At 42.6% G+C, this 71,938-nt stretch overlaps 2 protein-coding genes across 2 annotated transcripts; both read left to right on the top strand.

The window, feature by feature from the left end:
- Positions 1-3,109: 3,109 nt before the first annotated feature.
- On the top strand, positions 3,110-21,463 carry TMEM106B (transmembrane protein 106B). Its single transcript, XM_033165265.1, has 8 exons — positions 3,110-3,256; positions 10,517-10,729; positions 14,655-14,718; positions 15,959-16,118; positions 16,245-16,385; positions 16,491-16,540; positions 18,417-18,470; positions 20,952-21,463. The coding sequence occupies exons 2-8, from the start codon at positions 10,522-10,524 to the stop codon at positions 21,088-21,090; spliced, it is 816 nt and encodes a 271-aa protein (XP_033021156.1). The 5' UTR covers positions 3,110-3,256; positions 10,517-10,521; the 3' UTR covers positions 21,091-21,463.
- Positions 21,464-43,518: 22,055 nt separating this feature from the next.
- On the top strand, positions 43,519-63,492 carry LOC117055973 (von Willebrand factor D and EGF domain-containing protein-like). Its single transcript, XM_033165944.1, has 5 exons — positions 43,519-43,780; positions 50,269-50,364; positions 50,795-50,899; positions 58,124-58,219; positions 63,244-63,492. The coding sequence occupies exons 1-5, from the start codon at positions 43,519-43,521 to the stop codon at positions 63,351-63,353; spliced, it is 669 nt and encodes a 222-aa protein (XP_033021835.1). The 3' UTR covers positions 63,354-63,492.
- The last annotated feature ends 8,446 nt before the right edge of the window (positions 63,493-71,938 follow it).

Below are 71,938 nucleotides of genomic sequence, written 5' to 3'. Positions count from 1 at the left end.
AACCAGTAAGTTCCATTATGCGTAGTGAGCTGGTGACACGAAACCGCAAAGTGATTGGTAGCAAGGCTTTTTGCAATTAGACGCTGCTTAAATTTGGTGCCAAACGCAAGCCCCTATTTCCTCAGAAGCGTCTGAATGAATCCGATCCCTTCCTAAAGTAGTACGGCTTGCATTTGGCACTGAATTTAAACAACACCAAATGCAAACCCTGGTGCCATGGAACCACTGGGAGCACATGGCTTAAGGGTGCATTCCCAATTGCTCATTTGCAACTGGGCTTGCATTGGAAGGTGCTTAAATTCAACACCACATTAAAGCCCTGCTGCCTTCCAGGGGGGGATCAGATCCACTTGGGGGGTCATAATGACATCAGATGATAGACAGGTAGGCAGACTTGTCCACCTGTCGAAAGTGGTCTATGGAGAGGTGTCCACTTTTTGATCTGACCCACCAGGTAACTGTGGTTCACCACCACTGTTCCAAAGTTAGGTTGGTGTGAGCAACTTCAGAGAAGACCTTTTCGAATGGGGTAACCCAACTGTGGAATGTTCTCTCCAGGGATGACTGTTGGGCACCTACTCTTCTGTGTTTGGGGTACCAGAGTTTTGTTTTCTGTTACACTTAGGCCTTTTAAAACATCAACTGAGCGGTTTCCAGAGTTATTTTAAACTGCTCTTCTGATACTATTGTTTTCACCCGCAGGCTGTTTTCATTGTTGAGCTCCTTTTTATTGGATTGCTTTATTTTATTGTCGAATTCTTTATAATATGCATGTAAGTGCTGCCCTGGGAACACTTTCAAGCTGGAGGTGCAAGATATAAATAAAATAAAATAAAAAGTGGGTTTGCGTACGAGAAATGGAAGAAGGGTAGGATGGAGAAAAATCAAGTGTTCTTTTTGTGATAATTTATAATGTTGGATGAAAGCCACAGTTCAGATGTAATACTAGCAGGAGTGCATAGCAACTGGGATAAATTATACCTTTTATCCTTTTCTTTCCTTCTCATGTTAATCATCTCACTCATTTGTCAGCCAGCCCACAGCTCCTATCATTTCAGACCACAGATAGCATCAAGAATGACAGTTGTTGATGGCAGCACAATATATCAAATGCATACATCGGATATGCTTATGCTTTATTTATACAGAATAGTGTAAGGCAAAGATATCATCATCGCAGTGTACACAGGGTTGAGATGATCCACCAAGAAATCTATCTGTGAATTATAGATCGGTGCATTCATCAAGGACTTATTCTTAAGGGGACCATCGGGAAAACTCTTTATACACCCTAGCTGACAATGTAAGCTTCACTTAGCAACTGAGGTCAGGTGCACACTCGTGTTGACTCTGCATCCAGTGTGCTCCCACTGCTGGTTTGGGAAGCAATATTCACACAACGTTAGGCACAATTCATACCTATCAATTCGTTGTTTATGAAATACTGCACTTTTCTCCAAACCAGCTTTGATCCATAGCAGTTGAAACCTAACCATGTTTAGGCTCCAAGTATTTCAGGAACTCTACTGGCCAAATGAAAATGTTACAATATATTTCAGGAGTCGTGTATGTGTGTGTGATAATGTATGTGTATTCCAGAAATATCTTAGTAATGCATTTTTTGTGATGGCGGAAGAGTTGGTGTGACTTGCTCAGTTCATCTCTCTCTTGTCTAGGAGGAAGCGTAAGGCTCAGATGATCCACTTCCCAATTCTATTTGGAACCAAGCTTGAAGTATATTTTGTAAGCCAAGCTCCTGATTTCTGACACATTCAGAATGGCAGATCAGATGTCTGGAAATGGCAAAGAAAACCCTTAGAAGCCATCAAAACAGTCCAAGTGGGATTTCTCCATCTCCCTCTGCAGCACTCATCATCCTTCCCTTGAGCCTGGTGTGCATCAGAGTGTGGCCACCTCAGCCTCTGGGGGAGAGATACCCAAGGAAGACTGTGGCATTGGCCCAGCATCTTTCGTATATTCTCTGACAGCCCTTACTTGTTTCCTTACTGAAACCAGTCTGTCAATGAGATGCCTTTGTTTGTCAGCTTGCTCTTCCTCTTTAGCCTTGGTGCTGCCCTTGCAGAAACCCAGCAGGGAGGAGGATGGGGACAAAACTAGGATTGGTTGGGGTCTGCCTCCACCTACTGTCAGTCTCTCTGCCTTCTGCCCAAGCAGTCCTAGTTGTCACCAGCCAGCACCAGAAATACCCCAAACACACACACACCCCTCTCTGTGCATACAAATTCTGCTCAATGCAAATCTGAGGCAGATCCCCAAATTTGGACACTGCTCTATCCTCCAGAACAGCTGGGTCTTCTTGCTGAACCCCACACCCAAACACAAAAGCAAACTTCATTACTCTTTTTTTGCCCTGGGTGTTTTTTTTTTAAAATCCTTCTTGGTAAAATATCCTACGTTGTGGTACATCTGAAAAGAGGACTTTTCAGAAATTAGCTACCTGTAGACACAGCTGCTTTTCTAAGCCAAAGACAGGAAATTTGGACAAAGGGTCTCTCTCTCTCCCCACCCCACCCATTCCAATTGATTCCGGGTGCCTAGGATGCCACCCCCCCTCCTATAGGCCACAGTGGTTAGCAAGCAGTCAGGTTGCTACACCCAGCTCAGAAAGCAAGGCAGACACATGCATAAAAGAATTGTGATCTCAAAGGTGATGACTGAAATCCAGTTTATTCACCCTTCTTCTATGCTGCCATGTCATTGCAAGCACCTGCACACCCCCTTCCTGTGATGACCAAACCCCTCCCTCCCTGTATATTTTTTGCAGCCAGTTCTCCTTAATGACAGTCAAATAGGACGATGACTGAAAAGGGAGGGAGCATGCTCTGTACAGCATCCTGCCCCCCCCCCCATTATGATTATTATTTTGCTCACGCAAATACCGCTGTTTTTTCCCTTCCGCGTGCATCTCTCCCCGCCCCCCCCCCCCTTGTTTCCAAGATCAGGCGTTGCACGCACAGCCCTGAGCCACTCCGCCTTTCCGTATCTAGATTTGGGCGTACGTCTCTCAGCTCGGCGGACGGAGCTGCGATACCAAGGATGGGCAAAAAGGAAGGGCAGATGGCTTCAGCGTCTGCTACGGAGCATGCTCAGTCGCCTTTCGCCGTAGAACTCGACGGGCAGCTGCTTAGGTTGCTACACCGGGAGAGCAGGGAGGCGCTGAGCCGAAGGGAAAAAGGAAGCCCCACAAAAACAAGCCGCGCTCCTTTCGCTTGGAGAAAAGGCTCGGGGGCGTGCGGTGAGTTTCGGGGGGGGGGAGCTGGGGGGGAGGAGGGAGGGCTGGGCAAGCGGGTGTTGCTATCCTGGTGCTCGGAGGGGGAGGTCGGGGCACCTTTGGGTGCGTGAGCGCGCGCGCGCACAGATGTTTTTGTTTTTCTGCTTATGGCATCAGCTGCGCGTTCCGACGAGCAACTCTGGCCCACAGTGATGGGAGGGAGGGATCGCGGCCTGCACGCATCCTGGGCTAGTGTGTGTGTGTGTGTGTGTGTTCGCGCGCGCGCAGGAGCGTTGCCAGACGAAAGGAATAAATAAATGCAGTGGGGGCGATGGGGTAATCCATTGGGAATTTGGGCCGCCATCCTAATACATATACAGTACAGCCTTTTCCCAGGTATCAGTTCCCTGCTTTGAGCGCAGATTTTGGGGGTTGGGGGCGGGCGAAAGAGAGGAAGGAGTTGTTGTGCTGCTGCCCTGTCATTTCTGTCGGGGCCTCTGAGAGGGTTAGGTTTGGGGAGGCCTTTGAACCGGCGGCCCCTTCCTGGTGGCATTGCTGCTACGTCTTGCGACATACATGTACAACGCATTTTAAAAAATCCTGGGAAGTGTAGTGCTGGCAATCGTAGCTCTGCGAGGGGAAACTACAGTTCCCAGGATTCGAGGTGTGCATGTGCCATTTATTCCTTTCCCCGCCTCCCGACTTTCTTGCGTCTTTCTGGAGTTAAGCCTCAGCATTTCGGTGCCAAATTACGTTTAATTCCCATCGTCTGTTTGCCCTGGACGAGCAAGTGTGGGGTCCCAGCTTTTCTCTTGGGTCATGGGTTTGTTGTTTTTTTATTTTGATTATGTACTTCGTGGTTTTATATTCTGATTTTATCCTGTGAATCGCCCTGAGACCTGCGGCTATATGGCAGTATATAAATTCTATTAATAATAATAATAATAATAATAATATAATATATTGAGACAGGGTTTGTATATAGGGGGGTGTCTGAAATCTAATGCCAACTAAAGCGCTTCTTGAGACAAGCATTTATATTGTAGGTAGATGTTAAGGGATTCTGCCAGTGGTTTAGTAGATAAAGAAATCATTACTTCCTCTCTACTTCCTCTGTATTGAGGAAGAGTCTGCATTGCAGTTTCTCATTGCACAATAATTAAAATCTTTATTTTTCTGAATCAGGAACAAGCAACTAATAATTACTCACTCCCTACTAGAGTTGCAGAGAAGTGCATCAGTACAGGTGTGTTCGTAATTTATTGGGTGTGATGTGATACACCACAGCGGAAAAACCCACACGTGATTACAGTATTTTGTTGCTTCCCATGAATTCAGATATGGTTCTGAAACCTGAGAATTGGAAATGGCTCTTCCTCTCCATAATACAATTGAGGCACTGTTGCTTTTTACTGTTCCTGCTTTGAATTGTATCCCTTTTTAACTTTCTTTTGTCTTTATACATCAGTGACCTCTGAAAGTTTTTTTTAAAAAATAAAATAAAAGGGGTTAAGTGTGTTTCATGAATTAATTAAATATTTTTTCCTGCTAAAATAATGATTAAGTGCTAAGTTGCTGCACAGTTTCAGTTTCATTGTATGGCAATTTGGATTGCTTCTGTGACCCAAACCAAACTCTGTTACAGGCTTCTTTTAAGTACTGTAATGAGAAGTTGGTAGCCATTGAGGAATATGGGAGAGGAGAATGATTGGAAAGTCACCTTCCCTTCATAGCTCCACAACAGGAGACAGGTGAGCTCCACGTCTAAATGAGTCGCTTCTTGCTCAACTTATCCTGTACCTCAGCAGCCTGGACATACTAAATTACCCTATTAAATTCAGGACAAATCTGTTCATCTAAGGTCTGAACTGGAATGATACAGTGTTAGGGGAGAAGGCTTATTTTTGCTTCCCCTCATGGGGTTGAGGGATGCATGCCTCAGTGAGGTGCATCCCTGTTCTCTATTTTCACACCACTATTTCAATTCCAAGATACTGTTTAAAGATCTACCCCTCCGACAGCAGAAACAGTCCTCCTGTGAGTATCTTATTTACAGTGGACGCTCGGGTTGCGAACGCGATCTGTGCGGGAGGCACGTCCGCAACCCACAGCACCGAGACTGCGCACGCACGGGTCGCAATCTGACGCTTCTGTGCATGCGCAAAGCGCAATTTAGCACATGTGTGAGCGCCAAAACCCAGAAGTAACCTGTTCCAGTACTTCTGGGTTCGGTGTGGAGTGCAACCGGAAAATGTTTAACCCGCAGCGTTTACAACCTGAGGTATGACGGTATTTGGATTTGAGAAAGTGATTTTCCTAAAATAATAATAATCCTAAGGAAGCTGCCTTATACTGAATCAGACCATTGATTGATCTAGCTCAGTATTTTCTTCACCGATTAGCACTCAGAGTTTCAGGCAAGACTTTCTTCTTATACCAAACCCATTGTTCCATTTAACCCAGTATTGTCCCAAGATTTCAGGCAGGTATCTTTCCCAGCCCCATGTGGAATTGAGCCTGGAAATTTTGAATGCAAAGTGCGTGCTTTACAACTGAACTATGGTCCTTCCCCAAGTTTGGGAGCAAGAGCTGTTTTGAAGAAAGTTTAAGCTCCAGCACCGCATAATATGTTTTACTTACTTATTTATTTAAATTATTTTATTTATTAAATTTCTATACCGCCCTTCATCTGAGGAAAAACAGGGTGGTTTACAATATAAAATTATTTATAACCTACTCTTAATTGTTCACACAATTCCAGACTGAGGGATGTTATAATGCAACAAAACAATCTTCATTTAAATACAACTTAATGTAAAATTTGATGCCTGTGGCGCTGTGGTCTAAACCACTGAGCCTAGGGCTTGCCAATCGGAAGGTCGGCGGTTCGAATCCCCGCGACATGGTGAACTCCCATTGTTCGGTCCCAGCTCCTGCCAACCTAGAAGCACGTCAACGTGCAAGTAAATAGGTACCGCTCCAGTAGGAAGGTAAACAGCGTTTCCGTGCGCTGCTCTGGTTTTGCCAGAAGCGGCTTAGTCATGCTGGCCACAAGACCCGGAAAAACTGTCTGTGGACAAATGTCGGCTCCCTCGGCCAGTAAAGCGAGATGAGCGCCGCAACCCCAGTCATTCACGACTGGACTTAAATGTCAGGTCTTTTACCTTTTTAGACAATATTTGTTGTTGTTGTTGTTCAGTCGTTCAGTCGTGTCCAACTCTATCAACATATTACTACAACTGCCAAACAAAGGGTACCACTTTAGCCAAATGCTGTGTGTTTACTTGGTGTGTGTGTGTGTGTGGAATTTGTTTAGGTATTGAGTGAGTGCACGTGTACTGAGCAAACTATTTTTTAATGGATTTTTATATTTTATCTGCTTTATACTCTATTATTTTTTATACAATATATTAGGTATTTTTAATTTCCTCTTTAAAACACATTGCTATGAAAACAGCAATAATTCCAGAGTTGGGATTTTTGCGAATAAATTGCTCATTATATGCATTGCTCTCTTCTCACTGCTTATTCTTACACAACACACACACATGCACATAGCTCCCTGCTCTTTTCTGCCCTGTAGTTGCAGGATGTTGCAAATCTTACAATTTTTTAGACTCACCCATACAAACTCAAGCGACTGTTTTCTTTCTTGGGGATGGGCGTGAGGGGCAGAAAAGAAACAGGACCCCTCTTTAATTCCTCTGTACAGTATGTGAAAAGCTGAGGGGGGGGAGGGGAAAGAGAAACGGAGAGCATGCTGGGAGCTGTAGTCCAGGATACTCACTCTCCTGCTCAGCATCCTACTACATCTCCCATAAATCCAGCTATTTTGCAAACAACCCCCTCCTCCGCCCCTCTTAGGAAACTCGTCTCCTGGGTCCTGAGGAGGGAGGGAGAAGCAACCTACCAGAGCCACTTTAATGTTTTTTTTAAAAAAAAATTTTTTAATGGCGTGCGCCTTCCCTGATGTTGCAGCTTGCAAGCCGCGCAGCTAGGCTGGGCACCAGAGCCGTGTGTGTGTTCGTGTGACAAAAGAAATCTCTGCAGAAACGGGGAGAGCAGGGTCTCCCCTCTGGAGCTTTTTTTTCTGCTGGGCTACGTCACAGGGAGGGAGAAAATACCCCACGCCCGCGTAGCACGCCGAAGGCATCGCGGTGAGTGGTGTGTTTGCGCGGCGACTGACCTGCAAATTGATTGCTTCACTGCTTGCTTTTATCACTGAATTTCCCATAACTTAATACCGGCTGCTTCTGGAGGGTCTTCCATGTCTTGTTTTTGTCCCTTCAGGTGAAGCGCCCATACCTGCAGGAGGAGGAGAAAGGCACACACGATGATACCTGAGGGATGGGAAGCAGAGGGGAGGTGGGGTTTGGCTGAGGAGCAGGAGGCGATTGTGCTCGTTTGCAGGGGTCGTGACGAGAGGGGTTTAATTTGCTTGAAATTTCCACTTGTTGACTACATCTTTTATTAAAAGTTAGGGTGCTTTTTAAAGACATGCTATGCACATTTACTATGGCATGTGTTTTTTTTGTAGACTAAATGCCCTCCCCTGCTTTTTAGTATGGTGCAGGTCCAAAGCTTGCATGCTACTCTGCAACATTCCAGTTGGCCCTCCCAATCAAAGGTTTGCCCATTTGTGGATTTGGAAGGATTGTTTTTATGTGCCGACATGGCTACCTTTGCTTTTCATATTTCTTTACATCTTTAAGGTGCCACGGTTTTGTTTTTGCTGCAGCAGGCTTAACATTGCAGTCCTATTCAGGTCTACGCAGAAGTAACTGCTGATGAGTTTAGTAAGGCTTATTCCTCTTAGTTGCAGCCTAAAAGGGATACACGGTTAGAAGTTGTTGCACATTGTCTATCCTTGCTATATCTGATTTCCTTCCTTCCCTCCATAATTGTTTCTCGAGTTAGATCTTGGAGACATTTGGTGTCTACTGTTTACAAGGCCTTTGTCATCTTATGTATGCTTTGGCTCTGGGAAGTTTTGAAATCTAAGATTCATCATAGAGCTTCTTGCGTTTATATTACAGAGTATTAAATATTCCCCCCTCTAATCAGAGGATTGATGAATGCTAAATAATGATTAGTAATATGCAAATTGTGGTTTGGATCAGCAGTCATTATATATTACATATGCACTGAGTTTATGACTTCCGTTTGTATAAAAGTCATGTTCAGAGTAGACCTATTAAAATTAATGGATTTAAGTAGGTCATGACTGACCTACATTTTAAATAGGTTTCCTCTGAAAATGGCTTACATATTACTCTTGATCTCTCTTTTCTAGTGAGAAAGATGCTGTAGCCCTAGTCATTCATTGTTATTAATATAGAAAGGTGCAACAGAACTGCTGTTTTAATTTGGGTCTTGTGGAAATTATACTCATTTTCTCAGGTAGTTTTAATGCATAATTTTGTTTCTTGGGAAAATGCAGAAAGGGTTAAAATGCTGGTGACTATGACCTTTTGTGAGTTCCATTTGTTGATGGGAAGCCTCCCAGTAAGGAATTATTTACATATGTATAGCTGGGGAAAATCCCAGGCACCCCAAAATAAACTTTCTGTCACTGATTAGGACTCTGAGCAGTACCTGAATTGATGTTTATTTTTCATTTTAAGTAGTTGTCTTATCACAGCTAGCACACTGTCCAAATGTCCAGTGTGCTAACTGCCTGTTTTATCTTTAACTCAGCTGACTTTAAACCCTGACCCAGCAAGCCTTCCCATAGTCCAGGAAATCTTAGGCTGCAATCTATACCCCAGCCGCTGGCCGGCAGAGCTGTATGAAGCGGCAAGGCCTCCACTGTACCTACAGGCCTGCCATGCACAGAGGAAGATATATGGGTGCATGTAGCTGCACCATCCTGGATCTGGCCCATGCTATCACATAGCAGTGTAACTGATTGGGATCCAAGGCATCCTGGGCCAGCTCAGCCCCACCTGCTCTCTGCCTCCAAAATGTCCTTGCTTAGAAGGTTTCTGCTGGCCGACACCCCACAGATAACACTCGTAGTCAGTAGGAGGCCAGCTTAGCTAGGGGAGCTGGGTAGAGGGACTTCATTACTCATTTCAAACTGCCCCCAGCCCCGTTCTGGGCTCCGTTAGTCAAAGTTCTGCAAGTATAGCAGGGAAATGGAACAGACATTTTTGGACTGCAGTTTCCATCAGCTCTAGCCAGCATGGCCAGCGGTCAGGTTTGATGGGCCGCAGGTTCCCCATCCCTGAAGTGGAGTAAAGGCAAAGCAGGGGTGGCCCATTTAGCCAAGAACACACATAACATTGCTGTGGATTTCAATTCACCGTGCTGTTAAAACAGGAGCTCTATCTTAAAAAGCTGGCAACCCTACATGTTTAGTGTACTTACAGATGGCTCTCTCGGAGACAGCTGATTCCAGGATTTCAGATCAATATTTACATGTTCTGGTTTCTGGCTGTCAGGATGATTTGTGAGGAACAAGTGTAGGATTAGTGTACATGAGTAGCTTTGCAACAACATACATAGTACTGAAAGAAAACCCAAGAGGTAGGTATTATGAAGTATGTATTCTCCATAACTAAAGATTCTGCACACAACCAGAAACTTTTGACATAATTCCCATAAAATGAATGTATGGGTAGTGATAATTCTTATAACTTTTTTCCCCAATCAGAAAAAGCAGATGGTGATGATGATGATGATGATGATGATATTACTTATATCCTGCTTATCTGATTGGGTTGCCCAAGCCACTCTTGAGTGGCTTCCAACAGAATATAAAATAACACAACAAAACAGTGCTAAACACCTCCTCAGCCTTTCACAGACATAATGCTGAACAACTGTTTGTTTTCCTTAACTGGGATTATGTGTTGCAACTGAATACTTCAACTGTGATTAAGAATTGGCTTGCAACCAAACCAGGATGGGAGACCACAGGGTCTGAAGTTTGCACATTATGGCTTGCATCAGTCATGGTTAAATATTTCATCTGAACTGAGCCAGTCACGATTATGGCAATTTGCCTCCTTTTCTAGGTTCCCTGCTAACAAGTTACAAGCAAATCTCCCTGAATGTTTTCCTGGTGGGCAGTGGTTTATCTCAGCAAGCTGAACCATAGTTTTAGTGTTTTTATTTATTCAATTCAACAATATGTATAGCAATCCCAGTTGTCTCTAAGCAGTGAACAGGAAACCCAATACAATGAGACTACAAATGAGTTCATAGCTCTCCAAATGAAGCCTCCTATATATAACAAATGCCTCCAGGGTCTAAAGTCTGCCTCTTAACTTTTCCTACCAGCAAACATGGGGAAGTCTCTTTCAATGCCTTTACATGGATCTAAAGAAGATGGGGTTTCATCAACGGACAACTTGAGGAAGGGATTAGTTCACTCGGAATCTCACAGTGAAGATGGACGAAATGGAGACGTGTCACAGTTCCCATATGTTGAATTCACGGGAAGAGATAGCGTCACATGTCCCACGTGCCAGGGGACAGGGAGAATTCCACGCGGTATGTCTAAAATGCATGAAACAGTCTAAATGATAAAAGTGCTAAATATGTTTTTGTCTTCCTTCTCTTCAAGTCCCCATTAGTCCTTAAGCTTATCAGTTGTAGAAAGTGTATGATGACTGAGTACTGATATGTTTTGCAGGCCTTTTTTTTTCACCTGAGAATATTATTGAAAGACTTAGGGTGGGATAACTTTGGATTTGGGTCCTTCGATTTTCTCTCTCGGCTTTATTCACCAAATTCATAGAAAACCACATTGAACTTTTTAAACAATCCTAATGTGATACCTTGCCAGTTTTCAGTTGCAAATATGGCAGCTGGGCATTCACAATGCAAGAAGGCAACCATCAGTCAACACCAGGCAAAACAAGCCATGGTTTATTTTACTATCTGTTAGCAGGATTATGGTTTCTTCAACACACCATTGTTAAAGCAAACTACGGCTTAGTTTTTCATCCAGTCATGGTCTATAATATCCTTTTACCATTTTAAAGCTATTTTTTCCTAATTTTTAAATTTGGAAAGTTAGAACTTTTATCTGATGGCCTCTGTAGAGTTGGGCTTACTTGTTAAAGTTACGCTAATGTACAACTGGGAATCCCTTAAGATGGTGCTAGTATATTGTATAATGTAACTGGTAGCTGAAGCGAATGTTACTCAGTATACCAGTACATTTACATAAATATAAATTGCTTATATGTTACTAGGGGTAAGTTCTAAACAATGGATCCTATTGATACAGAAGGCTAAACTTAAAGCCTGCAGCAAAATATGTTTTGAATGAAATTTGAGAAAAAACTACAGTCATACCTCATGTTGTGTATGCTCCGTGTTGCGTACGTTCGAGTTACGGACCTCCGTGACCCGGAAGTGCTCCATGGAGCGGGTGCGCAGAAGCACAAAAACATGCGAACTTCCGGGTTTTTTCTTTTTGTTCATTCGCGTTACGTACGCCTGGGTTACAGGGCGTGACCCGGAATGGATCGCGTACGTAACATGGGGTACCACTGTACAGTCGTACCCCGTGTTACGAATGCTGCATGTTGCGTTCATCACGGGGTACGAACCCACCAAACTCGGAAGTACCGGAATGGGTTACTTCTGGGTTCAGCGGTTTGCGCATGCGCAGATGCGTCAAATGACGTCATGCGCAGAAGCGCTGAATCGCGCGGCGAGCATGTGCAGACGCTATGCTCGGGATGCGGACTGCTCATTATGCGAACGGGGCTCTGGAACGGATCCCACTCGCATCCAGAGGTACTACTGTATATGAAATAGCCTTTTTCTATTTTGGTGTGACCTTATTCTTAGCAATTCTATACCCTTGGCCATACAGTGTGATTTTATTATTATTATTTTTACAGAAAGTAGCTTTAATGGTTTATACACTTAAGGCCTATACAATTATGTGTAACAGCATGTGAGCTGGCCTTGATTTAAACGTTTCTATATTATTTAGTGCCAGTAACTGGTTTTTATATCATTTTCAATGAATTAAAACGAATATTCTCCTATTTTAAATGAAAATTCTCTAATATTCTCATTAATTGAGAATATTCTTGAGATTATTCTCTAGAATTTAACAGCACTAGCCGTGCAAGTGTTTGTCACGCAACTACAGTCATAGAAAGTGGCACCAGTTGAATTTCTCATCATAACGTAGCAGTTCAAAGCACAAGAGCAAATAATTTTCTGACCTAATTGAGACAACGGGGTGCTTAGGTGATGGGAGCAGCTATGGTCTGCGATCTGCCATGCATGCCTTGTACTGGTGCAGTTTCAGGCACAGTGTAGCCCTTGCCATTTTTCAGCCTTACTTGCCATTTTATCTTTATTTATTTTAACATATTTATTAGCAGCCCTTCCGCCCAAACTCTCATAGCAGTCCTCAAACTAAAACCACAATCTAGTACAGAATAAAAAGCAAGGCAGAGCTAAATAAAATGGCAGCATAAAATGCATATAGTCTAAAGCAATGCAAACCTCTGAAAGCCATGGGCAAATAAAAAGGTTTTCACCTGGCACCAAAAAGGAAACAGATGCAGACAGGACTCCTGTTGGGGGAGGTCTTCAGAGGCACGATCCCACAGATGAAAAGGCAGCACAGAGAGAAGTGGCAGGTCAAAAAACCCCAAACCAGTTTTCTTCTGAAACAAATTTCCTTCAAAGAAATTGCCTCTCTCCGGTGTGAGCACCATTGCCAGCGGCTGGGAGCTGTCTCGGCTCCGAGACAGCTCCAGTTTCCCCGGGGGTAGGAGGCCCGCAACCGCGCTGCGGGCTCCGGTAAACCACGGGAGGAGCGTCCCATGGTCAGGGGTTTCCAGCGGGCTCCGCGGTGCCATCCCGTTCTCAGGCTTCCCTTGTAAAAGGGAGGCTTGAGTGAACGGGCTCCGGCACAGAGCTGTGGAAGCCGTCCCCAACCGGGGAAACGCAGCGGCAGCTGGCCGCTGGAAAATGAGCGCCACATTTTTCCTCTATTCGGACTTTAAAAGAAGAAATCTGTAAGTACGGATTTTATTTGGACTGTTGGGTAAAAGACTGCAATCAGGCTTTCAGAGAGAGATGTAAAATGAGGAAGTCCGTCTCTCCCTGTTGTGGCAAGATTAAAGTAATACCGGATTAGGCTGTTGCTATTTAAGACTGATTTTACGCTTTATGTGGATTCTGATTCTGGATATCTAAGAAACCCCAGTTTGGGGGGAGACTGAGAATTCTGATTTATTCCATCCGTTGGACAGTAAATATATAGAGAGAAGATTAACCCTCTGATTAAGGGGGAAATGGCGGCTGGGACCTGGGAAGTGAAGTTGGAAAAGTACTGAACTTTGTTATTTCCTGCCTACTCCTGGCGGTTTGGCTCACACCGTCCTTCCAGACCCAACAATGACCTCAGCGCAGAGAAAAGTACTGTTGGAATTACAATTTTTGCAGTTCCCTGAATGTGAGAGGTCGGAAACTGGTTACCGAGACATTATAACAAGTTTCTGGGGTGGCAGCTCAGAAACTTTGCAACAAAAATCCTGGGAAATACAACTTGAACTGGAGAATGATGAAAAGATGCTTTGTGACATTGTTTCGGTTTGCATGTATCAAGGAAAATGTGACATTTTGGAAGAAGAAGAAATTGGCAACATTTGGAAACAGGAAGAATTTGGGCTGGGGAAAAGTTGGGGGGAAGGCGGGGGTGAGGCTAAAAGGGAAGGAGGGAAGATGGCAAGGAGGGGGTGGGGTAAAGTGATTTAAGAGTATATTAGGTATGCTGATCATGGTACTCCAACATCAGAGGGGGAAAAGGACTTTGAGAATGGATGAAATGATTAAGATTTGGTTAAAATGGCTTGATTTAAATATTTTTTAAGATGGAATTAGAAGTAACATGAGCAACAGCTCTACTGAGTTAAGAGAAGAAAGGATATAAGAAGCTAAGATTTGAAATATGATGTTGTATTTGATAAGAATAAGTTTTATGATATAAGATAAGTTGATTATAATTATAAGATTAAGATTATTTGTAAGGAACTAGACTTAACAATGTTACAAAGTTACTGAAGAAGAATAGAAATGAACGCATAAGAGAGGGCGTGAGGAAGTCCTAAGTTTATGATTTAAAGATGTAAAGGATTATAAGTAATTTGTGTGTTTTGGGTGTGTTGTGTTGTTTTGTGTGGGGTGTGGGTATTTGTAATTGGTTTAATTTGGAAAACCCAATAAATTCTTATTTAAAAAAGAAATTGCCTCTCGATAGTTTTATTGCACATTTTTCTTAAATTTAGTAGACTGCGAAAGAATTCAGTGCAGAGCTGTAGTACTGCAGACAAGTCATTTTTATCATCCTAGGATGCTACATGTTTTATTGATTCTTTTTAGCTGCATCGAACATGGGTTGGAAACTCAAGATACTGAACAGCTATGTTCTTATTTGTAGGGCAGGAAAATCAGCTTGTTGCCCTGATTCCATACAGTGATCAGAGACTGAGGCCAAGAAGAACGTAAGTTTTACAGAAGCAATATAAACGTGTTGTCCATGAATTATTGAAGCTGGGTTTGGTCTATCCAAATCTAGAATAAAAACATATGTAATTCTGATGCTGTTCACTATGTGGCTTTTGGGTGCTCGGGAACAACTTCCATTAACCTCATAACCCATTTTGTGTGTGTGTGTGACAATAGGTGGCTGCTTTGCTAGAAGTGTTCTTGTGTACTGTTGTCACAAAGTTCTATCAACACTGAAGCATTGTCATGTTCCTTTGAGTGGGTATGAGGGGAGGTGCTTACTGTACTATGGTTCAGGTCATTGTAGTGTTCTCAGGGGCTTCAGTGAAGAAAGCTGGCATCCAAGGTGTGCTCCTCATAGAATCATAGAGTTGGAAGAGACCACAAGGGCCATCCATTTCAACCCCCTGCCAAGCAGGAAACACCATCAAAGCATTCCTGACAGATGGCTGTCAAGCCTCCGCTTAAAGACCTCCAAAGAAGGAGACTCCACCACACTCCTTGGCAGCAAATTCCACTGTCGAACAGCTCTTACTGTTAGGAAGTTCTTCCTAATGTTTAGGTGGAATCTTCTTTCTTGTAGTTTGAATCCATTGCCCCGTGTCCACTTTTCTGGAGCAGCAGAAAACAACCTTTCTTCCTCCTCTATATGACATCCTTTGATATATTTGAACATGGCTATCATATCACCCCTTAACCTTCTCTTCTCCAGGCTAAACATACCCAGCTCCCTAAGCCGTTCTTCATAAGACATCATTTCCAGGCCCTTTCGCTCATACCATTGGGTTTTCCCTGCCATTATATATACATATATATATATATATATATATATGATGCTTTGTCCAACTGTTGGAAATCATAGGATGGCTCAGATAAACCTAGCTCTGCCTTGACTGGGAAAGTGCAGAACCATGTTGCAGTGGCTGTGCGTAATGTCTTAATGCGCTGTGCATAATGATCTTGTGGGGAGGGCGACCTGGCCCTCAGAAGGCTTTGTTGTTATGCTGGTTCTCTTTGCTCCCATAATTGCAGGATTTAGATAGAATGGAGCCAAGCATTTGCGAAAAAGCATATGCACACTACATGCTCCGTTCAAAAGGGCAACTTACTTTAGAATGGGTGAATGGTGAAGGGCAAAGCAAGTTGGACGCAGCTTCTCCAAGAAGGTATTATATATGTAGTGTGTGTAATCTATGTATCTACAGTGGTAACCTGTCTCTTCTCTCTTTCTTGCAGAAAACTTTATGTTACTGCTTCTGTAATTGTATGCTTACTACTTTCTGGGCTGGCAGTATTTTTCTTATTTCCTCGATCAATTGATGTTGAATACATTGGAGTCAAGTCAGTATATGTCAGTTACGACGCACAGAAGCGCATAATATACTTAAATATTACGGTATGTTCATTGTTAAGTTCTCTTTCGCTTCTTTCTGTGGTTGGCATTTTACTGTATATAGATCGTTGAGATGCAGATGACTTCTCTTTAATCTAGATTTTTTTACAAAAAAAATCTCTTCTTTAGAACACATTGAACATCACAAACAACAATTATTATTCGGTGGAAGTTGAAAACATAACGGCGCAGGTGCAGTTTTCAAAGACTGTTATTGGGAAAGCACGGCTGAGCAATAACACTCACATTGGCCCACTGGACATGAAACAAGTAAGTGTAGTTGACTTAATTCCATACAATATGGCTGAATGTGCAGCAGTCACCTCTTGTTTCACATTCTTTATCCTGATCTTTCTTTTTCTTTTCTTTTTCCAGATCGATTATATGGTGCCCACAGTTATACAAGATGAAATGAGCTACATGTTGTAAGTGGTTGGCTCTCTAGAGTACACTGACACACAAGAAGGGGACCCACAATGAAATATTGCAGGGTATCCTCAGCCCCCAGCTAGCAATTACAGTTGTACTTTGGTTGTCGAATGCCTTGGTACTCGGACGTTTTGCTTCCTGAACGCTGCAAACCCAGAAGTGAGTGTTCCGGTTTGCGAACGTTCTTTGGAACCCGAACGTCCAACAGGGCTTCCGATTGGCTGAAGGAGCTTCCTGCAGCCAATCTGAAGCTGTACTTTGGTTTCCGGAACAGATTCCGTTCCACTTCCGAGGTACATTTGTATGTCTATACTTGAAGGAAATTTGTCGAAGAAATACAGTAAAGTGTTCGGGTTCAGGTGGCATCGTTCTGACTTTATTCCTCTTTAGCCGGGGAGTGGGTGGGGAGAGCATAGGAAAGAGAGCTTAACCTCTTGGTGTGCATCTGTCCAGGGATTACTGCTGGACAGTCCAGCAGAAATCAGGGGAAGCACCTTCCAGTTCCAAAGTGGCCTCTACATCTGACCATTAGGCTCATTTCCAGCCCCCCCTTCCTCCCCCCTTTTCATCCTCCATTTTTTCATTTTAACTGTTGATCATTCCTTGGGCAAAACTCCTTCAAGTATAGGCATAATTGCTAGATTCAGGTGGTCCTCATTCTCACATGAAGCTAAACTATGGTTTAGTATTATATAATTGAACCTGGTTGATAGAAAAGACTACAACTTGAATACAGAGACAACACACACGCTTTTGTAATTCAAGAAAATACTTATTATTTTTTAACAAACCTGGTTGAGCCTTGGGCTTGTGCTCTCTGCCCCCCCCCCCCCCCAGGTAATGGTCACAAGGAGGAAGTCGGAAGCTTTCATTTTTAACTAATTGGAGTATAGCATCCTGCCCCAAAACAGTTAAGTCTTAAGTATGGGTTACTGAAATAAGCCAATGCATTGCCTTATTTCAATAAGCTGTTATTAAGACTAATCAGCAGCTGTCTTGGTTTAGACATGCTAAGCTGAAGTTACTTAAATATCAAAACGAAAGCTTTCTGTCTTGTTGCAGCTGCGTGCCAGAAGAGGAGTGCTCAACCCCAAACCTTGCCATGGCTTGTTCATGTTGGTGTTATGTGCAAACCAGCCACACAGTCTGCCCAATCTCTGGTTCCTTGGGACCACCCTTTTTATAATAATAATAATAATAATAATAATAATAATAATAATAATAATTTATTTATTTATTTATTTATTTATTTATTTATTTATTTATTTATTTATACATGCCCCAGCGGCTTCCAACAGAATGTTAAAATACAATAATCTATCAAACATTAAAAGCTTCCCTAAACAGGGCTGCTTTCAGGTGTCTCCTAAAAGTCTGGTAGTTGGTTTTCTCTTTGACATATGGTGGGACGGTGTTCCACAGGGTGGGTGCCACTACCGAGAAGGCCCTCTGCCTGGTTCCCTGTAAGTTGGCTTCTCACAGCGAGGGGACCGCCAGAAGGCCCTTGGCACTGGACCTCAGTGTCCGGGCAGAATGAAGGGGGTGGAGACGCTCCTTTTTCTTCCCTCCCCTGGTGTGGGAGTGTTCATAGGAAAGCAAACTGAATTTCTCCCATTTTCTTCTATCACTCTGACTTCAAAATACTTCTTTTTCTTTTTTAGTTTGTGGAACGGCAGAAAAGTTTGGGGGGTACATTTGTGTTCAGTTCAAGCCCCATTCCTGCCATCAACCAATTTTTGTTAGGTACCTTGTTTTAGCCAAGTCCATTCCCAGTTGAGCTAAGGGGAATCACTAGTTAGAATTAAGAACTTGGCGTGTTTGTTTTAGCTTGCTAGCTTTTAATTATGCTTACATTTTTTTTCTTTCTTACAGTGATTTTTGCACCCTACTCTCTATCAAAGTGCACAACATAGTAGTCATGATGCAGTAAGTATATTTTGCATTTTCATTAACACAGAGCCCTAACTTTCTAAACTATCAGTTGTATCCAACATTTGTAATACTCGAGAGCACTTTCTATTTGCCATTAATGGGCACGACCGACTTAGGTCCATTAACTTCAGTGTGTCAACTCTGATTATAATTTTAGTTCCGGAGTGGGGAACCTCTGCTCTGTGGGCAAATTTTGACCCTCTGGCGGTTCCAGTTTGGACAGTGAGGCCATTTTTTCTAAAACCGTATCTGCCTGTCAATCATATGGTATCACTGATGGGTGGGTGGCATCACTTCATTGGATGGTGTTAAATCATGCTCAGTTTGGCTGTGCATGCCAGTTTCCTACAGTCAAGGTAGTAGGGTTTAACGCTTTGCTTATCAGCAAATGATTGGGGGGTGGTGTGATATTCCATTAAGGGCAATGGTATGGGAGTGACCTCAGATAAGAGAACATATTTTTTCTTCATCTCCCATTGAATATCATGAAAAGTGACAGCAGCTAGGGTTTTCTTCTCCTTTGTTCCTTTTCTTTACACTTTGTAAAAAACAATTTAGTTTAGTTGCAGGGTGGATAAAAATCAATGATTAAAAAAAATAAAAAAATAAAATTTTAAAATAAAATGCTTTTGGAGGAAAAATCTTTCTAAAGATAGTTTTCTGTTTAAGTTACATTATAGTCCCAAGGCTATTCATCAGAAAATAAGGATTTGTTTTAAGTTTTTCATGTGTGCTAAATCTCAAGTTTTTTTAAAGGAAAAAAATTGTTTAATCACATCAGTTAACAAGAATGGATACATATGCTATAATGTTCTTGTTATAGTTAAATAAATTGTTATTTTATTTTTCTCCTTCCAATAAAGTACAGCAGAAAAGTTGTCCAAATATAAACAGTTAACTTATTAAACCTCACAATAATTTCATCATTATCGGTCTATGTATTTCCAATAGTATAACCAAATCAGTAATTTTTGGTATAACTGTTAAAAACTACTCTGAAAATTTATTACTCCCAAAATGAAACCTTCCTCTGGTTGTAAATATTAAGATGATACCAGCAAGAATGAATCTGTAAAAAAATGATTTAAATCAAGTCTTACTGACAAGTGATTTAAATCGATTTGATTTAAATCAAATCCACCCTGGTTTGTTGGAAGAGAAGATTGTCAGTAAATAAAGAAAGTCAGCCTACTGAGAGCCGTAATTTCTGTTAAGAAAGCCTTGGCTGTTGCAATCCTGGGGCTTAAATCCTGCTCCGTTCAGCAGGATTTAACCTAAACCCCTGATCAGGAAGGTGTTTGCATTGAAGCCCTTGCTACTAAAGAAAAGGAATTTTCCTCCATTTTAGCTGCACCTTGCTGTCTGTGAGGTGCCTTGAGCTACAGCACTTGAGCCCACCGGTCAAATCTGGTCCACCAGGCCAATCCTGATAGGTATCGAGCTCACAGAGCCAAAATGGTTCCCTACCGCTCAATTAGTTGGTTGCAACTCAGTTGCTGTGTGACAACTGTTTCTTTATAAAACCAGAGTGTAGCACTTTATCAATCTCTTATCCTATCCTTCCCTGCCCTGTCTACATATGTTTTATTGATGTTGATTTACTGGGTGCAGGACTGGAGTTTGGGGAACGAAACTAAACGACCTGCATATTAAGTAACTGTCTGCATAGTGTGTGTTGGTTGCACTAATAGGAAAAGCCCTGTCAAACAACCGTAAGCTCGGAAAACCCTGTAATTGCGGAAGAACAATATTTCTATACTATTAGGTAAAGGTAAAGGTGCCCCTGACCGTTAGGTTCAGTCGCGGACGACTCTGGGGTTGCGCGCTCATCTCGCTCTATAGGCCGAGGGAGCTGGCGTTTGTCTGCAGACAGCTTCCGGGTCATGTGGCCAGCGTGACTAAGCCGCTTCTGGCGAACCAGAGCAGTGCACGGAAACGCCATTTACCTTCCCGCTGGAGCGGTACATTTATCTACTTGCACTTTGACGTGCTTTCGAACTGCTAGGTTGGCAGGAGCAGGGACTGAGCAATGGGAGCTCACCCCATTGTGTCCCCACAATGCTGACCTTCCGATTGGGAAGCCCTAGGCCCTGTGGTTTAGACCACAGTGCCACCCGCGTCCCACTCTAATCTGTTAGGTGGTACCAAAAATGGGTTGAATATGCTAGATGGCATGGAGGAGCTAGCCGAATACATCAGTCTGGAGCTGTGAAAGATGTTTATCTTTCTTCCCTCACTAAACCAAGGGTGTGCAGGCCCGATGTGGCCCAACAAACCTTCCCCAGAGGCCCCACAATCCCCAAACCCAACTTGGTGCCACCACCAGTGGATTTCTCATCTCAATATGGGTGCCCCACCAGCACGGTCATGATTGCGATTGCCCCCTCTCTCCACTCACCTCCAAAAGCTGAGGTAGTATATAATGTATAAACTCTATTCGTTCTCTCTTCCCTGTCCCTCCCCCCCACCTTTAAGAGTGACCGTGACCACCTCTTACTTTGGTCACTCTGAACAAATATCTCAGGAGCGGTACCAGTATGTTGACTGCGGTGGAAACACAACTTACCAGCTGGGACAGTCAGAATACCTAAATGTACTTCAGCCGCCTCAGTAGAAGAAGCAGAGTTTCTGGCTGCAGGAGGAAAGAAGATTAACTCTTGGTTCTTTTACTACTCATTGAAGTTGAACTTTCATATCTAGTACTGCTTAAAGAGGTGGATGTATATAATTTAGCAGCCCTGAAGGCTTCTGTACTTTGGAGGTGTGAGCAGCAAAAGGTCAAACTGTATATATTCACGTTTGATAACTTTCCCCTTTCCACTCTAAATGTGTAAGTATTCTGTCAAACTGTTACTACGGGGAAGCAGGGAGGGGTGGCTGTTAAACCAGCAAATCTGTATTTTCCCTAAATGGAAACATGGGTACATGATTATAAAAGTCGGAGTGAAACTATATAATTGTATAAATTAGGCTGTGCTGCTAACAAGTACCGTATGTATTAGAAAGTAAACTAAAAACGCACCAATAGTATGAGTAAGGTGATTTTTTTTTAATGAAGGAAGTTTGGTTGTATTGCAGCATTATAGAGGGTTACACATCTGCATTAATAACAGTATGACAGATTTCACTGTGTTGGAATTTTGATCTTAGAAATTTTGATTATAGGCGAAGTGCTTATTACTGCTGTTTTTTCCACAAAAAAAACATAATTTGCTTTAAATCTTTGGGTATATTGAATATATGAATACCACTAGATTGCTGCATATTTGCAGAGCGATAGGTACAAAAGACTAAAATGTATTAAAACGTGGTTTTGTGTTTTCCATATTAATCAATATAAAGAGGTCAACATGCTTATCGCAGAATGTGTTGTGCATTTTAAGCTTAAGTTAACTTCATTGCCATTTGAGTAATACCATAACTAGACCTCTGACAGCTTGAAGCGAATGTAAAATATACCAATCAAAACTGATAATGTCTTGTAAAAATCAACCATGTTTTGACTTAAATCAAATTTGAGAATTGCCATAGGTCAAAGCAATTGCATTGCCTTAAAGGGCTCATGTTTGATTATCTTCTTACTGAACTGAATAGAGCAGTCACTGAATGAATGGTGTAGTCCTAGTATGGTTTGACTTGCTAACACAGCGTTTCTCAAACTTGGTTCCCCAGCTGTTGTTGGACTACAACTCCCATCGTCCCTAGCTTGTAGTGGTCAGGGATGATGGGAATTGTAGTCTAACAAACAGCTGTTGGCATACTCCCGTGTTCTTGTAATTTTGGAATGGAAGCAATTGCTATAGGAGAGAATTGTTACAGTGGTAGGTCATCGGTCACCTTTCAGGGATTACCTCCATTCTAATAATAACATGAGATGCAACTGTTTTACAGTAGCTCCCTTGTCATTCTGCTTATGTGTGGATAGGGCTTGTTGCATCCAACTTGGACAACTGGTGAAAGGCGCTTCATTTTGTCATTGCTTTGTTGAGATAGATACATTTTAAACTTGCTGTATTTTCAGTTGTATAAGCTCTGTTTTTGTTGGTTAAGGAATACTAAAACTCAGCTGTAATAATAGGCCCTGCTCATAAAATATAAGCTAATTACTAACAATTTGAAAACATTGGACTTGATCTAACCCAAGTAAAGCAAAGAACCATTGGTTTATGTGCCCATTTTTTTGCTTACATATATGTTTTCCATTTACAGATGTATATATAGACTTGATATGACAGGATTTGGACAGCCACACTTGTAAATTCTTATAGATTTATTTTTAATGTTAATGGGGATAATGCACTTTGCTTGGGAACAATAACTGGTATGAGTTTTGAAAGAAAGAGTTTTGAAGGAAAGAAAACCTACATGGGATTCTGAATCCTAGAATTTCTCTGGTATAGAGGAGTAAGTACATTGTCACAAATTGGCATACTGCCTTTGTATAGATATGTTAGAATTTTGCTGTGTAACATTTTTGGAATCAACTTAGTTAACATAACTGGGAAAATTGTCTCATAGCAGGGTTGTTGTTTTTTTAAACATGCTTTCTGCTGTCAGTGGAGCCTCTATGAATAGCCTTATTAAAATCATGAGACAACTCCAGGATGAAAATAAATAAATACTGGGCTATATTTGGCATCCTGAGTGAGGCCTTAAAAACCACATTTTACTTAATATACAAACACAGAAGTAGTATATTACAATTCTGAAGATGAATCTTTTCTTAATACAAAATGTCTTAAGCTTTTTGATCTAAATACAAAAACAAACAAACCAATGCAACAAATATAAGCAAAGGATAGGGAATAAAGGTAAAGGGACCCCTGACCATTAGGTCCAGTCGTGTCCAACTCTGGGGTTGCGGCACTCATCTCGTCTTACTGGCCAAGGGAGCCAGCGTACAGCTTCCAGGTCATGTGGCCAGCATGACTAAGCCGCTTCTGATGAACCAGAACGCCGTTTACCTTCCCGCCGGAGCAGTACCTATTTATCTACTTGCACTTTGATGTGCTTTCGAACTGCTAGGTGGGCAGGAGCTGGGACCGAGCAACGGGAGCTCACTCCGTCATGGGGATTCAAACCACCGACCAAAGAAGCTCAACAACTTTGGCTCCCCTAAAAAAAAACTCAACATTTTTGCCTTCCACCCCAAAAAAGCGGGGCTTTCCTCCTCCGTCAAACAAGCTCAACATCTTTGACCTGAACCCCTAAAAATGGGCCTTCCTCCTTCCTAAAAGAAGCTCAACAACTTTGACCTGAACCCCCCAAAAGGGGGTAGATCACTGCCAGTTTTTAACTCTGTGAGAAGATCGCAGTCTCTTGGGAGTTGGCTACCCCTGCTCTATAGTAACAACAAAGCAGTGATTGTTTTACACCCCTTAAATGTTTTACATCCAGCAACTTACGGTTTGGTGAAATGTAATTTTCGGCACTGCTCTTGCATTCCACCTCACTTGTTATATAACAAAACATAATTTTGAGAGCGTTAATGTTTGGGTTGGTTTTTTTTTGGTAGGCAGTATACACACTTGTGACTTTATCCAGTCACTCATGCTTTGATGAAATTCGTACGTCACCAATGTAATTAAACTTTTGGCATAGTTTATAAAGCGTAGGCCTCTCACAGTGGATCTAGTCCAAACATGATTTAGAGGTATATGAGGGGGCTGCTGTGAGATCCTGGGTTTTGTTGTTGTTTGTTTGTTTTAACCTTATCACAGAATAAACCACGTTTCTATGTTTGGATAAAACAGAAAACTCTGGTTTATTCAAAACCCGAAACTGGATGCTTTCAATCTTCTCTCCTTGCATGTTGGGGGAGCAGGGAGCCAGAGATTCATCACAGCACTCCCTTATAATGCTAAACTGTGGTTTGCTCTCCTTTGGGCTAGCATTGTACTTTTCTGCCATGGAGCTTTGGGGAGAAGGGGGAGTTGACACTTATCTGAAGCAGTTTTTTTAAAAAAATAAATAAATAAAACGGCAACGGGGTTTATGAAAATGGGTTTAAAACTAATTCTTTTGTGCAAACAGAATCAAAATGGCATTATTCATTGCTCTTTCACATGTCTTTGAATGCCTTGTTTCTGGAAATCGTGATCGCTATGTAGATATAAAAAACGGCTGCTTCAAATTGGGGGGGGGGGAATCCCTTTTATTTTTATTGAGTATGGAGTGCAGTCATATTTACAGAACGCCAGTGCCACATTTAGACTACCAGCTATAATTAGAGATTAAATGTGCTGTGACCAAGGCCTGAATACTAGCTACATGTCAATATTCTTGAATTTGTGCTTGTCATTTTAGCCCAACGTAAGGTAAATTGTGGCACATCTGACCATTGTGCTGTCATGTTTTCAGCTGGTAAAGGTAGGGCAGGCCCTACAATTTTTCTGTCCCTAACAATTTCTACATAAAACGGTGAAGTAGTAACCTGACAACCTACATACTACTCATTAATTAACCACTACTAGTGCTCATTATATAAAAAGGCAGATAGTTTGTGTATAGAAATTCTAAAAGGTTATAACTATTTTTGTAATTTCAGAATTGTAATTGTTCCTGTAATTCTGCGTGGCAAACTTACCTGTATGCAGTGTTTTGAAGCATGATAAATAAAACTTCTCTATGCGGTTCTCTTACTTAGACATCCCTTTGGGGATCCTCTGATGTAATAATTCGTATCTTCTTGCAATTTTTTATTGGAAGGGAATGACATTGTATCACGAATTAATTTGCATTCTTGCCAAGGGAATTGTTGAATTTTATGGGAAGAATGTCACAATGTAATCCTATAATGTCCACTAAGAAGAATTCCCATTAGGACTTCATCCCAGGTAAGTGTGTACAGGATTACAACTTAAGTTATCTAGGAGTCCTACTGGTGGTGTCAAGTAGAGGCTCATTGGATTAGGCCACTGGTTGTCAACCAGTGCATTGTGGCACCCTAGGGAGACTTGAATGTTAAAATAAGCCCAGGGGGCCATCCTTTCATTAACTTTTGTAGCCCAGATGTTCCTGCAGTCCCTCTCTTCCACACCCCGCCCCCCACGGCCAGACTTCTTTGAGTCCTCATCTTTGCTGCCTCCAAGTCACGTCCCAGATTCCTAGTCTTACCCACTTACGGATGTTCTGTAATGGAATCCTAGTGGAGGTAGTCACAGGGGAGCTGAAGAAAAAAATGTGGCTGGTCAAGGGAGCCATGGACTCAAAGAGGTTGCAATTAGGCCAATGGTGTAGTCCAGCATGCTGTTCTCACGGTGGCTGACCAGATCCCTGTGAGAAGCCGGCAAGCTGAACACGAGCGCAACGGCACTCTGCCTGCCTGCCTGCAGTTCACAGCAACTGGTGTTCATAGACATACTGCCTCTGATAGTAGAGGAAGAAGATGGTCATTGTGGCTAGTAGCCATTGATAGCCTTGTGTCCTCCATGAGTTTGTCCAGTTCTCTCTTAAGGCCATCCCAAGTGGGTGGTCATCCTTGCCACCTCCGTGGGAGTTAGTCCCATATGGTGCTGCATGAATAAATTGTTGTATCTGTCCTGAATAGTCCCAACATTGAGCTTCATTGGATGTCCATGAGTTCTAGAGTTAGGAGAGGAGAAGAACTTTTCTCCATCCACTTTCTCTCTCATTTTGTAAGCCATGCATAACTTTGTAAATCGTGTCACCTCTTTCTCACCCTTAAAGCTAAAAAGTACCAAGCACTACAACCTCTCATCGCCCCTTTGATCATTTTGGTTCCCCTTTTCTGTAAGATTCTTCAGTACGCAGCGCTGGCAAAGGAAAGCAGGTTTAGTTAGCAAGCTGTTGTGGACTAGAACCCACCACTGTGCATAAAATTCTCTCCTAAATTAGTGCCTATATTTACGAACAGTTGCAGGGTGCCGCCAAAAAGTGAAAGAAAGAAGACAGCAGGAAGAAAGTCATTTATCTAGAACAGAAGTTAGTGTACAAGATCGTTCCCGGTCTGCATAGACGTGTCACCCATTCTTGTATTTTATCAACTGTTTGAGCTCCACCATGTAGTCTTGGGGTCCCACCATACAAATGGGAAATTTCTCAAGAGAAAAGCAACCTATGGCACATTTCTAGTGCGATTATGGGCAAACTATTAACAAACATTCCACACAGAATTGGTTTTCAAATCCCAACAGTAGTTTTATAGCATTCTTTTAACATGTATTGAGGCCAATCATTTAGCGTTTGTGCTTCTCAGAGGAAATAATGGTGAAAATATTAGTTGTTCTTTAACAAGGTAGACTTTAGTAGCAACTCAGTTTTATTTCAGTTTAGGTAATCGATGCTACACTTTCACTGAATCTGCTTTTCCAAACTGTTCATCTCATTCCGTGCTACTTTTCTAACTCTGGTCCTATAAATTTTTACATAATATGGTGAGGACATGCTCAAAATACTGTATCATGCATTGTTGATTTCTCTCAATAGATGGTGCCATATACTTTACATTCCTATTAGTGAAGTACATATTTATAATGTAAGCAGACAGGCAAGGCCCATGTTATATTTTTATTAATTGTTCAATGCTATACGAATACTAAATGTATTGGGTTTTGCTGCAATATGGGAAAATAAAAGAGGTACAATATGAAAAATAAGAACAATTTATAGTACAGCCTAAACTTTTGCTTGCCTAATAAAAGGGATTTAAAAATTAAGCATTGCCCAAAAAGAGAAAATGTACATGTACAAAAATATATTATTATTCCATACAAAAAGTTTTTGTATGCAAGCTTTTAAAAAATTATTTATAGGCTTACCCAGTTTACTTTAACGGTCTCTTAGAATCATCTGTTGTAGTGCTATGAGCATAGTAACTACATTGCCATTTTAATCTGCTTGAGTTCCTCAAATATGGATTGAGACCCAATCATGGTATTCAGAATGCACTTCGCCTTCCTAAATAGATATGCTGTAATTAATATATCTAAGTTATTCAGTGTGAACTTAACTGTGTATTCAGCATAAACTAATGTTAGCTATCTAAGCTGCTAACTGTAAGAAAAGTGGGTACCGGTATATTAAACTTGGCATTGTATGCAAATGTATTTCAGGGATAGGCTCAGCCTTACAAGACACCCTTCGCTCCATTGCTGCAGTCCAGCTTCCTCCTTTTTGCACAGGACATTCACTTTGAGATCAGGTTTAGAGAGTACCGGTATATCCCTAGCCTTGTATCCAATGAAGCTGTCATGTTAGCACTTGGACTTTTGTCCATGCAATAGGATGTTCTTTCCTGCTGCTCTCCTCCTGTGCCCTTTGTGCATTCCTCTCCCAAGTCTGTTTGGGTCATTCATAGATTGGGGCACTAGGAATGGGAGAGAGATGTAGTTTTGTCTCTTCCTAAGCATTTTAGAGCTGCCAGAACACTCTGCACTTAAATTGCAGCATGTGCAGAAACGTAGCCAACAGCACAGTCAAATGAATCAACTCTAGTTGCACGTTCCAAAACTTGGGAGCATAGGAGAATTCCCAAAAGTAAGCGTGTGTCCTGCATTACAACTCTTAAAGCCAAGAACTGAGTGATTAACTTTCCACTCACCTAAACTAGCTATCCACAAGACACTAGCGTCTGACACTTTGCAAAGTCTGTACTTTGCTTAAGGGTTGTTTTTCTCTCTGTATCCAAATGTTGAGAAAGGCACAGTATACAACAGACTTTTATAACTAAGGCCAACTGCATATGGAGCTTTTAAGCTACAGAGATTCATTTCTATATGCATTATCCTGCATCTGTGATATTTATTTATTAAATAACATTTTTTTAAAAAAACTCCTTCCCTTCAGCATTTAAAAACAATAAAAACTATATAAAATAAACAAGAGTACCATAAGCATGCCAGAGCATACATAACCAAGATAATAATATGACCAATCCAACACTGCGGTTAACACAGCAATCCTTGCCACCCGCTCGACTGATGAGGTCATATGGGGAGAGTGTTAGAGCTTCACCCCTGGAATTGCATCTCCACTGAGGAGGCCCCACAACATGTACTACTGGTGGCGCTGTGGTCTAAACCACTGAGCCTCTTGGGCTTGTTGATCAGAAGGTTGGTGGTTCGAATCCCCGCAATGGAGTGAACTTCCGTTGCTCAGTCCCAGCTCCTGCCAACCTAGCACATCAAAGTGCAAGTAGATAAATAGGTACCGCTCTGGCGCGAAGGTAAACAGCATTTCTGTGTGCTCTGGCTTACGTCACGGTGTTCTGCTGTGGCAGAAGCGGTATAGTAATGCTGGCCGCATGACCCGGAAAGCTGTCTGTGGACAAATGCTGACTCCCTTGGCCTGAAAGAGAAATGAGTGCTGCAACCCCATAGTCACCTTTGACTGGACTTAACCATCCAGGGGTCCTTTAGCTTTTACTGCTGGTGGTTCTTTTGCCAGCAAAAACAAGCATTAGGTCCCAAAACAGGACATTTGGGTGGGGAGGCAGGAGTGGGACAGAAGTAGTATACTAAGCCCTGTATCTTTTGCTTGTGCTCAGAAAATATTTAAATATTTCTAACCAGGCTTTTAGAATAAGAAGTTACAATAAATTGTTGACCATCTAGAAATGTACACCCAGGTTTTTTGCATACTTCCCCCCACCCCCATGCTTGCTTCAGTTAATTATATTGGCAATGATATTGTGGCACTGACAACAGTGGAGGCAAACGGGGCTGTGCCCCACCGACTTCAATCAGCCCTCATCTGCCGTCCTTACTTAACATCCAAGCCAAGGGGTGGTATTGGCTGTCAGCTTCCTCCTCCTTAGTCTCAGTGATGCCCTTGTACAACTTGGCAGGGAGGAGGACGGAGCAAAAACAGAATCATTTGCCTCTGACTCTTACTAGCTCTGGCTGCAGCTACTGTCAATCTCCCTACTTCATCCCATTTGGCACCAGCCACCGCTGGAAGTAGGGTGGCCAAATATGTATTATAGGGGGGGGGGAAATGCATCACCAAAAAAGAGGACGAAAGGGGACATAGGGTTCCAATAAATTTGCACATGCTAATTCATATGTATATATGCAGATATAGACGTCATAGTAACAAAATAGAAATGTATCTCACCATAGTGAAGAAGGCTGGTGAAGGAGAAACCTGTGCTGTTCATGAGCTAATTACTGACAGGTATTTTCAAGCCCTCCCTCCCTCTGTCTTCTGGTGGTTCTTTATCTTTACACCAGGACTTGGACCAGACAGCTCTTAAAATAGAGGATGCAAAAAAGCAGGACATATGACCACCCTAAATGCAAGTGACTCCATATGTGAAGATTTTGAAGGTGAACCAGAAACTACAATTAATCCAGAATGAGGCAGCTAGACTGGTGACAGAGAGCGGCCACCGAGATCTGGTCCTGAAAGACCTACATTGGCTCCCAGTATGTTTCCAAGCACAATTCAAAGTGTTGGTGCTGACATTGAAAGCCCTAAATGGCCTCGGCCCAGTATACCTGAAGGAGCATCTCAACCCCTGTCATTCAGCCTGGACACTCTGAGGCTCTGAGGGTCTTCTGGCAGTTCCCTCACTGCTAAAACCAAAGTTACAGGGAACCAGGCAGAGGGCCTTCTCGGTAGTGGTGCCTGCCCTGTGGAACACCTTCCTATCATATATCAAGGAAATAAACAAGTATCAGACTTTTAGAAGACAACCGAAGGCAACCCTGTTTAGAGAACTTTTTAATGTTTGATGATAAAACGTGTTTTTAATATTTTGTTGGGAGCTGCCCAGAGTGGCTGGGGAAACCCAGCCAGATGGGCGGGGTATAAATAATGAATTATTATTATTTAGTGCATATGCTGAAATATATGCACGTGCAAAATCTCTAAAATTATTTTAATGCCTTCACGTTCTTAAAAAACAACCATGGATGAGTTGTTTCTTTATCTCTCCATCTTTCCTAAAACGGTTTTCTCCACCTCAGGGTAAAAATTGCCATGTGCTAGTTTAATTTCCTCCTTACTTACAAAAACCCTTGGATGTTTCCTTTCTTTGTCAGTGTAGTCGTTTAATTAAAACCACGAAACAAATCAGTGTTAAGTCATTTTGCAAAACTGAAGACCTGGATAATGAAATCTACAATGTGCTCTGCATAATATATGCAAATCACTGAAATATAACAGGTAGGATATCATTAAGATAATTTTATCAGAATTTCAAGTAATTGGACAGTAAGATAAACAACTCTTCGGCCTCTGATTATGAGAGCCGACATCTTTAAATTAGCTCTCAAAAGTGCATCTGAGTGAGGCCATCTGTTTCCCCTACCCCTTTAGCTTAAAACTTGATGACAAATATAGGTTTTTGATATACAAAAGCTTATGTGAATGTACAGTTGCTTTTCTGTAAATGATAGCAGAAAATTAGATGCTGCTTCTTTTCCCACCTAGGGAATAAAATAAGGTACACTAAAGAACCAGCTGTCTCCTGCCACATATCACCAGTTGGGCAGCACAAGGAGACTGTGAAATCAAGGGGTGTCCATCTTCAGACACTCAGCTACTGACCCCAGTCCTAAGATATGGACTGCAAGGGGATAGATTCTCCTTTACATCATTAGACATTACACAGACCACCTAAAAGTTTTAACTGCAACTTGCTAGCAGCATTTTGATCCTAAACAATTTCAGCTGCCCTCTGTGCCTTCTGGCATCGTGCTGGTGGAGTTGGTAGTTTGCTGGGGTAGCCAGTCTTAGGACTGAGCTGCTAAAAAGTTTTTCAGACTGTCTGATAAACCCATTTAGAGCCAGCGAGAAGGAAATGAAATCTGCAAAGTGATACAAAGCCTTGTTCCCTCTTGGAATATTTCACTGCTACATAAGTATCCAAAAAAAGCAGTTCTGCGGTTATGTTTCACCTGAAATGTTTGCCAGTTCTTTCACTGTTACTTTTGCTGCCAAACAAACATAACAAAACAAACCTTTATGTTTTCGTAGCCTCAACATGTAATTCTGTATTATAATTTAAATGGTAATGGGAGTGTGTAGTAACTAGTGTATCCAATGTTTACACAGACTGTAGTTAATTCCTTTGTGGAAAGGATAATTTTGGGGCTTTTTAATTGAGCAAAAAGGTGGCCCCAGGAGCGATCTGTACCATTTCACCACCTGAGCAAAATGGGGACTGTGCCGTCTTCCACCTCCCTGCTATCCCCACCCTCTGCCGCTCCTAGCTTCTACCAACACCAGAACTTGGTGAGAGGGGGACATTCTGCTAGTGGTGGAAGCAGTAGGGTGGGATCTCCACCTCTTGCACTTCCGCCGCCTGAGGCAGCTCTGGGTGGCCCTGACTGTCAGTTTGTAGAACACGAGGAGGAGGAGGATGGGGTCAAAACCAGAATTAGTTGATTCTGTGTGTCACTGACTCCAGCTCTCCCTACTGTTGGCCTCGCTGGCTTCTGTTCCATCACTCCCAATGGGCACCAGTCACCATTGTAACTTTGGTGTCCTCCCTGGCAATGTAATTTCTACAGGACATGTTATGCAACTGGCTGATTCTGCTTAATAAATATTTGCACTGCACACGCCTCAGTCAGAAGTTCTAGAGACAGTCTGACCTGGGCCGTTGGTTTACTTTAGATAGGTTTTTGCAATATCTGTTTTATTTATAGGTATAGAAGATCATGTTCTTCTATAAGGCAGCAGGTCATCAGATTCCCAGGGGAGAGACCTTGGATCTCCAAAACGCTTCTAGCTTTCAGTCAACTCCTATCTCTTCCTCTCCCCCCCCCCCAGACTGCAGAACTCCTGATTACACACCCACCCACACACCCACCATATCAAGTCACTGACATGGGGAGGATCCCATTCTCTAAGCTCTGTTGGTGGTGACCTCTTTCAGACACATAGAGAGATTGCATTTCCAGGGGGAGCTAATGACTTTGGACATAGTTGGCAATTTCTTCAACCCTATAATTAAATAGGTGAAAACTAGGAAAGCACTTCAACTGGGTAGGAAGTAGGAGGGCTTTTGTTCTTCCAAGCTGGCAGTCGAATCCCTGAGCCAGCAGCATTCTCTGTTCTGTGCATAAATTAGCTGTTCTGTCCAGCTTGATACCCCCAAGAGATTGCCATCTGCCTCCCAGCTGTATCATCACAAGGCTCAAGCTGAGATGCTATCTGGGTTTCCCCAGGACAGCTACAAAGTCCGCTGTGCAACTTTCCCTGGGAAAGAGTGCCATGTATAAACACATTTACAGTCATTTCTCTACCAATACTTGCCTGGTGTCTTTGACAGAAACACAACTGTGATATTTCAGCAGATGACAGAGTGGATTGCCCTGGTAACTTTCCACGCTAATGCACTTCACTGGACATTACTGCCTCATGTTGATACATTGCACAGTGGACATGGGGGTTTTCAATGGAAGAAACAGTGAGCTGCCTTGGCTCTCTATATCCCCCTGTGTGTCTTAAAATACTTTTTCTTCCATTATTTCTTCCTCTGCCTTTTATAACTTAGAAAGCACACACAGGAGCCTTTGTTGCCCTAAATTTACTGTACATTTACAGCAACTGTATTCTTGGCTTCCAGGCAGTCTCCAGGACATATTCAAAAGCACTGGTTTTAAGTGGATTTCTTTTCTTTTCTTTCTTTCTTTTTTGGAAGCCTGGATCCAAGATGCCTTATGGACCGTTTTCTTCCATACAACTATGAAGGCCTTCCTCCGAGGCCTTGCTCTTGGTTCCCTCATTATCGGGGGGCGGGCAGGCAGTGCATGGAGGATTAATTGAGAGAGGGACCTTTTCAGAAATAGCACCAGAAATAGCATCTTCACATATGTGTGTTTGCTCTGTCCTTTCACTTTTGGCCTTTTAGCAGCAGGGCTAGCTCAGGATGTTTTGCCACTGGAGGCAAAACAGAAAATGCCACTCCCCTCCTGTACGCCACCCACTGCCTACTTTCCCTGCTCATGCATTGCATTTCCAGATTTGTATAATGCCTAAATAAGACTAATGTGGGAAGCATCTATGTACATGGAGCATATTGCTAATTTCTGCAAAGGTCTACTTCAGGAACGTTAATGTTCATTTAAATAATACCTGAGCACAGCAACTGTGATTTATTAGTCTGCTTTTATTTCAGGATGACACTGTCCCTCTGCTGAAGTTTAATTGGTGTGTGTGTGTGTGTGTGTGTGTGTGTATCTCCAGCTTTTCAATTTATCATAGACTTGCAACCCTCTTTTGTCCCATATTGGCCATCCATTGGCTCTCTGTGAAGCTCCACACAGAATCACGGTTTTAATGGATAGTCTGCTGAGGGGTAAGAGCGAAGGGATGACATGAATTACTTATAAAGTTCAGAGATATACTGTGGCTGACAACAAGACTAATGACTGGCTTCTAGGCTTAACTAACTCCATTTCCCACCCACCCCTCACCTATAGGCTGTCATTAACAAACCGCAAAGGTGTAAATGGGTTGAGAACACAGTCTGATGCCTGGGTGTTCACAAAGTGATGGAAAAGCTATGAAATAATATGGGACGTGTACATTTTTCACGGCAACATATCTTAGCTTTAAATTCACAGATATCACCTTCTGAAAGAACGTGTGGAGAGAAATGCCTGCGTGCCTCCCTTCCCCTTCAGATTTAGTGGGCAGGAGTCCTGCTTTACATCCAGACTGAGAGCGCAAAATGCTTTAGCAGCCTACAGTTAAGTCTGCATATTTTGGTATGTCTCCCAAACAAAGCAAATGTGTTTCTGTGCTGGGCTGCGGTTCAACATTCTGCGTTGTCTTCCTGTGAACAATGCAACAGCTTCGGCAAGAATGCATGTGTGGGAGAGAAGTGGGGTAAATCCTTCAAAACATAGTAACGCGTCATGGGAAACGCTCCACCATCTGCTTTTACTAATTGTACAGGAACCCTGATCTTCGGTCCTCACCATCTTTTATCCAAAACACACAAAGGGGCCAAATGTGGTACAATGCAGTCTACGTGCATCAGCTCCAGATTCAGCTTCCAGGAAGAAATTATGGACTAACTAACCCAACGAAGCCGGATGCTGGATGATTCAGGACAGATAAAAGAAAGTACTCCTTCAAGCAGCACGTAGTTAAAACTATGGAACTCACTTCTGCAGGAGGCGGTGATGGCCATCAACTCCTGATGGCTTTAAAAGACAATCGGACAAAACCATAGAGGACACGGCTATCAACACCTAGTAGCCTTTTTAAAAAAGGTAAAGGGACCCCTGACCATTAGGTCCAGTCGTGTCGGACACGACTGGGGTTACACTTAATGGGAGAGGTTGTGGTAGGGAGAGTTCTTTTTACCTTACACTTAATGGCTGCCACTTCTCCAGGCCCACACTTGCAAATGGGGTCACGAAGTTGACTAGACTTGATTGCGTGCAACTTCTGGTCTAGTTCGTTTCTCTCTTCATGGAGGACAAAGGAAAAAAAATGTTATTGCCGTGAAGCTTTGAGAGGAAGCTCTACAAATATGTATAATCAGATAGATCAGCAATATAGGATCTGTTCTTCCCAACATAGTAAAAAAAAAAAAATTCCTTCCAGTTATTTATTTATTTATTGACTATGGCAGACCAACACAGCTACCTACCTGTAACTTCCCAACATAGTTGGGTTAAATGAGCAACAATAACAAAACAATGCACATTGTTAGATATTGAAGCTTTTTATCTTCAGTAAACTTCTGTTTCACTCATTGGTATATTACTATTAGTAATAAGAAGCTTTTTCTCTTTTCTTATGATGCATTGTTTGGAAATATAGTGGTACCTCGCAAACGAATGCCTCGTGCAACGAAAAACTCGCTAGACGAAAGGGTTTTGCCATTTTTCACGTGACTCGCAAGACAAATTTTTCTACGGTCGTGCTTCGCAAGACAAAAATTTCAATGCATTCCTATGGGAACCTGTGCTTCGCAAGACAGAATTTTCGCAATACGAAACGACTCGCGGAACGAATTAATTTCGTCTTGCGAGGCACCACTGTAGAAAGTGCATGTTGTCGTACTGTAATAGCTCACCCCTCCGTTAAATGTGAAACAGTTGATTAAGGTGTTGCCCTTCTAGAGTCAGTTGCAAGTCTCCTGCAGGACATCCATTTGATGATAGAAACCCTGTGTGAGAGTGTGCATACGCGCACGTTTACGTGCACGCACAGACCATCATGTGTGCTTGGAATTGAAAAGAAGGATGTGTCTATAGTTCAGCAAGGCAATCGAGTTGTGCTTTTATTATTAGATTCATTGCTCAGACAATACAACAAAGATCTTGCAGCTGGCGAAGTGCACTTTCCCTCCCCTTCCCAAATGATGTCAAATCACAAGGTGCTTTTCAAACTTGTCATTGTAATAAAGAAAAATGTGCTTTGAACATTCTTCATTGCAACTGTTCTCCCGTGTATTGTACTGAAGTGGAACACTTCAAGCTGAGAAATAAAAAATTTGAAGAGAAAATATAACCCGCTTCAACTGTTTCAAAGGAAAATGTATGAGTATATATAAATGATAAACTTTCTGGGTATTAATGGACAAAGAAAAATGGTGTGATAAATGACCTTATTTGTAGAAACCCAAGAATACATTTTTGGACTTCAGCTCTGCTCCCCAACTGTCTGCCATTGATACTGGCTTGCTGAACCAAAAATTGGCTATTTCATAAAGCCTAAGCTGTAGAGCTTGCACTATTGGAAAATAAATCAATATTGAAAATAAATATGCTAACACACATTAAGCCCTTTTGAAAGCACGATTGGTGCTTGATGTTCACAGGCTTCCTTTTTCAATGAGATGTCAAGAGCAGTTCCATAAGAACATTAAGAAGGCCCTCACAGGAGCAAACCAAAGGCCTACCAAATCCAGCTTTCTGTTCTCGCAGTGGCCCTCCAGTTGCCTTTCGGAAGCCCACAAGCAAGACCTAATAGCACACTCCTAATTCCATGTGTGCATCCTTTTGATGCACAAGTCTCAAATGTTGCAGTGAAGGGAGAAGCCTTGTCTTGGAGAGGGGATGCGGGTGGCACTGTGGTCTAAACCACTGAGGCTCTTGGGCTTGCTGATTGAAAGGTTGGCAGTTCGAATCCACGCAACGGAGTGAGCTTCCGTTGCTCCATCCCAGCTCCTGCCAACTTAGCAGTTCGAAAGCATGCCAGTGCAAGTAGATAAATAGGTACTGCTGTGGCAGGAAGGTAAAACGGTGTTTCCGTGCGCTCTGGTTTCTGTCACGGTGTTCTGTTGTGCCAGAAGCGGTTTAGTCATGCTGGACATGGTCTGGAAAGCTGTCTGTGGGTAAACGCTGGCTCCCTTGGCCTGAAAGCGAGATGAGCTCCGCAACCCCATAGTCACCTTTGACTGGACTTAACAGGGGTCCTTTACCTTTTTACCTTTTGCATTTATGAATATCATATATATATATATATGTACCTTAAAATTCTTATAACACAACAATGCCAGCTGTGCAGCAGCTCAGTCCAAATACAACCATGCATGTAAGTACCACAGAGTTCATTGGCGCTTACTCCCGAGAAAGTATCCATAGGAGTGAATCAGATGCAAAAAAAAAAAAGAAAGAAAGATGCCCCTTTTTCTTTATTGGAGAACACAGCTAGCTTTTTTTCTTTTTTTTTAAATGACAAGTAGAAAGATGAAGAACAGATCTTGGCATTGTTCCTATTTAAAAAAAATAGTAGCAAACATGCCAGAGATCATATTAACAGGAAGAAGAGTCCAAGCACGAGGGTGGGGTGGTGTGTGTGTGGAAAGAATGAATAGGATTAGCAGAGCGAGATATCAGAGACCTAAGAAGACAATGACTTTGGAAAGAGTGAAAGAGGGCATTAAAAAGAAGGTTCCAAAGTTTTAAATTGTAAGTGAAATCCAATGGATAACTTTAAAGTAGGCACACTACTGAGGCTCAAGTATTTTTTTCCCTCGGTAAAACTCAACCTTGCCCATTTATTTCTTGCAATCTTCTTTCCACCTCTGTTATTCACATACCCCAAAGACTCACAGGCCTTTTAATAAATTGCGCGCCTACATATCAAATCACGATTGTACCGGATTCACATATACCAAGCTTCCAGAATCTGTAAAGCATTGATCTTAATGCGCCGCTATAGAAGGACAGCTTGAAATGGTTCTGGGTGCTGTGGCACTGGCTTCTTCCTTTTGATCACGCACAGCATTATATTTCAGCATCCATTTAGCAGAGGTTGTTGGGACCTTTATCTACAACAAGGTGAACTTCAGGAGTGACATTTATTCAGTACAGAGGGATATAGCTCGGTGGCAGAGCTACAAATGTCCCTCATCTGAATCCTTGTAGAGTCGCTGCCATCCAGTGTTTGCATTCAAGCACCCATGCCAAGTTCAGAAGTGAAAAGAATTCATTTGGCTTTTGGCCGCCATTCCAAAAAAAGTCACAAAATCCATTTATTTTAAAAAAGAATGTCACAAAACTAAAATAATTTCTAAAGAACACTAAGAGATTGGTTTCGTGAAACAACAACTTAGAATGCTGTTATCATTCTGATCTTTGTTTGAAGTCCAGCAATGGTAATGATGGTCTCCAGTATCTAAATATACCGGTAAGTGAATACAATATTTTCCCTCATCATTCCACTGGTATAATTGTAAAGGATTTGGTCTGTTATTCTGGATCTAACTCATATTGTTGTTTCAGCTGCTTATTTAGTCTCAAGGAGGAGTGTCAACACACTTCCTAAAGGAAGGTAGACTAGTCCACGTTCTCTTCCAACATAGTGGGAAAATAAATATTCCTTTAATGAGGTGCCACCTTGTGGGGTCAGGGAGGAAGCCGGAAGTGAAGTGTTAATTCATGGGTAGGCAAACTAAAGCCTGGGGGCTGGATCTGGCCCAATCGCCTTCTAAATCCGGCCCATGGACAGTCCAGGAATCAGTGTGTTTTTACATGAGTAGAATATGTCCTTTTATTTAAAATGCATCTCTGGGTTATTTGTGGGACATAGGAATTCGTTCATTCCCCCCAAAAAATATATATATATATATAGTCCAGCCCCCCCCCCAAGGTCTGAGGGACAGTGGACCGGCCCCCTGTTGAAAAAGTTTGCTGACCCCTGTGTTAATTGGAGACACAGCCTGGAAGATAGGGCAGACAACAGCATCTGTTGGCAGTGTAATATGGGCATATTCCTGCCCTTTGTAAAGACACAGGATTTATTTGTGTATTTAAAAGATTTATATAATAAGCGCCAACCAAGGATGGTAACCCAAAAACTGAAAATCTATATTTATTTATATTAAGAATTATACCCTTAATTTCAATGAGCTTCATTTGAAGGTCACCCCCCCTTAAACTTTTATCAATCAATGACCATTGTGCATTCAATAATGGTAGGATTTTGTTCAACCTTTCTTTTGTGAATTGGAAGGACAGTCCCTCCTCTTCACACACAAAACCAATTGAGCAGCTATTGGCTGCAAGGTTTTTGGTTTGGTTGTCACCAAATGTTTTGGAAAGATAAGAGCTTAATAAAGTTACAGCATGATGGTTGAATGGCTAATTGTTTTCGATTTACTGCAGTTAATGTTTGCACTAATCTTTTTACAAGCAAATTAAATGGATGGATTTAATGGATGGCAACTGCAGGGCTTTTGTTTGGTTTGGTTTTGTATCTGCAGCATGCAAAAACCCGACAGCAACCACATTTTTAAATGTGACAAAGCACCAAATTCTGGGGTTTTTTTAAAATTTAATTCATAATTTGTAGATATTTCAGTTACCAGTCTAGAGATGCTGGTAAAGATATGTCTGTTTCTCTGGAAAAAAGAAAAAAGAAAAAAACATTATATGCTGCTGTAGTACCATGATACTCTGCCAGAAGTTTCCATATTCTAGTGCTAAATAATTGTAGGATTGGAAGAGACCCCAAGTGTCATCTAGTCCAACCTCTTGGAATACAGGCACTATGCATGGTGTAGCAGATAGGTGTCAATATATTTACTTTAAAAATTAAAAAACAGCAACACCTTGAACAATGTAATGTGTAATGTGTTCACAATGGGTTATCATCTCATTTTCTTTTGTGGCAGAATTACAGTAGCATTTCCCCAACATACCCAAACCAAACTGTTCAGATGGATTAAAACATAGATCAGTTGCTCTGACTGAATTAAAAACTATTGCTGCCCTAAGCTGCCATTAACTGAACGCTATGATATATTTTTTGGCTGGGGAAACTGGCGTGATCAATGCTGCTAATCTCTGATGTAATTTTTCATTGTCTGGTGTGATAAATCATAGATAGAATGATTATCGTGGTCTGTATACAAGGGGCTGCCTTTGAAGATGGCTCAGAAACTGCAGCTGAACATATGACAATGGTTTTGGCACAGCTGGCTAAGCCACTTTGAATATACCCAGGTGCAGCATTCATCCTCTTGAGTTGCTTCTCCAGGTGGCCCCACTGAGAAACATTTGGGGGGGCAGGGGGGGGGGCGAGAGATAGGTTTCCCATCCATTATAGTTCCCCATTTATGGAATAATCTCTCCAGTGAGGCCTGCTTGGCGCCAACATTAGCATCTGTTCAATGCCAGGTTAAAACATACCTCTTCTTCCAGACATAATAAAATATAAAAAAAATCCTTCCAGTAGCACCTTAGAGACCAACTAAATTTGTTCTTGGTATGAGCTTTTGTGTGCATGCACACGAAAGCTCATACCAAGAACAGACTTAGTTTGTTACCGTGCCTGAAGTTACCGTGTGCACTTAAAACATGAGCCTGAACATTTTCAAGAACCGGGGTTTTATTTGCTGGTTTGGGGTGGCTTCGTTTGTACAGTCCACTCTTCATCTTTGTGATGCAGACCTAGCGCATGCCATAAAATTAGTTTCTGGGCCCAATTCAAAGTGCTGGTTTTGACCTATAAAGCCTCAAACATCTCAGGATGGCAATACCTCAAAGGACCGCCTCTTTCCATATGAACCCACCTGGACCCTGAGATCATCTTCTGAGGCCTTTCTTCATGTGCCTCCTCCTCGAGAGGTCCAGAGGGTAGCAACACAGGCCTTCTCTGCAGTAACTCCCTGTCTGTGGAATGCTCTCCTCAGGGAAGTTCGCCTGGCGCCTTCATTATACAATTTTAGGCGCCAGGCAAAAACATTCCATTTTAACCAGGCCTTTGGTTGATTTGATTGACATCCTATGCCCTTTTAAAATGTGGTTTTTTTTTGGGGGGGGGGAGGGTTATTAGGTTGTTGTTTTTATTTTGATTATGTATTTTGTGGTTTTATATTTTGATTTTATTCTGTGAACCTCCCTGAGACCTGTGAGTATAAATTCAATAAATAAAAATAATAAATAATAAATAACATCAGTTAGAAAACTGAGAGTATACACTGAAATGATGCCATACTCACTTGTGTCATTTCCATGCATCCCTCTTACCTGAGGGGAGCAGTAAGTTGTGATTCTGTTCCGTTCTGCCTCCAGGGACAACAAATGGGCTAGAATATAAAACATAACACTTTGTTAGCCTACATATACCTAATAATCCCCAAATAAGTGACACCATTCTGCTTTGCAGGGCAACTGCCATCATTGGGCCAGAGGTTAGGCTGCTACACCCAACTTGTAATATGAGATAGTGCGTGTTTTTTAGGATCCATTTGACAACTGGCAAATTTTATTTTATTTCTAGATTATAAATAAATAGTTTTTGAATGGGTATGGTTTTTTTGGGGGGTGTCTAGTTCCATGTCTGTGAACTCAGCATGCACCCCTTTTTATTGTTATTTTTGTATTAAGAGGTAATATTATTCAGAAAGGGAAAAAACATGCCTACTGAGGTTACAAGCACTCCTGTTTTAAATGAGGTACAAACTGCATGACTCAGACAATTTAAAAATGCAGATTACCAGACTCATAAACCCTCAGATGAATTTTGGTGCACAAAGATAGTGACTAGACCTAATCCCTAATATTGGAGATAATGTTTAAACAAATGTGTTTAATTTAATGAGACACCTGGACAAGCTTATTTAATTCACCCTTGCATCTAATTAGCTGTATTGAAGGGACAGTTACTATATTTCATCTTAAGGATTCTCCCCCCACCCATTTCATATTAATCCTTTTTATACCCCTCAAAAAGGAAGCACAGATGAAAAGAGGGAGGAGGGAATCTTGTTAATTAACCTGGACCTCTGGAAAAACCTTTTCTGGGGTGTTATAGAGTGCTGCTAATACGCTGACCTCCTATTAAAATCTGAGTTCTGTGCATGAATAATAATAAGTATGCAAATAAATGAATTCTGTTGCCAGAAAGAGGACTGTGTTAATATTAAGTTGTTCAATAGTTATACCTAATCATATAAAACCAAACATTATATTAATAAAAACTTTAGTGTTTCCCTAGTATTTTAGAAGAATTCCCAGAGAAATGAAAACAACAGCCTTGAGCTCCTTGGGAGGCAGGATGAAATTGTGTAATAATAATAAGTAGCAGCATATAATGGCAATCATGCCTCAACTGCCAATTAGTTTCTGGGCCCAATTCAGCATGCAGGTTTTGACCTATAAAGCCTCTCCCCACATGAACCGACCTGGACCCTGCAGCCCTTCTTCATGTGCCTTCTCTGCGAGACGTCTGGAGGGCGGCAACATGAGAACGGACTTTTCTGTGGTGGCTCCCCTGGCGCTCTTGTTACAGCTCTTTAGGTACAGGGGTGCCAACTTAAATAAAATATTGTGGGGGCCCAAATAAGCCCCACCCCGTTTAATCGATCAATGGACAGTGCGCACACACCACTCGAACGGCAATGCCCATCAACCTATTGCCCAATATTTTATTGTGAGGGCCGAAACCCCCACAGCCCCTAGGAGTTGGCTTCTATGCTTAGGTATGTCTCTCAGGCAGGGGGCGGACTTTCAAATACCCTCAGTGCCCTATGTGAGGCCAAAGTTCGGTACCCCCTGCCTTCTGTTCTCTGTGTGTTCAGTATGTCAGTAGTTGAATTTGCTTTATGCCAGACTGTTTTACCTGATGTTTCAATGTGTTGTCTTTTTTCTTTTTTTGATATTTTCATTTAAAATATTAAGCAGTACAGAAATGAAATAATAACTGCAATGCCCTGTGGTGCCCCCCCCCCTGCCACCAGCTTGGTGCCCAGTGCAGGGTCAGATTTAGGTTTGATGAGGCCCTGAGCTACTGAAGGCAATGGGGCCCTTTATATGTCCAGCTGTCCTTTGTCAACAACCAATTGTCGCTGTTTTTTGTGTTGAATATATGCTATACAGAAACTTATGGACTTATTAGGTATCTAAAGCCATTTGCACTTAACAAAATATGTACATCACAGGAGCCTACACAACACAAAACACTATTACTGTATGTAGGTTTTATTTTATATCTTACATTTTGGAAATGTACATCCAGTTTTTTCCCCTTTAATTTTTTGGGGGGGAGGCCCAAGAGAGTGAGGCCCCTAAACTATAGCTTGTTTAGCTTATACAGAAATCCGGCACTGGAAGTGCAAGGTTAACCCGATGCTGTAAATTTGCCTCTGCCCCAGTCCTTTCCCCCTTAATAATTAATTAAACAATTTTTAGCCTTTAAAACTGGGAGTTTATTGTTTCTGTTTGTTACGATGTTGTGCTTTGTTTCCATTGTAAACCGCCCTGTGACTCTCGGAGGAAGGAAGGTACAGAAAATAATAATAATAATAATAATAATAATAATAATAATAATAATAATAATAATAATAATACTCTTGCATTGGACAAACGCTTGGATTTTGCTTCGGAATACTGCATAAACTCACGTGCACAAGAGCTTCCTTTGAGTGGCTCCAGCCAACCGAGGAAATATGTCATGTAACGAATATATATATATATATATTTTAAAGTGAGAAAGAGAAGCGAGTGAAACGAGAGAGGGTCCGGGAACAGAAGGCGGGGAAGGGGAAGGAGGGAGAGAAAGAAAGAAAGGGGGGAAGCAGAAGAGAGGAGGAAAGTGCGGGAGTGGAGGAGGGAGCTGCAGAGCGCGCACAAGGGGAGCGCAGCCGGGACCGGGCCGAGCGATGGGGTGGCGCGTGGCGGGCGCCGAGCGCGTGGCGGGAATCCCGCAGGCGGCGGCGCTGTGGCTGCTCTTGTTGGCCTGCGCCGGGGCGCCGCTGTTGGCGCTCGCGCAGCCGTCCAAGGTGTCTCGCGGCGTCGCCGTGCCCTTCGTCTTCGACCCGCGCGCCGTGTGCGCCGCCCCGCCTTGCCAGCACGGGGGCCTGTGCATCCGGAACGGCACCTGCTTCTGCTCCAGGGGCTACGAGGGCGAGCGCTGCCAGTATGGTTGGTATAACGGGTAGAAGAGCGGGTGGTGGGTGGCAATAAAAAGTGGTGGTGGTGGGTGGTGAGGAAGAAGCCCCCTTTCCGTGCAAGGCGTCGGTTGGGCTACCCTGGTGGTCTTTGCCTGGACCTGAGATGTATGTTTTCAGGAGGACCCCCCAACTACGTTCCTTTGACTATCAGTGCTAAATTTAAAATTGCTGTAACCCGCCCTGGGATCTTGCTGGAAAAATGCCTGTAATAAATGTAACCCTCGTCACTCTGGCGCAGGTTTGCAGCTAAGCTCTCCTGCCTCTCTGCACCACCAGCCTTTCTTCGGGGGCTGCCCATCCGAAGGGATGGAGGAGCGACCCTCTGGGTGGAGGCAGATCAGAGAGCCCTCTGAGGCGAGGTGGCAAGCTTCTTCACTGTCCCATTAGTTTTGGGAGTTTTACTTCGAAGTCAAACTGCAGTCCTCTGCCTGCACGTTTACCTGGGAGAAATGCATGGGTGTTGGTTATTCCAGATTATAAATACAGTACGCAGGAAAGGGGTTAGTGCACATTCAGAATCTAAGGTTTGCTGCCGGATACTAACGTTTACCTGGAAGCCCCGTCGATTTCTCACTGTCATACTCTCACAGACAAGAAGTCGAGTCGAGTCCAGGAAAGCTAGCACTACAGTAAAGCTGCAATCCTAAACACAGGAGTAAAGCATCATTGGGCACAAAGGGACCTTATTTTGAGTAGGATTGAGCACTACACTTCTGTTAATCTCGTAAAGATTCCTGCCACAAAGCTAATGTTTTGTGTCTGCTGTGAAAGTTAACTGCCTGGAGTTTGTCAGCATTGATTTCATTGGTGCCGCTTGTTCCCAAATAAGTGTTTGTGGGATTGCAGTCATGAGAACAAAGAGCATTTTGGCTTCAACAATAGATTCTTACTGAAAGCAAGATCTTGCTTGGCTGACAAGCCCTGCCTCAATTCTTATACTGTACTGAAGTGCTTTTACAGGAATCCTTTTGTGACTGTGGAGGAAGATGTAACCCAAGTACTGTACAGGTATTCATCTGGTGGGAATAATGTGCTTGGCTGTTCCGCTTGCAAGCCACCTATTTTCCAGCACTAGGTAAAATGTTTGAGCAGGGAATCTAAAAAAGAAGAAGAAATGCTAACCCTACTTTGTGTAATGTTTTTGTCCTCCTGAAAGTCCAAGATCCCAAAGTATAGCGGGGGGATATGGGGGTGGAGTGGGACGCGGGTGGCGCTGTGGTCTAAACCACAGAGCCTAGGGCTTGCCGATCAGAAGGTTGGTGGTTTGAATCCCCGCAACGGGGTGAGCTCCCATTGTTTGGTCCCTGCTCCTGCCAACCTAGCAGTTCAAAAGCACGTCAAAGTGCAAATAGATAAATAGGTACCGCTCCAGCAGGAAGGTAAATGGCGTTTCCGTACTCTGCTCTGGTTCGCCAGAAGCGGCTTAGTCATGCTGGCCACGTGACCCGGAAGCTGTCTGTGGACAAACACCGGCTCCCTCAGCCTATAGAGCAAGATGAGCGTGCAACCCCAGAGTTGTCCGTGACTGGACCTAACAGTCAGGGGTACCTTTACCTTTACCTTCATATGGGGGTGGAGCACATTTCAGGGACTTTCTGCAGTCCTTTCCTAAATATTCAGCTTTTCTTCTTGCTTAAAAGTAGGTCTCTAGCCCTTTTAGAAACTATTAGAGAAACAAGAACTCAGCGACAGTATGCTCTCCAGTTGATCCCTGCGCACCAAAGTTGTTACTGCCTTCTAGTGTTCTGACCAATGAGTGCAAAGGCATGTGGGGACAATTGACAAGTGCTGGGGCAGCTAGGGAATATTGCATGGGTTGTGAATGGAGAAACTTTTTGACAAACTTTGTGGACAAACATCCAGGAGCCACCTATCAGTGGTGAGTGGAGCCTGGTGCAAAAGTGGACGTGACCCTTATCCAGAGCTTTCCAAACCGACACCCTTTAGTGTGTCGGCTGCAGTGTGTAGGTGTGTCACACAAACACTCCCCAAGCTCCTCCGAGGGCTGGAAAGGGTTAGTTTAACCACTGGTTTGCTAGTAAAACCGAATTACTGTGTCGTGAAATGATTCAAAACTGAATTACTGTGTCACGAAATGATGCACACCCAAAAAGTGTGTCGCCAACTTGAAAAGTTTGGAAAGCTCTGCTCTTATCTTTGTACTGTAGGTTGTGTTCTAGCTGTGCAAATTCAGATGTTTCTACAGACACCCGCTACATCTCCATCTTCGTTCTGGCAGGCAAGAGGCATTGCCATCGTTCAAGGGAGGACACGTTCCAGCCAGGCAAAAGCAGTCCAGGACGTTGTGCCCCAGAGAGAGCTTTGAGGGCCAATAGAGAGACCTAGAGGACCCAGGCCTGAGGTTCCCCACCCCTGCACCAAGTCCTTATTTCTAACGTTTTTTAAAAATTGAATTAACATTTTATTAATTCATTTTATTTACTTTTATGGGGTGCCCAGTAACAAAAGTCCTCGGGGTGGTTTATGATGGGATGTTTGTATGCTCTGGCTGTACTATGGTGATTCCCTCCTGCTTTAGGCTTCCTCACCAAAAACCTCCAAGATTTCAGGATTCGGTCTGAGATATAGGTAAGTTGAGTAATAGCTGGAAGATAGTGAGGATATGGCGCTCTAAGCCTCAAGGCTAGAAGCAAGGAAGGTGAAGGGTTGCAAAGAAGATGAAGGGTAGGGTTGCCATATTTCAAACACTGAAAATCCAGACAGAAAAGCTGTTGAGCTTTTTTTGCCAGATTGCAAATGAAAAACGGCACTGCTGACATGGGCTGCCATACGTCTGGATTTTCCCTGACATTTTTACCAGTTTCCGCCCAGACACTGCTGCTGACTCCCAGACATATGGCAACCCCATGAAGAGGCCCAGTCTGTCCCTCAAAACTCAACAAGCTGTGGAGGCCATTTTGATATTTTGCCAAACATATCCTAAGGCCAATGCTTGTTTGTTAATTTGTTTTGACATTTACACTCCCATCTTTTATGATTTAACTCAAACTCATTGAAATTCAATTTGATTATGAATTAAATTTCAACGTAAAATTATAAATCACAACAAAGTTCGAGCAATGCTAATACTTAAACGAAACCTCAGGAAGAATGGCAGCACAAAATCAGCCATCAACAACTGACAGAAAACAACACCAGTGGCTTTAACTATAATATGCCTGCCAGAATACAGTCTTAGGAAGCTATTTAAAAGTGGACACATTTATTGATGCAGACAGTATAATGAAAGGAGATCATACCAATTAATCAGGTATAGTTGTGTCTAGTGCGGAAAGCTACTTACAAGGATTATCACAAGAGGGGGTCGAATATGAAGAATCTTTTATTTGCATAATTGAATTAGGAATAGTTCTTTGGAGAATCAAATGCATGTCACTCTCTGTTAGTGAAGTGAGTAGTTAGCATGCAGGTACACTGGGTATTAAGATGGGTGGGTCCCTGAAGACGGGAAGAAATGAAACCCTTCCAAGTATGCAATCGAATCTTGCTTTTTTTTAAAAAAAGAAAGCCCAACTTTTACTTTAAAACCCGGGTTACAGAGCTGCTACCAGCACCCTATATCCATGGATCTCAGTGTGGTTCACAACGTAAAATCACAATATAAAAAACAGAAAATAAATTATAAAATAGGGGGGAAATACATAATGTATATGTGTATATATATATATATATATATATATATATATATATATACATATTTATATGCCTAATATGTACATGCATTTCATAAATAATATACATTTAAAAGGCCATAAACTGTTTAATTAGCAGAAGGCCTGGGAGAAGAGGAATGTTTTTGTCTGGTGCCTGAAGATAGGTAACGAAGGTGCTAGGAGAGGCTCCCTGGGGAGAGCATTCCCCAAGTGTGGAGCCACTGCAGAAAAGGCCCGTTCTCGTGTTACCACCCTCTGGAGCCACCTTCATGGAGGAGGTACACAAAGAGTGGCCTCAGATGGTGATCACAGGGGCCAGGTCAGTTCATATGGGGAGAGGAAGTCCCTGAGGCACTGCAGTATTTTGTTGAACATTAGAACAAAAGTTTTAAAATACTAATAAATGCTTACTGCGACCTTTAAAAAATATTTCAAGGATTTAATAATAACTTTGAAAACAGGTGGGTAGCCGTGTTGGTCTGCCATAGTCAAAACAAAATCGAAAATTCTTTCTAGTAGCACCTTAGAGACCAACTGAGTTAGTTGCTGGTATGAGCTTTCGTGTGCATGGTATCTGAAGAAGTGTGCATGCACACGAAAGCTCATACCAGCAACTAACTCAGTTGGTCTCTAAGGTGCTACTAGAAAGAATTTTCGATTTTGTTTTAACTTTGAAAACACTACCAAATGGAGAAAAAAGAATGGTAGCAGTGGACTACTTATGGGCAATTCTTATTGCAATGCACCGAAATATTTTTTTCTCTGCACTTATTCATTCATGAACAATGATTTAAATAATTCTTGCTCACTTACTTTTTTTGAGAAGTGTTTCTTCTTGTGATAAGCTGTTAATATTTGCCATTCATTTTTTTTTGTTAAAGTGCACATCTTTTTATTATTTTAAAAAATTGCCATTTCCAACATTTAATTTGTGCGTTCAGAGACCAGAACCGTCATTACACATTATAGACTGCTGCCAGTAAATTCCTGGTGATCGCCTGAATCTCAATTTAATCCATAATGCAAGTCCAGAGGAAAACCTGAAAATGTTCTATTGAAAATTGTTTGCAGATAGCAAATACATCGAAATCGGGATTGGCTCATGAATGATTTATTAGCCGAGAACTAGCTAAACTTGTCAGATAATTTGTTTGCACAAAATCATTGAAGCAGCCATATGCCAAAATGTGCAATTTCCCAGTTATTTATTTGTCCGTCGTGCAGGCACATATTGTAGCTGCCACAAAGAATTCCCTTAGAATCCACAAGGAATACTGTCTTCTCAGCAGGTTTTCATTTTAAGCCCATATTTAGCATGGATGAAAACTTAAGAAAATGCTGTTTGCTGTAGGAAAACTATTCGTGAAGAAGCTGATTAATCACTGAGAAAGGCTGGTGAAAGGGGTGGGGTGCGGTGATGAGAAAAGTGGTTGTTTGAGGACATAATCAGTTTTAACTGTAGAAAGATTTGCAGTTGGGTTGTGCATTCCCACATGGCTTCCAACCATAAATCAAAAACTTAACTCAAGAGCTCAGATGAAGTTAGATGTGGGTTCACAGCTGCTACCAGAACTGTCCTGTATAACCAAGCAGTCTAAGGACCCAAGATATTCCCAATGGATTATTAGCATCAATAAAGCTTTAGAACCAACTACCTTGGAAGTTGAAGTTTCTGCAGCCAATCGGAAGCCGCAGAAGTCGCAATGGACGTTCGGGTTCCAAAGAACGTTTGCAAACCGGAACAATCACTTCCGGGTTTGCGGCGTTTGGGACCCAAAACATTCGACTTGCAAATTGTTTGAGATCCAAGGTACGACTGTAGTTCCTTTTAGATAGACCTGTTAATTGTTTATTGCCCATATCAGTGTAAGGGGTAACAATGAATGAATGAATGAATGAATGAATGAAATGTGCTTTTTGAAACGCAACTTTACATCTTAAATAAGAAGCCATTCATTATGCAAAATGGGCACTACCCAGAAAGAAGCATGCCAGAAAATAAATGATCAAATTATTAGTGTTACCGAAATGATAAACTCACTGATTCAGGCAGAATCAATCAGGTGTTCAAGACTAAAGGGGGGGGGGAGTTACCTTTATGCAGACTGAGCGCTTGCTTCTGTCAAATCTACCAGTACACCCAGCGCTAACTTCAAAGGAACTTCAAGACCTAACCCTGTCCCATCATCCTTTGACCAGTGAGATAGGAGTGATTCATTTATAATATTTCTGTAGCCATGTTGTACTGTTACAGTTGCACCAATGTTCATCTGGATTAGCTCTTAATCAGAGTTTAAAAGCAAAGCATTCCCCATTACTGTAGCTCCTCTCTTTTGCCTCTGGTTTAGCTATTGAGGAATAGCTAATCTATTGAAGAATAGCTATTGAAGAATAGCATGACCCTTCGCTTTGGAGATTGGATTTGGTTCAGGGTCGTCCTGTAACCAGTTCTTTTCATATAGCATTTGAGAGCTAATGAATATAATCAGTCGCGGTGGTTGTTATCAGATGACAAGCTTTGCTCCTATCACTGGATAGCAAACAGCATTTAACATGATAAGAAAGTTCAGTCTTCATTATAGCCATTTCACAAACCAGATTATATTTACCATTACTGAATGTACAGCATGCAGTCATATGAACTGCTGCCTGGTCTACTGGGCCCCAGGCAAATTAACTGGTAGGCTCCTTGAAGGAGAATGGTGCTTTTGAGTAGACTGTTCCCAACCCCAAAGCCCATAAATGTCTCATCTAACTTTCTTTGTCCCTTTCTTTTGGTTCATAGCAACTTGTTATCCGAAATGTAAAAATGGTGGGAAATGTCTCAGGCCTGGAAAATGCAGGTGTCAGCCTGGCTATGGAGGACGATACTGCCATAAAGGTAAGTTGAATTTAGACAGTTTTCAAATTGTAGCAAAGAGTGGGGGGGATAGTCTAAAACCGTTGCACTTGTAGTCCAAAACTTTTCGAGGGTACTAGGTTGGTCAGGACTGCAACACAGACATGGTATAATGTGTCTGGAACTCTTATATATTGAGATTAATATTTGATTACTATTTGCATTTCTGGATCTGTCATGCAGTCGCTCTGAGTGTTTCATCTTGAGGCAGAAAGTCAGGATAGCAACGTTTTCCATAAATAACAATAAGCGTGTATAATGTTATCGTAAACAAAGGAGCATGAAATTTCCACCTATATGCCTCAACTCCATTCTAGAATTGTTGCTTGGAAGAGGCAACATTTATGCAGTAAAACACCCTCGCTATAATGTTCTTCTTGGCTTGCTTTGTGTCTGTGCTGTTTCCTTCCAGTAAGCTGCGAGGGAGGGTGTCAAAACGGTGGCGAGTGCATCTCGGTCAACGGGCTGGTAAAGTGCCTTTGTGCTTCAGGCTGGACAGGATCAAGATGTCAAGAAGGTAAAAATCTTCACTTCGTTAATTATTGCATTTCAGTTCCACTCTTCTTTCAACTTGGAGTTTTCCCCATTTTATTGCTGAAACAATCAGTATAAATAGATTAGGCAGAGAGAGAGAGAGAGAGAGAGAGAGAGAGAGAGAGAGAGAGAGAGAGAGAAACAGATTTGTTCAGGGTTGCTCAGTAACTTTTATGGCTGAGTGGGGATCTGAATTCAGGTCTCCTGTTCCAAGCTGAACTTTTTCCACTACAGTACGCTAGTTATCTTATGCCTGACAGAGGAGAGGAGAGGAGATCTCAACTGGTGCTTGGATGCAGTTCATTAAAATATACCCAATGTTTTTTCAGGAGCAACTAGCTTTATATGATTCTGCACGGAGGGGTTCCTCCTACTCTTTCCCCCCAAAAACACCACTGTCTCTGACCGTAATAAATTATTATTATTTTTTTTATAAGATTTTATTATTTTCTATTCAAACAAAAGAAAAACATAGCATAAACAACAACAATAACAATACAAAAATGCAATACATAAACACAGCACAAAAACACAATCAAACAATTACAATAAAAAGAAACATATACAAACCTTTAAACTAACACTTATCCTCTTACTTTTCTTATTACTATCTTCTCTGTTTTGGGGGACTTCCCCCATTCCCTCCACTGTCTTCAGAATCATATATATCTTCTGGGTAGCTTTTATATCTTTTTCTATTCACATTTGCTCAATTTTTAATGCGCTTTGCTTTACTTAACCATATCTTAACTTAAACACCAAATCTTAACACATTTTCTAACAATTAAATCTTTCACACAAAAATATCTTACTAACACTTTTATCTAACATATACCTGCTAAAGCCGCTATTCTATTTAATTCTGCTCAAATATTCAATTTTACTGATTTAACTAGATAGTCTTTGAATTTCTTCCAATCCCGTGGCACCTTCTCCTCCCTCTGGTCCCGGATTCTGGCGGTCAGTTCTGCGAGTTCCATGTATTCCATCATCTTCATCTGCCATTCTTCCACCGTTGGTATCTCTTCGCCTTTCCATGTTCTTGCCAATAAAATTCTAGCTGCTGTTGTGGCATACATAAAAAACACTCTATCCTGACTGGGTATCTCATCATTAGTTATGCTCAGAAGGAATGCCTCTGGTTTCTTACAAAAGGTAACTTTCATTACCTTCTTGAGTTCATTATAAATCTTATCCCAGAAAGCATTTACCGCTGGGCACAACCACCACATATGAAAAAAGGTACCTTTCGCATGTTTACATTTCCAACATACATCTGACATTTTGGTATTCATCCTGGCCATCTTAACTGGAGTCAAATACCATCTGTAAACCATTTTCATTATATTTTCTCTTAAACTATGACAAGCAGTGAATTTAATACCTTTTTGCCACAATCCCTCCCAGTCATCCATCATAATATTATGTCCTATATCTTTCGCCCAATTTATCATTGACGATTTAACCAGTTCATCTTTCGTATGCCACTCTAGCAAAAGATTATACATTTTGGAAAGGTTCTTAAAGTTCGATTCTATCAGTTCTGTTTCCAGTTTTGATTTTTCTACTTGAAAACCAACTTTTTTGTCCATTTTAAATGTTTCATATACCTGATGATAGTGCAGCCAGTCGGGGACCTGGCTTTTCACTTGATCGTAACTTTTAAGTTTAAAAGAGTCCCCTTCCTGCTGCAATATGTCCATATATCTTAACCAGTTTGCAGACATGTTCGGTCTCTTATAGGCTTTGGCCTCCACTGGAGAGATCCATCTAGGGGTCTTTCTCTCTAACAAGTCTTTATATCTAGTCCAGACCTGGTACAGGGATTTTCTAACTATATGAGACTTAAAAGTTCTGTGGATCTTAACCTTGTCGTACCAAAGGTATGCATGCCAACCGAACATGTTATCATATCCTTCCAAGTCCAATACATCCACATTCTCTAGTTTAAACCAATCCTTTAGCCAGCAAAAGGCCGCTGCTTCAAAATAAAGTCTTAAGTCCGGCAGGGCAAAGCCTCCTCTCTCTTTAGAGTCTGTTAGAATCTTAAACTTAATTCTTGGCTTTTTGCCCTGCCATATAAACCTTGATAAGTCCTTTTGCCATTTCTTAAAACAGTCCAGTTTGTCCAAGATTGGTATGGCTTGGAATAAAAACAGCATCCTTGGTAGGACATTCATTTTTATCACGGCAATTCTTCCCATTAACGACAATTTCAATCTTGTCCATATCTCCATGTCTTTCTTTATTTCCATCCACAGTTTTTCGTAATTGTCCTTGTACAGGTTCAGATTCTTGGTTGTGAGATTGATACCTAGATATTTTACTGTTTTGACAAAATTGAGGCCCGTGCCTTCCTGTATTCTTTGAATTTGTTCTGCACTCAAATTTTTTCCTAAAACTTTGGTTTTCTGCTTATTTAATTTGAAACCAGCTACAAGTCCAAATTGTTCAATTAATTCCAAGGCTCTGGGAACACTGCTTTCCGGTTCCTGCAGGGATAACATCAGATCGTCTGCAAAGGCGCGTAGTTTGTATTCCTTCTCTCCCACACGAATTCCTTTTATCTGTTTGTCCTTTCGTATCATATTTAGAAGGACTTCCAGGACCGTAATAAAAAGTAAAGGGGAGATAGGGCACCCTTGTCTTGTTCCCTTTTCAACTTCAAACTCCTCCGATATCACACTGTTTACTATTACTTTAGCTCTTTGTTCTGTATAAATGGCCTTAATGCCATTCAGAAATTTTTCACCAACTCCCATCCTTTCCAGATTCTTTTTCATAAATGTCCAAGAAACTTTATCAAATGCTTTCTCTGCATCAACAAACAGTAGTGCCGCATCTGTATTTATGTTTCTCTCCAGTTTTTCTAAAATGTCCACAATAATTCTCGTGTTGTTACTAATTTGTCTTCCTGGCAAGAAACCTGCTTGATCTCTGTGTATATAATCTTTCAACACTCTTTTCAACCTTGTAGCCAATACATTTGCAAAGATTTTGTAATCCACGTTCAAAAGGGATATTGGACGATAATTTTTCATTTGAGTCTTATCAGTATCTAGTTTTGGAATCAGTGTGATAAAGGCTTCCTTCCACGTCTCTGGTGCCCTATCTCCTTCTAGTATTTTATTGCAAGTTTCTCTTAGCGGCTGCAATAGCCAGTCTTTCAGTGTCTTATAATATTTTGCTGTTAATCCGTCCGGTCCTGGAGCCTTCCCTAGTTGCATGTTGTTTATTGCATCTTCTATCTCCTGTGTCGATATTGGGTGGTTGAGAGTGACTAATTTTTCCTCTGGGACTTTTTGCAATCCATTCTTTTCCAGAAATCGGTCTATTTCTACTTCATCTATCTTCTCCTCCTTATACAGTTGCTTGTAGAATCTTTGAAAACACCATCTGATTTCCTCCGGTTTCTCCACATTTTTTCCATTTACTACCAAAGTGCTGATGACATTTGCCTTTTGTCTTTTCTTCAATTGCCAAGCTAGTAGTTTTCCACACTTATTAGCCGATTCGAATGTTCTTTGTTTCATCATTTTCACTTTCCATTCAATGTCCTGATTCATTATATTGGCATATTGGGATTGCAAGTATTTGATCTCTTTTTGAATTTTAACACATCTGGGATGTCCTCTTAATTCTTTTTCCTTTTCTTTGATTGATTTCAACAATCTCTCCATTTCTGCGTTTTGTTGTCTCTTCTTTTTTGCTTTTTCACTAATGAGAAATCCTCTCATTACAGCTTTACTTGCATCCCATGCAATTCTTTTCTCCACTTCGGAACTCCAATTTATCTGAAAATATTCTTTTATCTTTTTCTCCGCTCTTTCTACTAGCTTGGTGTCTCTCATCAAAGCGTCATCCATTCTCCATCTGAAAGAATCCTTGGAAATCATTTTTAAATTTAACTGTACCGGATTATGGTCTGAAAGAGTTTTGGGGCCGATTTCTGCCTTTTGTATTTTTGGAGCCAATTCATTCGAAATCCAAATATAATCTATCCTCGACCATGACTGCTGAGGTTCACTGAAATAAGTTGCCTCTGTATCTGTAGGGTTTTTTAATCTCCAAGAATCCACCAAGTTCAAATTATCAACCATTTCGAAAAAAGTCTTTGGGAGTTTCCCATCATTCGTTAGTTTGGTTCTTTGGGATCTGTCCATTAGTGTGGAAGCTGCACCATTAAAGTCTCCAAGGCAAATTAATTTGTAATCCAAGTAGTCCAACAGCAGATCATGTATTTTCTTATAAAAAATTGACTTTCCATCATTTGGTGCATAAAGTCCCAGAATCAAAAGTTTTTCGCCTTGTATATTGATTTCAATTGTGATGTATCTCCCTTCTTCATCTTTAAAGAGCTGTCTTGGGCTATATTTCTCCTTTGCATATATCACTACTCCTCTCTTCTTGACCTTGTCCGATGATATAAACTCTTGGCCTAATTTTTTGTTCTGTAATAATCTTCTATGACGTCGGGCTATGTGGGTTTCCTGTAAACATATTATATCCAAATTCTTCTTTTCTATGCTATAAAACACTCTGCGTCTCTTTGGTCTCTGATTCAATCCCCGGACATTCCATGTCATTAGCTTGAGCGCCATTTCCCTTTCTTTATTCTTCTCCTCCAGTTGCTTCTCCTTTCTTGTCCTTCTCTGAATCCTGGCTTGGGCCTGGTAAGCTTGGTAGTCCCGGCAGTGATGGAAATTCCGCTAGGAACTTGTAGAGTTGTGCTGGATCGAGTGGTGTACCTTTGAATTGTTCCAGATGCTTGTCCAAAAACTTTTGCTTCTCCGCCAAGGACCTTATTCTTATCTTTTTTCCTTCAAACGTAAATGCCAGGCCTTCTGGAAATTCCCAACTGAAGGGGATTTTCCTTTTTCTAAGCTCAGTCGCCAAGTCGTTGTAAGGAACTCTTTTGTCAAGGAAAAATCTGGGGATATCCTTATAAAAAATTACTTTGTTCTGCTCTACCACCAGGTTGTTTCTGTAATGCAAGTCCAGAAAGTAGTCCCTGTCGTGTCGATCGTGTAGCACAATCAAACAGTCACTGACTGTTTTATTGCTTTTCTTTCCTCTGGAACCTCTTGGACCAAATCTGAAGGCCTTCACTATGCGCGCTGAGACGTTAATTTCTTCTATCTCCCAAAATCCTGAAAATAACTTCACAATATACGCTTTTAGATCTTCCCCTTCCAATTCTGGAAGACCCCTTAGGCGGATGTTGCCCTCTCTCTGATGTAGTTGCAGAAATGCGAGAGACTCTTCAACAGTTCTCTGTCGTGTTCCAATATTCTCTATCTGCTCCAAATCTAAATTGTCCAATTTTTCCTCCACCTTTTTTATTTTTTCTTTGACCACTTTAATTTCCTCAGAGTCCTTTTTCAAGGTGGTCACCTCCTGCCCAATTCTATTAATTTCTTCTCTGTTCTTCCTTACGTTCTCCTCAATTTGCCCAATTGATTTTTCCAGGGTCTGCGTAGAATTTTTAATATCCGCTTTAATATCAGCTTGTAACTTTTCAATTGCTGAGTTCACTGCTGTATTTCCTGATGAAACTTGATCTTGTGTTTGCTTCAACCCTTCAGTGACGCTTTTCAGTCCTGCTGCAATTTCTGCCACGCTAACAACCAATTTCTCCATTTGCTCCTGTAGAGTTAGGGAAACAGAGCCTCTTTTTTGTGCAGAGCTAGAACCAGTTGTTTTTGATCTAGTGTCCATCTCCTGTGAGCTCTGCAATTGTAATCTCAAGGTCACTCCAGTTGCTGTGGTAACAATCTCAGACATTCACAGCAGAAGGCCAACAGTCCCAAAAGTAAACACCAGGTGGCCAGCAGCTCAGTTCTGAGAACAAAGAGACTGCTGAGCCAGGAGCCCACACCAGTCCCAAAGATCCAACTTTTAGGCAAAGAGTTTAAATTTTCCAAGATATAAATTCCTTAAAGCCAAGAAGGGTTTATTTTCATGTAGCCCAAGTCAGTAACAGTTTCTAACTTGCAGTGTTACCACCAAAGTCCATAGAGTAACTTGTATCTGGTTACAAAGAAGTCAAAATGTCTCCACTGGTAAACAGTCACTGAGACACCAACAAAGAAAAAATGGCAACAATGTATCACAGCCCGCTACTGACCCGGAATCCTAATCCAGAGGGTGAGGGGCATCTTCTTTTGCCATATCAACTGTTTTTAAATCTTTAAACATCCTTTAAACAACTTTTAATCCACTTTTAAAAAGTTTGGCAGAGTTCGCAAAACTTTCCCGTTAGTCGCGGCTTTGATCTTTTAGCGCTACCAAGCTCGCGCAAACAGTTCAAAGGGAACAGGCTTCCTTTTGCAATTTCCTCTGCAAGCAGTGCTCTTTAAACTTGTAAAATAATCCAATTCTTTAACTTACAGAGTTTCTTTGGAAGTTTCTGTATAGGAAGTGCCGGGTGCTCAGGTCTGGCGGGATCGCTGCTTTGATCCTCCGCAGGCAGTCGCTTCTTCAGTCCCGTGCTGGGGCTCCGCTCGCCTGACTTTCCCCCTTACGAGGGTCAATCAGGAGCGGAGACAGCACGTCTGGGACCCACGAAGCCGTCGGTCCACGGGACGCTCTTCCCGTGGCTTTAAGGGACCCGTGGCGCAGGCACGGAGATCCCTATCGCCTAGCGGAGGACGGAGCCTTCAGACTCCCGTCCGCCATTGACTCGGCACCTAACCGGAAGTCCGTAATAAATTATTTCTTTCTTCACCACTGTTAGACCTAACACAGCTTACCTTCTGTTCAAGAGGTACCGGTAATTGTTTCTGAGAATGATAGCTGAAGCAGCTGCTCAATCTGTCAGTTTCATGCAAATGTCATTTTTAATGATGCTAGTGTTTTGTTCTGGTTTGAAGGGGGGAAATATCCCATCAGCCTCACCCAGCATGGCGAATGGCCACAGGTGATGAGAGTTGTAGTTTGGCAACATCTGTAAGACCCCTGCTTTAAACATTCTCTAATGCTCTACAGTGGGGATGGGGAATCCCATCATCACCCCTTCAGATGTTGGTGGACTAGAGATCCCATCACCCTTGACCATTGGCTATGTTGGCTGGGGCTGATGGAAGTTGGACTCCAGCAACATCTCAATGACCATATGTTTCCCCCCACCCCCTGCCATCCCCAGCTCTACAGTATAATATTGAGAGACCGAGATAGATGACTTTGCTTTATTGTTCTTTCGTTGCAGCGGTTTGTCCTCAGGGATGTCGGAATGGAGCAACTTGCGTCGCTCCTGGAATCTGCAGCTGTGAAGCTGGCTGGGTCGGCGGGGCCTGTCATTTAGGTGAGTTACATATCTTTTTAGAGGAACTTGAATGAAACGCCTAAAAGCTGACATGATCGTCGTAACACCCGCAAGAGCTACAAAGTCTTTGCGGAGGCGTATTAACTGCACCCAGCTTCCCACCCTCCTCTCCTATCTCGTGAATGTACTATCCCCTCATCTAAATATGAATAGATTGATGCAGATAGGAAATAGTGCACAAATTATGTTTTTTTTTTTAATTGGGATATAGCTGACCTGAGCAGTACTGGTGTGTAGTTGGCAGTTCATTAATTGTATCTGCCTTCAGTCAGTGGCTTCTTCATGGCTGCCCCATGCAAAATTGACTGAAATGAATGAGACAGCAGCAATGTAAAGATAGATCGCTGGTTTGCATTGTTAAGCAAGCCCTACTGAAATTTATGGAAAGTGACTAGTAGTAGGAATGATGGTGATCATTATAGTAGTAGTAGTAGTAGTAGTAGTAGTAGTAGTAGTAAATTGTGTGCTTCATCTAATGCGGTCTGTTCTATAAACCAGCAATCTAATCTAACTTCAAATTTCATTGGGTAAATAGCCATTACCACTCAGATGCTGATATTGGTGAAAGTTAAGATGAAATAGACAAGACTAATGCTCCAGAAATGAGTTCCACAGTACAGCAACCTCTAGGCTTTCTTTTTTCAGTTCAGCAGGGCTTTAAAAAGAAGGGAAAGAGTCTTCCTCTTCCCTAAAGGCAGACAAAAATAGCCTGTCCATAGCTGCTGCAGGCTTGAAGTGGAAAGCATGCAATCCTCTTAATGCAGTGGTTTGCAAATGGTGGGTCAAAGCCCTTAAGAGGCAATGATAGATGTCAAGTGGGCGGGTCACTAAACTGAGTAGCGAGTGCCAAGCATGAAGCAATGCAAGTGGATAAGAGAGTATCTTAAAAGCAGCTTCTGGGATCCTTCAGCTAAAGGATATAAGTGACTGTCGAGTATGTCTGTGCCTGGAGCTGCATTTGTCTGGGTCAGTGGCTGCAATCTAGTAGTGCATTCCGGTTGAAGGCAAGGTTGGATGGATTGGGTACAGAGGCTTCCAGGCAGGACCTTTCTTTAGGCAGAAAGTCAGCTGAATTGAATTGTGCTGCCATCTCTTTGCTTGAGACTTAACATGACAGCTACTCTTACAACAAATGACTGAGACTAACTATATAGGAGTGACTGTGAGGACCACAAACCTCTTGTGTTTACTGTACCTCTTAATTCTCAAATACACCATTAAGTTCCATTGGGGCATCATTCTCTTTCAGTACTTGCATGACCATGCGCGCTTTCAGAACTGCCAGTGGCAACTTCTTTCTTTTCTTGCTTCTAAGATGGGGGGTGGGTGGGTGGGCTGCTTTTGAGACATGGCCCTTGAACTGAGTTCCCTGTGAAGTAGTGATTAGCTACCAGTACTTCCCTTTTGAGTCTCTGGATTAATTTTATAGGTTAATCCTCTTGAAATGAATAATCATTGCAATAGCAGTATGTTGAAGTAACAGGCATAGAAATATAGAACAGCACAGAAGCATGCAAAACAGTAGGTATTGCTAGAATGGATCTGCAATTTTATTCTGGTTGCTTTTATTAGGAACCCACACAAATCACCATCACTGGCTAAATAACTTGTAATTTGCTTCTCTCACCTGCAACAGTGCGGACCTGGAAACTGCTTTAAAGGCCAAGAACACCCACGAGGGTTATTTATTTTTCTATTCATTTTATGAGTCGCTTCTCAACAAGTTGTCTCCAAAGCATCTTGCAATATTGAAAAAGTTTGAAACAATAATGAGTGATAAAACCATAACCAACAGTAATGCAAACAACACACAGAAGTGAAAATTAACAAGGGAGCAGTCAATGAAAATGCAGATCCAGTAGAAGGCAGAAAACAATTTAGCTTTGGTAAAAAGAAAAAAGTCAACACAGTGTGTAAATGATGATAATGTTTAGCTTTACAGACCTGTCTAGGGAGTTTGTTCAAAAGATAAGGTGTCACCACTGAAAAGGCCCTCTTTTTTATTGCCATCCAGCTAATCTCTGAAGATTAGGAGCAATTGAAGAAGGGTCTCAGAAGATTTCAAGGGTCAGGCAGTTTCAGTAGAGAGAAGGTGGTCCCTTATGTATTCTGATCCAAAGCAGTTGAGGGCTTTAAAGGTCATAATCAGCAGTTGAATTGTGCTTGAAAACAGACCGATGGCCAAAGGAGATCTCATCTGTGCTCTGAACTAGTTGACATTTCTGAACCGTCTTTAAAGACAAACCATACACAGCACATGACCTCACCCAGAAGATTCATGTATATTTGTAGATAAATACTGTGGGGGACAAACCAGAAAGCTGAGGAACACTAGCACAAGTGCCATGGTGCTGAGCAGGGGCGTCGCTAGGGGAGTGCGGTGGGGGCGGCACGCCCCCGGGCGACAGGGCTGACAAGAGGCGGGTGGGGGTGACAAGTGGCGTGTGGGGGTGACAAGCGCCGGCCCCTCCCACCGCTCCCCACGCAACGCCGGTCACCCTGGGAGCAGCAGCGCTGCATGGACGGGGTGCTCCCTCGGCCATGCACTGCTGCTCCCGGGGCGACTGAGCGAGCGGCGGCGTGTGGGGGTGACAAGCGACGGCCCCTCCTGCCACTCCCCATGCTGCCGGTCACCTCGGGAGCAGCAGCGCTGCACGGACGGGGTGCTCCCTCGGCCGTGCGCTGTTGCTCCTGGGGCGACGAAGCGAGCGGCGGCGCGTGGGGGTGACAAGCAGCAGCCCCTCCCGCCATTCCCAAGCACTGCCGCTCCCTCCGTCACCCAAGGAGCAACAGCGCACGGCCAAGCGAGCGCCCCGTCCGTGCAGCGCTGCTGCTCCCGAGGTGACCGGCAGCGTGGGGAGTGGCAGGAGGGGCCGTCGCTTGTCACCCCCACACGCCGCCGCTCGCTCAGTCGCCCCGGGAGCAACAGTGCACGGCCGAGGAAGCACCCCGTCCGTGCAGCGCTGCCGCTCCCTCCGTCACCCTGGGAGCGGCAGTGCACGGACCGCCGCTTCCACAGCCTCCTTTTGAGCCGCAGAGCTTAAAAGCGGGCTCTTCGGCTTAAAAGAGGGCTGCAGAAGCGGCGGCGGCACTCCCGGAAACGCCCTGGGGGCGGGGCGTCATGACGTCACAATGTGATGTCACGACGCCCCGCCCCCAGGGCGTTTCCTTTGCCGCCCCGGGTACCGCGGAGCCTTACTCCGCCACTGGTGCTGAGCAGTTGCCTCCAGCATTGCCACCAGAGGCCTGCAAGCAAGATAAGACTGGAACCATAAGGAACATGGACAAAATTCTTGGAACTTTTATTTTATTTTAATTTTTGGTAATTTAAAATCTATAAAACTGGCAAAGACAAAAAGGCACAAGCTCTTTAAATTTGACTTCATGAAAACTGCAGCTATGGGCACCCTTTAGCAACAACAGCTGCAAGTTCCAAATGTATTGTAACAAGAAGCTATGAAATGTTCCCTCATCTACTGGTTTAGCAAGTGCCAAACCTCTTTGCACTTTGGGGATGGGCTGCAGCCCAGTGACCAGAACTTCTGCCTTGTATGCAGAAGGTCCCCAAGCTTATTTCTTGGCGTCTCCAGGTAAGGCTGGGAAGGTCCCCTTTCCGAAACCATTGCTAATCAGTGAAGACATTGCAAAGCTAGATGGACCCATGCTCTGACTTCGGATAAGGCAGCTTCCTATCTATTGCATGTGCACCTCAAGGTGCCAATTACTCACAGTGTCCTCCTGGAAGGGAAAGACTTATGAGCACCAATCAGTTAGCACAAAATATGTCAGACGTCAGGGAATCCAACCCCCCCACAGTAGACTGCCAGGAATATATAGACAAAGAAGGCTCTTACCAAGGTCTTATATTCAATATTCACAGAGAGAGGCTTAGAAATGCAGCCTCTTGGAGTAATGGCGTTGCTCCGAGTCATCTTCACTCCCCCTTCTCTCCTCAATCATCAACAGCACCACCCAGCTTACGGTGGCCACTTAGGGCCATTTGTCTCCGAGCCCTTTGCTCTCCTACTTTCACTGCTCGCTGGGTTCTGGGAGAACAGGGGGTCTGGAATGCTTTCTATCAATAACATGTTAGCCAGCTGCTCCGGCTCTGCCTCCCCCTCTTCTTCTCCCATTACTTCCCAACTTTGCCCCTCATCTGCCTCTGAGCTGTGACCTCCTTCAAACCCCTGTTGTAAATCTAAACTTTCTTCCCCTTCTCTGTAAGGTTCAGGCTGGGGAGGCGGTTTCCACCATTCCTCCTCTGTCCAGTCCCTGACAACAGATCGCCCTGCTCAGGCCTAAACTTTGTACTTGCGTGGAATTGTCATAGTCCTGCCAAGCCATGTTTCCCTTTCTAACCAGTTTGTAAACTCATGGGCAGGCAAGCAAGCAGGGTGGGTGGGATTTAAACAAGCCGTAGGTTTTAAAATCACAAGACACTTGCCCATTTAAATTATTTTTAAATCAGTCCAGGGGTTGAGGGGTAAAAATATGTGAGATTTTGGTTAAAAAAAACCCCATAAAGTTAAATAAAGGAATATCTTTGGGAATTAACTTTAGGCTAAGGGGTTAAAATGTATGGATAGAAAGAATGTATGAATTTAGAGGTAAGAAATAAGATATAACATGAAAATTGCTACAAATGTATTAAAATGGACACAATGAGGAGGGAAACGGGGAAGTCTAGACAACAATGTATTTTAAATTATGAAGGTGAGACTGTTTAATATGGTTGTTAAATTTATAAAACTGATTAAAATATTAAATAAAAAATTATTTTTAAATCACAACAATAGTTTCTCCCAAGTATAGGATTTAACAAAATTTTGACATTATAAGGATGTCAGGCACGGATATTGTAGTTGTGCTGTATTTTACTGATATTTTCTTCTTAGGAATAATTGTGACAATTCAATAAAACGCTATGTATCAAATGTGGCTAATGAGATGAAATCTGTGCTGTGTAACTGATGTGAGTTTTGGATTCCCCCCCCCCCCGCCAGCATTGTGCAGGTTGCCATGTCACCATGGAGGCAAATGCATCGCTCCAGATGTGTGCAGATGTCGTTCACCATACTCTGGTATGCAGTGTACAAAGAAAATGAAGCAATGAAACAGCCTACTCTGAAGACGAGCTCCTTTTATTTTAATGAATAAACATTGGGAGAAAGGAGAAATTTTGCATTATGCTAGTCGGTCCATACATAGGATTTTAAAGTCTTGATTATATATTAAATGAAAGCTCTCCTATACTGAAGGGCGTTCATTTTTTTAAAGTATAACAATATCAAAGCAGTTGAATGTGTATCAAAATATATGAGTGGGGAGAATTTGGAAGCACGTGGATACCTGATATTTCATTTTAGCACATGTAACATTGAATATTTTTTACTGAATAAAGCATTCCCCCCTACCAAAAAACAAAACAAAGCCCTTTTCTTGCTGTTTCCTTCACTTCCACAAATAGAATTTGTTTTCCCATGTAATGAATATAATCTTGGTTTTTAAAGCTCTTTGATCTAGCATGAGAAATTGCTGGGCAGAAGCAAAGAATCAAATGTGGATCTTGCTGGATCATACGATTTTATAGACATTGCTTTCCTCTTATAGTGAACTCAATGAGTATGAGGATAGCCACGGCGGGGACACATGAGAAAAAAACAGGGACGTATCAGAATGGAGTTTTTTTTCGGGGGGGGGGGAGGACTCCAGTGGTGTAGTGGTTAAGAGCAGTAGACTCGTAATCTGGGGAACCGGGTTCGCATCCCCGCTCCTCCACATGCAGCTGCTGGGTGACCTTGGGCCAGTCACACTTCTCTGAAGTCTCTCAGCCCCACTCACTCGCAGAGTGTTTGTTGTGGGGGAGGAAGGAAAAGGAGAATGTTAGCTGCTTTGAGACTCCTTCGGGTAGTGATAAAGCGGGATATCAAATCCAAACTCTTCATGTTCTTCTTCTCCTCCAAGGTTTGCAGAAGTACAGTTTTTAAAATCTTAAGGGAATCGTGCACGCGTGCGCGCACACGCACACACACGCGAGTCCAGTGAATATAACAGGCGCTTTGGTTTTATAGCTTCCTGGCCCAGCATGAGAAAACTCTGGGCAGAAGCAGAGTTCTCTGTGTGGATTTTGCAAGCATGTACTCAGGGCTTGGATCCCTGTAGCCAGCGGTTGGGGCTGCACATGTGGTAATTGAGGAAGCCTGTGCACTTATGCGGCCCTCAGCACTAAAGTGTGGTCAATTCATCTGCTCCATTAGCTTGTGGTGCAGATAGGAATAACACATGGGCGCCTTCCATCTGGAGCCAACCACACATGGTTATTTCTCTGCATAGCTAGTCACACGCAACGTTTTCCTCTATGCGACTATTGCTGGGTTGGGAACAAGACCTCCAAGGAAAAGTAGCTGCTGTAGATATATTTCCTATTCTCTGTATATTAAAAAAAAATCTAGCAGTCACAAGAGAGAAAGGATTCCCCCCCCCTCCCAATCCCTTTTAGTTGTAAAGTTGAGGCAGTAATCGGAATGTGCATGCGTTCAGAAATCTTATTCTGAAGTTGCCACGGTGCTAGACAAACATTAATTTCATGGTTCTTTAATTAAAAGCATGGTTGCTTTGCCAACGGCAGGCAAATGTTGGCCTCTTGCAAGGTCAGTGAATTTCTGTAGTTTTGAATTTTAAAAAAAAAATTGCATGAAAACAGCTCCATCTGCTGGCTGTTAAGAGGTTTTTTCCCCCTTCCCGCCCAACTTTGCCCATTCCCCTCCGAACCTTCAATGTAATTTTACTATTCAGCATCAGTTCTCTAAAGTCTGGTCTGACACAGCAGGACATAGAATCCATGTCTTAAAGGATCAAATCACAAAGTCTTTGTTAACACAGAGCCTACGTCGTAACATTTACATTTGAAATGGACAGAGTCTGTGCCAAAACTAAATTTAGTTAATTGCTATAGTAGTCCCTTAACATATATACCGGTACTGTATATATATGGTCAGGGGGGGGGAATTCCCCCCCCTTAGGCTGCATTTAAGATTTTGTCTGGGTAGATGACTCACTGCTAGAAACTGCTGGTTGCAGCCTAAATGTGTTTGTGTGTGTTGTAGAGTGAGGTATAATTATATTGATTTAAAGTGGTAGATAAGAACAAAGCCTAATTACATGAATTGGCTTTAGCTGCAAATAGTTGTTTGTGCTCCTTGCTGCAAGAGATAGCCTCTTCTGCCTCATTTGCCATAAAAGCTACAAAGCTGTTGGTAAAATAATAATGATGTCGATGACGACAATGACACAGGGTAACACCATTGCTTGCTGGGCCAAAAGACCTGAAATCAGCACCTCTTGTAGCAACAAGAGTCAATATTGTTGGGCACCTGCCAAAACTCATATCGACATCTTCGAAGGAGAGTGGCTTCTTAGCAAGCAACATGCCTCTAGCATTGCTCACTACTGAGCTGTTGAAACAGTATTTAAGCATAACATAAGGAGTTTGTTTATTTTGAGAGAGAAATCTCTACTTTTTCAGCTTTTAGCTTATGGCTCCAGATGAACACTGTAACCTCTGGTGAGCTGGTTTAGAGTAAAGGGTGTGAAAGATACAAAGATAAGACTCTTGCCAAGTGGCACCCAGAGAAAGAAAACATGCAAGCAACAGCATGATGAAGCCTACGGGTTTTATGTTAGTACTACCAATCACTCCTGGTCACTCACAGCATTCTTGCTCAGATTTGAGGGGAGGGGCAATGGCGAAGCACAAGGTGTCCTTTCCCCCATTTCACACACAGAAGCCAACTAGACTTCAGCGCCGGCAATAGGACAGCATCCTCCTCTTGGCAGTTGGCTAGATTAGGATGCACAAGCTGGGCTGTCTGGATGCACCTGCTGCTCTGTCCTCCAGCTTCCGGAAGCAGCTGCCTCACTCTGCCTAAGGGTAGGACCAACTTGGGGTCTACTGAGGGCATCTTGCCCAACCTCCCCCAAATAATCTCTCATCAACCCCTTTTGCAGCAGAGGGGGAAAGGATTGCATGATGCAGAGAAAGAAAGAAAAGTGTTTCTTCTGGAACGCGAGTCCAGAAATTTCAGGACGCATAAAAGAAAGTGAAGAATTTGCACAATGCATAGTTAAAACTATGAATTTGCTCCTGCACAGGTGGCGGGAGCCATCAATTTGAATGGTTTAAAAAGAAGACCAGACGAATTAGTGGAGGATAAAGCAATCCATAGCTACTAGGCATGTTGACTATGGTCTCCCTCCGCTGTTGGTAGTACAGGGAGCAACTGGCACATCCAAATGATGCATTATTGTGCATGTGCACAGAGCACCGAACCCAGAAGTAACCACAAAATGTCATAAAGATGTCACGGAAAGGAGTGGAGTGGGCTTACACGTGCTCCACCGATGCACATGAGGTTCCAGAACGTAACCCTCGTGCAAAACAAGGAATGCCTGTATGTCTCGAACTACTAGTTGCTGGGAATCACAAGTGTGGAGAGTGCACCAGCAGGCATCTATCTGGTTGGCCGTTGTGAGAACAGGATGATAACACTATGTGGCCTTATGTTCTTACTATGTTCTTATTTTTTTATGCTAATGTTCTTATTATGAACTTTGATCTGATTGAGCAGGGCTCGTATGTACAGCGGTGTGGATCGGTACTGCTAAGTGCCAGGCCCAAGTGTTAGCCAGTGTGATGTAGTAGTTAAGAGCGGTAGACTCATAATCTGGGGAACCGGGTTCGCGTCTCCGCTCCTCCACATGCAGCTGCTGGGTGACCTTGGGCTAGTCACACTTCTCTGAAGTCTCTCAGCCCCACTCACCTCACAGAGTGTTTGTTGTGGGGGAGGAAGGGAAAAGGAGATAGTTAGCCACTTTGAGACTCCTTCAGGTAGTGATAAAGCGGGATTAAAAAAATCCAAACTCTTCTTCTTCCTCTTCTTAGCACTCATGATTTGAATCCTTACACCTTTTGAGTTGCAATTTAAAGGCAGAGGCTCATGTGACTCAATTTTAATAGACGAGGATAAATTCAAAATTACTCCACACTTTTGTAGCTTAACTTGGAACTGAAGTGGGGCTAGAATCATGTCTTTTGTTTCAGACATCCCTTAGGCTTGCATACTTGTCACATCTTTATATTCCGATGATAGCAACATAGCCTCCAGCCTTCCGCAGTGGCGTTCATAGATTGTCAAACTTGCTCTAGTGAGATTTCCAGGCTAAACTCACCTCTGTAGGAAGACTATGTCAAGTTACTACAATGAAATGATAAAAGAAAGTTACAGGTGCAAGTCATGCAAACCAATTGTGCCTAGAAATGAGTCTAGAAAATCAGACATATTTTTATGAAGTAACGCTTTAAACCATTTATCAGGGGAGGGGGACGTTTTCAGCATTGTAACATGTCAGATAACAAACACTCTCTATTGATCTTAAACTTTTAAAATTGTAATGTACATGGTTTACAATGTTGTAAATGGATTAAAGGGTTTTTGTTTTTTTGATGTGCTGTAAATTCTTTTTCTTTTAGGTGGCCAGATGGAGGTCTTCACCTCTGGCATATTGCTTCATCTGAGTGAAGATGGAGTCAGGCTTTGATTTCATCAGAATCGTGTGCTCAGTATGAAGCAGATGATTGGTGCCAACTGCAAATCCCACTTGTGTTACAGATTGACTCAACTCAGAAGTAGTCAACCCCAGCAAGACCAGCAGTTGCCGCCCAATTTTGAAGCTGCTGAATATAAGCCTTCCTTTCCATTAATAAAACGACAACAACAACAACAACAACAACAACAACAACAACAACAACAACAACAATATACTACCCTATACAAGGAGGTTCGCTAAATAAAATCAAAATATAAAACCACAAAATAATCAAAATAAAAACAACAACCCAATAACCCCCCCAAAAAACCCCACATTTTAAAAGGGCCTAGAATGTCAATCAAATCATCTAAAGGCTGGGTTAAAAAGGTTTATAATGAAGGCACCAGGTGAACTTCCCTGGGGAGAGCATTCTACAGATGGGGAGCCACTGCAGATAAGGCCCATTCTCATGTTGCCACCCTCTGGACCTTTAAAGGAGGAGGCACATGAAGAGGGGCCTCAGAAGATGATCTCAGGGTCCGGGTAGCTTCATTCATATGGAAAGAAGCGGTCCTTGAGGTATTGCGGTCCTGAGTCGTTTAAGGCTTTATAGGTCAAAACCAGCAGTTTGAATTGGGCCTGGAAACTAATTGGTAGCCAGTGCAGTCAGACCAGGATTGGTGTAATATGTCCAATTGCATTGCAGTAATCTAACCTTGAGGTTACCAGAGCATAGACACCAGTAGTTAAGCTATCCCTGTCCAGATAGGGGCATAGCTGAGCCACCAGCCAAAGCTGATGGAAGGCTCTCTGGGCCACTGAGGCCACTTGAACCTCGAGCGATAGCAAAGGATCCAGGAGTACCCCCAAGCTACGAACCTCCTTCAGAGGAAGTGTAACCCCATCAAGCAGGCGATCTCCCACCCATCTGGTCTAGGGAACCACCCACTAACAGTGCCTCAGTCTTATCTGGATTGGGTTTCAGTTTCTTGGCTCTCATCCAGTCCATTACCACTGGTCCAGCACTTCCACTGCATCACCTGCCGATGTATAGGAGAAATAGAGCTGAGTGTCGTCAGCATACTGCTGACAATGTACTCCAAATCTCCGGATAACCCCACCTAGCGGTTTCATGTAGATATTAAACAATGTGGGGGATAGGATTGAGCCCTGTGGAACCCCACATTGAACCACACCCCAAGCAACACCCTCTGGGAATGACCATCCAAGTAGGACTGGAACCACCGCAAAGCGGTGCCACCACCTGTAGTTCAGACAGTCGCTCCAGAAGGATACCATGGTTGATGGTATTGAAAACCGCTGAGAGGTCGAGGTGAAGTAACAGGGACGTGTTTCCCTTCTCTCTCTCTCTCTCTCTCTCTCTCTCTCTCTCTCTCCAGAGGTAGTCATACAGGGCAACCAAAGCAGTTCTGTGCCAAAACTGGGCCTAAACCCCGATTGAAATGGATCCAGAAAATCAGTTACTTCCAAAAGCACCTGGATCTGGTCTGCGACCGCTCACTCCAGAACCTTGCTCAGGAAAGGGAGATTAGCAACTGGCCAGTAGTTAGTTAGATTTTCCGAATCCAGGGAAGGTTTCTTAAGGAGCGGCTTTACCGCTGCCTCCTTCAAACAGGCAGGGACCACCCCCTCTCGTAAAGAGGCACTGACCATCTCCCTGTTCCAGCCAGCTGTTCCCTCCCTGCTGTTTTTATCAGCCAAGGGGGCAAGGGTCTAGAGCGCAAGCCCTGACTGATCCGAGCACCTTGTCCACATCCTCGAGCCTTGCCAACTGAGCCTTTCCTTGGAACAATCAGGAGTGCAGTCCCAATTATTCCTTTGCAGCCACACATTTACCTGTTCCATGTGACAGATGTAGGTCAGGTGGTTCTGGCTTGGGCAAAACAGCTTCCCTAGCCATCCTTGCTTAGGCCTAATTTCTGCCTCAAAGTCTTTTTGTGCACTCTAAATGCTGCCTTCAAAATGCACACAAGACTTCAACAAAGTTAGATGGTGGTAATAATAATAATAATAATAATAATAATAATAATAATTTCAAAGATGACCAGTAGTCAGTCTTTTTTCTCTCCAGGATGGTGCCTCCTCCTGGCTGGAAGAAAGGTTGAATGGTGTCTTCACCAGGGAAAGCACAACCCAGGATGCAGAGTCTTTATGAAGCAATTAAATTCCAGCTTCTGTAACGAATAAAGCTCCCTTACTCCTCCTTCCCTCGTGACAGCAAATTAGAAACTTGTGAAGCTGCCATTGGTCTACCTAGCTCAGTACTGTCATAACAATGACTTGCAGTGGCTCTCCATGATTTCAGAAAGGACAGTCACAGATTTATACCTGGAGATATTAGAACCTTATGTTCCATCACTGAGCTACATCCCATCATGTCAAGTCTGGAGGTTTGACGTGACCCATCTTCTGTGCAGACATATAGAGCACAACAGCACTGCAATGTCAATTTCACACCTTCTCCCCACTCTGTCCTAGGCTGAAATAGCTCCAGAAGCCTTTTCAGAAGATAAATGCCAAGGTTGGATCAGCATTATCTCCCAAAGCCTGGAATCACAAAAGCTACAAAAAAAGTCAATAAAATCTCTGGTAGTACTGCAGGAATTGCAAAGTCAATCCCAGGCACAAAGTTCAGGAACAAGAGGAAAGGTTCAGGCTGCAGTCTCTAATTGAGAGTCTCAATGCCCTGAAGGCTAGAGTCACTTCTTCAGTTAAGGAGCTGCCCAGGGATTGGCCTAAGGGAATTGCTGGGAAGGAACAGAGAGTCTGGCTAATTTGATATGATGAAGGTATGCTCTTTGATTTAAAGTTTCAGGGGAAAGCAGCAGCAGCATCCCTTTTGAAGAAAGAAGATACCAAATAGTCCTTACATCATCAGTCATGTCCTTCCCCACCACTTCATCAGTAGACAAACTGCATTCTTCAAGGTAACTGCCATTGCTCCCATCAGAGAGGAACATTTCACTGGATGTTAAAGCCATCACAAATATTAAGAGTTTGAAGAAGAGTTTGGATTTGATATCCCGCTTTTCACTACCCGAAGGAGTCTCAAAGCGGCTAACATTCTCCTTTCCCTACCTCCCCCACAACAAACACTCTGTGGGGTGAGTGGGGCTGAGAGACTTCAGAGAAGTGTGACTAGCCCAAGGTCATCCAGCAGCTGCATGTGGAGGAGCGGGGATGCGAACCCGGTTCCCCAGATTACGAGTCTACTGCTCTTAACCACTACACCATACTGGCTCTTTATGGAACAAACCAGAGCTGGAAATAAATTACATCTATCCTTCTCGCTGTCTTTAAAGTTTCCACAATCCCTAGCACAGGTGCTTCTCCTATACAACCCAAGGCAATTTCCATCACTTGTTTGCCCATGGGGCTCCAGAGAGCCCACGTTTGAGTTTCATAATCTCTCAGTACCATAACAAATCTTACATAGGGCAGAAAGGAGATGCTGAGCATGACATGTCTCCCCCAAAAACTCATCATGAGCTTGACTTAGATTGCTGAATCAGAACTATAGCATTCTGTCTCATCGTATGTGTGGCCAACCAGACACCTATGAGAAGCTCACAAGGAAAGCAGGACATGAGCTCAATTTGGATAGGTCCGTTGGTTACAGCGTGATGCTGATAACGCCAAGGTTGCAGGTTTGATCCCCATAAAGGATAGCTGCCTATTCCTGCATTGCAGGGAGATGGATTAGAATCAGGGGTAGGCAACCTAAGGCCCATGGGCTGGATGTGGCCCAATCACCTTCTAAATCCAGCCCATGGACGGTCTAGGAATCAGCATGTTTTTACATGAGTAGAATGTGTCCTTTTATTTAAAATGCATCTCTGGGTTATTTGTGGGGCCTGCCTGGTGTTTTTACATGAGTAGAATGCGTGCTTTTATTTAAAATGCATCTCTGGGTTATTTGTGGGGCATAGGAATTCGTTCATCCCCCCCAAAAAAAAATATAGTCCTGCCCACCACATGGTCTGAGGGACGGTGGACCAGCCCACGGCTGAAAAAGGTTGCTGACCCCTGGATTAGATGATCCTCAGAGTCCCTTCCAACTCTGTGATTCTATGTAGAACATACTCTTTC

This window comes from Lacerta agilis, chromosome 12, assembly GCF_009819535.1.
Source record: "Lacerta agilis isolate rLacAgi1 chromosome 12, rLacAgi1.pri, whole genome shotgun sequence".
NCBI classification, from domain to species: Eukaryota; Metazoa; Chordata; class Lepidosauria; order Squamata; family Lacertidae; genus Lacerta; species Lacerta agilis.
Note: the sequence above shows the minus strand (reverse complement) of the source record. Positions and strands in the feature narration are given on the sequence as shown.

Excerpts from the sequence above, each read along its gene's own strand:
- TMEM106B (XM_033165265.1), top strand. The coding sequence starts at position 10,522 with ATGGGGAAGTCTCTTTCAATGCCTTTACATGGATCTAAAGAAGATGGG. Across the intron at positions 14,719-15,958 it reads AGACTGAGGCCAAGAAGAAC|AAAACTTTATGTTACTGCTT; the intron begins GTAAGTTTTACA and ends TCTTTCTTGCAG. Across the intron at positions 16,386-16,490 it reads GCCCACTGGACATGAAACAA|ATCGATTATATGGTGCCCAC; the intron begins GTAAGTGTAGTT and ends TTCTTTTTCCAG.
- LOC117055973 (XM_033165944.1), top strand. The coding sequence starts at position 43,519 with ATGGGGTGGCGCGTGGCGGGCGCCGAGCGCGTGGCGGGAATCCCGCAG. Across the intron at positions 50,365-50,794 it reads AGGACGATACTGCCATAAAG|TAAGCTGCGAGGGAGGGTGT; the intron begins GTAAGTTGAATT and ends GTTTCCTTCCAG. Across the intron at positions 50,900-58,123 it reads AGGATCAAGATGTCAAGAAG|CGGTTTGTCCTCAGGGATGT; the intron begins GTAAAAATCTTC and ends CTTTCGTTGCAG.